The sequence below is a fragment of the Myodes glareolus genome, chromosome 16 (genome assembly GCF_982192425.1).
Source record: "Myodes glareolus chromosome 16, mMyoGla1.1, whole genome shotgun sequence".
NCBI classification, from domain to species: Eukaryota; Metazoa; Chordata; class Mammalia; order Rodentia; family Cricetidae; genus Myodes; species Myodes glareolus.
This window is the reverse complement of record NC_142041.1, coordinates 14,187,109-14,248,445: the sequence shown is the minus strand read 5'-3', so window position 1 is coordinate 14,248,445 and position 61,337 is coordinate 14,187,109. Positions and strand designations below refer to the sequence as shown.

Below are 61,337 nucleotides of genomic sequence, written 5' to 3'. Positions count from 1 at the left end.
ACAGCCAGGTGTGTATTACAAGATCCTACCCTGACTGACAAATGAGAACAGCAGGGGAGGTGGTTCTGCTTTGCAGTTTAATTCTGCAAGAGTAGATGTTAGAAATACCTGTTTTTATTACACACCTTTATATTAGTTACTTTTTCATTGCTGTGATGTAACCAAGATCCATTTATATATAAAAACAAAAGCAACAACAATAACAAACCCTTATTTTGTCTTACTCTTTTAGAGGGATAAGAATCTATCCTGGTGTCAGGCATGGTGGTACATATCTGTAATTCCAGCACTCGGGAGGCAGAGGCAGGCAGATCTCTTGTGAGCTCGAGGCCAGCTTGGTCTGCATAGTGAGTCCCAGGACAGCCAGGGCGGTGTAAAGATCCTATCTCGAATAAAACATCCATCTTGGTAGGAAGACATGGCAGCGTCAGTGGGCCTGGTGGCAGGAGTTGGAAGCCATAAGCATGAAGCAGAGAAAGCAAACTGGAAGTGGGACAAGGTTTGAAACTCTCAAAGCCTGACTGTAAGCCCCTCCCCCGACTGCTAGGTTCCACCCACAGAATACTTTATCTGCCTTAACTGCTGGACTCTGTCCCCACCCTACAGAGTAAAAAGCCCACTATCTGGATGTGAAATCACACCAGTCTGCATCCTGAAAAGTTTCATGCCGTTCCCAAGAAACTAAGTCCTGTATCCTTGGGTCAGTCTGCTGTTGTTTTTCCCCCAAGCAGAGGTAGCCACTCTCCTGGTTTATCCCTCCCAATAAATCTCTTGTGTGAGGTTTCTTGTGCCAAATGACTTTGTGGTACTCCTTGGTTCCCTGCTGTCAGTATACCTTTCTCTCCATCTGAGCTTCAGTGCTTACACTGAACACAGTGATGCCTTCTTCCAGCAAGCCTGCCCCTGCCTCTCCAGACAGCACCATCAACTGGGGACAGAGCCTATAGGGAAATGTTTTTATTCAAACCATCACAAAATCTCTTGCTACTAGGATTATGCCAAACTCAAGCTAAATCACAAAAGTTGACCTGGTCAACTTTTTAAGTATTCAAGAGCAGAAACGGAAAGGCTAACAAAAGGATAGACCCCTATACTAGCAAAAGTTAGAACTCAATAATGAAATACCTAGAGAAAAAAATACTTGGATAACTGACATTAGATACTTATTTAAAATTCCTAGTGATAACTACAAGAGATGGCTCAAGAGCACTGGCTGCTCTTCCAGAGGTCCTGAGTTCAATTCCCAGCAACCACATGGTGGCTCATAACCATCTGTAATGAGATCTGGTGCCCCATTCTGGTGTGCAGGCATACATGGAGGCAGAACACTGTATACAGAATAAAGAAATCTTAAAAAGATGAAAACACCCAATAAAGTCTCTTAAATAGATTAAGACACTGAAAATGAAATTTTTAGCAGATTAAAATTAAGTAAAAAAATTTTCTCAGGGGGCTGGAAAGATGGTTCAGAGGATAACAGCACTGGCTGTTCTTCCAGAGATCCTGAGTTTGATTCCCAGCAACCACATGGTGGCTCACAACCATCTGTAATGAGATCTTCTTCTGGTGTGCAAGCATACAGATAGGCGGAACACTGTATACATAATAAATAAATCTAAAAGAAAGGTTTTTTGGTTTTTTTTTTTTTTAATTTCCCAGGTGCTAGAGAATAGCAGGCTCAGAGGATAACAGCACTGGCTGCTCTTCCAGAGATCCTGAGTTCAATTCCCAGCAACCACATGGTGGCTCATAACCATCTGTAATGAGATCTGGTGCCCTCTTCTGTCCCACAGGGATACATGCAGGCAGAATATTGATGAATCTTTAAAAAAAAATTTCCCTTATGGTTGGTTCCATTCCAAGTTAATCATATCACATCAAAATTTTTTCTCCCAATGCATTTTCTCATGAATATATTTTTGTATCCTTCCTTTCAACATCAATGGTCATTCTGACATCTGTAATTCTAGCACTCAGGAGACAGAGACAGGAGGATTGATACTTTGAGGCCACACTGGGCTGACTATAAGGGAGACCTTACCTTAAAAAACAATACAAAAGCTAGGGAAAACAAGCAGGTCATGGGAGTCCATCCTATAATATCAGCACTTGAGAGGCAAAGGCAGGTGAGTTCATGACTCCAGCTGTGATACAATACCATGACCAAAAGTAACTGAGAAAGAAGAGTTGATTTAGGCAAGTTCCTAAGAGCCTGGGCTTTGTAGTAAGACTCTGTCTTAAAACATGAAACAATGCTTCAAAAAACAATCCAAGAAAGCCAGAATTAAGTTTTATTTCACATTGATAGAAACTATGAAAAACATGACATTTTCCCACATTACAGCACAAGAATTCAATGAAATATTTCTTACCACAAATAAAATTTTACTGATGGTACAGCTGAAGCAAGTTTATGTTCTTCAAAGTAAAACAAAATAGTAAATGATTGAAATTGTTTTAAATCTAGACATAAGTGTATGGCTTCATTATTAACATCCTATCTAGTCCTCACCAAATGATCTCCATATCAGTTAGCACCTGTTTATAATGATGCTTCTTAGCATGGGCGTGGTCAGTTGGAAACAGCAGGAAAAGTAACAGTTCAGAAATGACCATAATTTTTGCAACATATTCAACTGTGTATATATAGATATATATATAGATTCTAATTAGTCTTTATTACCCATAAATTAATTTAATTTTCACCAGTATTATGGACATGTTGATTTAAAACCAAATGATTGCTATTTTAATGTTTGTACAGGAGACTAATTCTCAAAAACTAAGATGAAAATTCAAATTAGTTACCAGTTAAAAATAAGTTTCTGATTGCTCATCTTGAACAGTATTTGGTTTCAAGCATAACATATGTACAGAAAATGTAAACTTTAAACTTTGCTATAATATGTAACTGTTTTAGAAATTAGACTTCAAAACTGGTCTTAAATATTTATTTGTGAACATGCCAAGATATTATTTACCCTTTAAGTTTTTTACAGAAAAATAAAACCACAGAATTATTATCAGGACTGAAGATTCTGGCAACTCTATAGTCTAAAGATGGACTAAGGTGCAGTTATTTGAAGTATGTAAGTCTAATGTTTGATTTCTTTTCAGATTACTTAGATTTAAAATACTGTATGTCTGTGATTCAGAGTGTCAGATTATAGTATATATCAACAGGTTTTTATGGCAGAGGCAATATTGGCCTTCTATTAAAAAAATCAAGAAACAAAAACTTTGTTTCTTAAGAGGAGAAAAATTAAGTAGAAGGAAAAGAACAGCCTGGTTCCCCAATAAAAGGGCCATTAATTGAAAAAAGCAGTATTACTTTTCTGACACTTGCTAGCATTGTGCCTGGTATCAGGGAGAATGTAATAGCATCTAATTCTTGTGTGTTACAGTCACATATACGTGAATACACCTATAAAATACAGACCCTGCACAGCGACTAAACAGTGTGGAGTGGAGCCATAGTCACTCACAGCATAGCAAGTCACATACAGATATCTCAGCAGCTTGTTAGACCTCAACAGATTTTCAGGAGCACACTAGTCCTTTTCAAATGATGTAATAAAACTCTGGTTGTGGTATTTTATTTTGCTGAATCACTTTGAGAAAAAGAAACTAGCTGCATCTCTTCATCTACTTTAATCCCAGCATATTCTGGATTGTATAAAACAGATGTATGTATAGAAACTTAAAAGGATCATTTCCCATGATCATTTAGTCTGTATCATTGGTATATATTTGAAAAACATTTTAATACTGCAAACATTAGAAGCTTTAAGATCAGGCAAGAAAGAAGGTTTACACTCTACTACAGTGCTGCTGGTGAGCGTCTACACAAGGCCTCTTAGTGACGTCAATCAACTGGAGGTAGGAGTTTATCAATGAACTGCTTGACATCCATCATTTCCTATTTGAAAAAAAAAATGACTTAATAAACAGCTACATAAGTCAGAAATTACAACTCCAAGATGCCAACAATAAAATTTATGTAGGTGAGGATGTTTTACTATTACAGTAAAAGGGCATGTAAGAAAAATGAGGCTCCAAAAGAAATCTGGGAATATTTCTTAGGATTATTATTATACACACAAATAAAACACTGGGGAGGGGCTGGAGAGATGGCTCAGTGGTTAAAAGTATTGCCTGCTCTTCCAAAGGTCCTGAGTTCAATTCCCAGCAACCACATGGTGGCTCACAACCATCTATAATGAGGTCTGGTGCCCTCTTCTGGCCTTCAGGCATACACACAGAAAGAATATTGTATACATAATAAAATAAATATTAAAAAAAAACCAAAACACTGGGGAATCAGGAAGTTCAGAATGACAGTACCTATACAGAGAAGTTTAGTACTGTCTACTTACTTACAGCGGAGCATCAGGGAGTTTCCTTGTTGGAATGAAATGACACAGAGCTAACTCTTGTGTGTGTACCTTTCATAAAGAATTACATACAGCTACTCATTTGAAAGAATGTATGTATGGAAATCACTTAGGTCTAAACCCATTTTCTTCGTTTTCTCAAGTCCCTGGCCCTCACTGGTCAACCAGCTTAGCTATGTAGTGAACTTCCACCCTTGTATTTGCATCACTGAGAAGAGGTAGGGCATGAAAGAGGTCTGTTTTGCAGCACTCTAAAGCCCTACCTCATAGTTTCCTATAATATTGCACACCCATCCTTTCACCCATGCTGATCAGCTTCAGTCAAAGGTCCTCATATGCCAGTATAAACACTCATTTTTATGTGTGTTTTACTCAAGATGCTCAGTGTCTTCAGCTATTCTCCAGGGTGCCGTGTCTCCCTACTCTTCTAGATTCAACATCTCCTTTCAGGGTGTGTGCAATGGAGGACTCTCTAGGATCTCAAGCATGTTGGCCTTTTTATGTACATCATATTACTACCCACTTCCTTTGTACCTAAAGCAAATGATTTAACTGTGCTCAATAGTTATACAACAGTGTTAGCTTCGACTACACCCCAGCAATTGGCTATTCAAATTTTATTCTAGGCCATTACAAGCACACCAAACCCATCCATGTTCTAAGTAACTAATCTACTTCATCAAGAAGACAAAGGGCATGTAATATAAGCTCCTAAGAGCCTTGCTCTCTCTCAACATCTCCTATTAATACACACCTAACCCTGTTCTATCTTGATTCAAATGGTTTCCTCTTTTAAGGTAACACAATCCAGCTATGGCCCCAGATGATCATATGATCTGTTATCCCTTCATCAAATATCTTTATCTACTCATAGATGTCTTTCTTCCATTTCATTAAAGAAGGCTCTCACTTTTTATAACTTAAATTTTACGAAATAAAGGTATACTTATAAATTGGCCTTTGGATTATATACAATGCTCATTTGTAAAAGGTAACAGATTTTAAAAATTCAGTTGAATAAGCTATCATTGAAAATTGTGTTAAATTGATTCAATTATGAATTCATTTTAAATCACCAAAATCCAAGTGTTATTTATTTGTATTGAAAATACAACATGGAAGATATTGAAGTAGTGGCTATAGTCGCTGCTTCCAGACACCTACCTGCTGACATGAGCTGTGCATCATGCCCTCATAGATTTTGAAGGTTACATTGGATGGGTTTACCAATGCTTTTAGTTTCTCAACAGTAAGAGAACCAAACATTAGGGGAACTAAAGGGTCACAATCTCCATGACACTGTAGAATCGAAATGTCTCTATTAGCACTATTGATAGGACCCTGCAAAACAAATATAAAAGGAATGTTATTTGTCAAATATATAAAGCACTGTTCCAGACTCCTAGAAAGATATACATGCATATGCTATTCCTCATAAGTCAGTCAAGGATTTTAGTCAAGTAAACCTAAACCCTCTATCCTTATGTTCCCCCATCATCTTTAATTTAAGCTTCTAGGATATTATTTGTCATGTATTGTAATACATGTTTTCAATGAATCAGTTTCTTTAAGCCAATTACATATTGATTCATCTTTTATTTTCAATATGTTGACATGAGAGGTAATCAATAACTATTAGCACACATTAGGTTAAGTCATATTCTCCTCAACTTTATTAACTGAATTAAGTAAGAATTAGCAATCTATTATATATAGCACACTCAAAAGTTACTACATTGCAAAAAGACTGAACTCTAGAATAGAAAAGGAGTTTGGCAAATTAGTACACCTACAATCCCAGCACTAGGGAGGCTGGGGTAAGAGGATCAGAAATTTATGGTCAGCCTGGTCTATATACCGTCTTAAGACAAAACATAATAGCTACTTGAACACAGTAGTAATGGACTTGACTAGCATGTTCAAGGCTCGGTGATAATTCCCAGTACCGAAAACAAAACATAAAGTAAAATAAAGAATCTGAAAATAATCTATCTCTGATAGTACATAACATATTATGCCACTGTTAAAATAAATTACAAATTTATAGTAAAAATCTGCAAATGACTATACTAAACATTTAACATTTGAGTTAAAAATGTGTGTGTGAATACATATCTAAAAATGTACCAAATAATTAAATGTAAGACAGGACAATAAGCTTCTTAGTCTGTGTATACCACAGGAAGGATATACAGATCAAGTCTAGTAGTACACCACAAAGGAAAAGAAATACTTTAAAAATAAGTTACTGTTGTAAGCCGTGAACTTTGGGTAGTAATGGTGTTTCAGTGTAGGCTCACCAACAAGGTACAGTATAGTGTGGGATGTCTACCGTAGGGGAGGCTGTGTGTAGAGCGGAAAGGAGGAAAGAGAACTCATTTCCCACTCAATTTTCTATAAACCTATTACTTCTAAAAAAAGATAAAAAGGTGATTAATTAAAAAAAATGACTTGCTCCTAAACATTGTCTGCTACCTCCTAAGATCTATAATCTCATTTATTCGCCCCACACAAGCTACCTGTGGAAATGAAGCCCGAAGTGGAAGCCAGCAACTGAGCGCAGTGACGCCGGCCAGTTTCTGCTGTGTAGTAAGAGCAGTATATAAAGATAAAGCACCTCCCTGAAACAGAAGCAGGGAGTTAAATGGAGCAGTTTTGACAAAAAGCATATGAGAGAATTCTTATTACTAATGTTTATAAGAATATATACTCTGTGAAATCAAACCAGGTAAGCTGGGCATGGTGGCACACTAGGGAGGTAGAAGCAGGTGGATCTCTTTAAGTTTGAGGCCAGCCTGGTTTACAGAGAGAGAGTTCCAGGACAGTCAGGGCTACACAGAAAAACCTTGTTTTGAAAAACCTAAGGGGAAAAGAAAATCAAATCAGGTAAAGAATGAAAATATATAATCATGTAGTGATTTTTTTTTTTGTTTTAAGAAATAAAGCTTGCCTGAAAATCAGAGTGCAGAGCTGAGCCACTAGAGGTCAGGGAGTGGTGGCGCACACTTTTAATCCCAGGTCTTGGGAGATAGGCAGAGGGGATCTCTTAGTTCAGGCCTCCCTGGGCTACACAAAATTGAATCTGTCTAAAAGAGAAACAGCTCACACAAAGGTGATCCCAGCACTTGGGATCACATGCTTTTAATCCCAGCATTTGGGACTGCACACTAATCCTGGTACTAAAGAGGTGGAGACAGGAGTGATGCGGCTGAGGAGACAATCTGAGAACAGGATTCCTTCTCTGGTCTGAGCATTGGTAGAAGTAAAAGAACGCTCTAGTGGCTGGCCACTTTGCTTCTTGGATCTTCAGCATTAACCCTATATCTGACTCTGTTTTTATTATTAATACCAACTGGAATCCATGCTACATACTCATAATGGATGGATCTCCACCTCCAAGAAAACCCACTAATGCAAGATCTCCACTGGCAGCATGGCTAAAGGACAGTCTGAATTTAACATTCTCGTTTTCTTCTCTGAATAGTCTTAGATCTTAACTCCAAATGAGATTTAAACTATTTTTCCAAAACAGGAATTTAAGATAATACAGACAGAATACCAGACATCTTTAGAGATTTGCCCACCTAGCGCACAACATGCCATGTGCTGGGGACAGTAATCCTGTCCTCCATCTAAATGCCGCCACCCTGCTCAGGCCTGTACCACATGGTCCCAGGACTGTGGGATTGAAATTAAGTTACTTTCAGGCAATCTGCATATGGTCGGAAATGTAACATGTAAACCCCAGAGCTGTAAAAGTTAACATGACTAACGGTGGAAAGGCGAGAGAAAGAAACGAGGCTGGAGAGAGTCCTGATGGATTGCTAAGTACCACCTGTTTTCTGAGGTGTAGTTAGAGTTTCAGTTTCCTTGATATAATACCACAGACTTAGAACTTCTTGGTTAAAGTATTTGGGATGGGTGTCCTTAGGTGTATGGATGGTTAGTGTAGCACTCAGGTATCTTCCATACTCGTTTTCCACCTTATTTTTTTGAGGCATGGAAAGAGGGGGGCAGGTAGCTCAGGGGATCTGTCTGTTGCCACTTCTCTAGCACCGGTGTTATAGAGGCTTGTCATCACACTCAGCTTTTCATACAGGGTCTGTGGATCAAACTTGGCACCTCGTGGCTGTATGACAAGCACTACACTGCCTGAGCCATCTCCCCAGCCCTAGGAATGAGTTTCTATAGGCTGTAATCAGTATTAAATAACAACTATGTGCACATTATACTTTAATTAAGCATTAATTTTTGGCCTTATGCTTGTGTGAGTATAAGTGTTTTGTATTATCTAAACAAAGACCACATATCAGTAATCCCTTTTAAAAGTTTTTTGTTTGGTTTTTAAAATAGTTTCTCTGTGTACCTCTGGCCATGCTGGAACTTGCTCTGTAGACTAGAGAACCCAGAGATCAGCCTGCCTCTGCCTTCCAAGTGCTGAGATTAAAGGCATGCATTGCCATTTTGTCTGCATGTATGTCTGTGTGAGGGTGTCAGATTCCTGAAGCTAGAGTTGCAGGCAGTTGTGAACTGCCATATGGGTGCTCGGAATTGAACCTGGGTCCTCTAGAAGAGCAAGTGCTCTTAACTGCTGTGCCAACTCTTCAGCTGCCATCAATAACACCCTTTCATGTACTATATTGACCACATTACCATATGTAGCACATTCGATTGAGTTTTATTGTCTCAACTGCTCCAGAATTCTGACATTTCTCACAGTTACTGACTGAGGAAACTAGAAGCTAGAACATTCTGGGAACAGGTTACTTGGAAACTGGTTAGGTAAAAATGTAAGTTCAAGGTAGGGATATAGCTCAGTCATAAAGAGCTTATTTGGCTTGTGCTAAGTCCTAGGGCAATCACTAGTACCATGAAACAAACCAAGACGGATGTAAGGTCAACATAAAGAAGCTGGGCATGGAGAAAATATAAGGCTGAAGAACAAACCCCAAGTAATACCATACTCATATCTGAGAAACCTAAGCACTTACACCCATTCCCTTATAATCCTGTTTCACTAAAAGAAGCCTAATTAGTGTATTGTGTTTACTTTAAGAAAGTATATTCTAGCTGGACAGTGGTGATGTACACCTTTAATCCCAGCAGAAGCAGACTGATATCTGTGTGTTCGAGGCCAGCCTGATCTACAGATCTAGGACAGCCAGGGCTACACAGAGAAACCCTGCTTCAAAAAAACAAAACAAATAATAATATTAGTACATTCTAGGTTTCAACCCTTGTCAAGACAGGGTTTCTCTGTAGCTTTGAATCCTGTCCTGGAACTTGCTCTGTAAACCAGACTGGCCTCGAACTTAGAGAGATTCCCCCTGCCTCTATGTCCTTGAGCGCTGGGATTAAAGGCCATTAAAAACCAGGCCATTCAAAGGCAACCTACAGGAGAACATGATTGTGATAAGAAGCTAGAAAATAAACAAGTTCTGTCCAGTCCATTGCCATTGTTACTCGGGCACCGTGTCATCTAAGATTCCCGTAGCAGCTCTAAACAAGGGGTTCTTCCAAAGACACACAACTGGAGGTAGACTGTAGATCAATATGCCGATGGTATGGACACGCCCAAACTCACCTGAGAGAATCCTCCCAAAATAATTCTGTTAGAGGGAATGCCATTCTTCACCTCTTGCTCTATCAAAGCTTTTACTAAAAACAAGAAAAATATCAACAATATTAAGTCCACTGAGATAATTAAAGATCCAAGAAAAATAGCAGACGCAGAGTGTATTAGAGACAGAAAGGAATGGAACCGTGAAGCATCCTATTTTAACACAGTGGCAGTTGTTTCAAGATGTGATTCCTCAGGCTCTCCGGGGCTGCAGAGCTCAGCACTTCTATGACTTCCTGTTACGGACTTTCTCTGCACAGAGAGCTCTATGTCCTTTTGTGTATGGTTACTTCTAGTGTACATTTTATATTTTTGCCCAACAAACTAAACGGAAATGAGGTACAACTTGTCATTTTGAAACATTTAAAGATTATGTAATTTGTAGTTTACAGTTTCTAACACCATTAGTCATGGTTTTAAAAACGGCTGTATTACTTTTTCTTGTAATTCAAATGACTACAATTCTATTTAAATAGAAACAGTAGATGACAGAGGAGTCATTTGATATATTTGATATTCTGTGTGTACCTGTGTGTGTCTGGTGAAAAAGAAAAGGCAGTCCAACTAGTGTGAAGAGCATAAGACAGTGGGTTTTACACTATGAAATAAACTGTTATAGGGACAGAGACAGTCCAGCTGTCAGCAAGGAGGTGGCAGCTGTAGGCTTGAGGAATTTTAACTTCACCCAGACCAGGACCCTGAGACTATTTAGCTTTAATTTCTGGATTTCACCAACTGATATTATAATCCACATGGTATAAAACAAAATGTTTTAACAAACCACAGGGAATACAGCCACTTTTAGGGCAGTGGGTTTCAAACTCACTCACATTCTACCTAAGAGCATGATGCTCTCCCAGAAGGCAATCTGACAGTATCAGCAGCCTGTCTGTCCTCTCTACCCTTGTCTTCCTAGCGGGCTCTCACCTTCATTCCCCTTAGCATTCATTTGAGAGGAAAGAAATAGCCACCTCTATTGTTAAAAGAGAATCTTTTACTCAGGGGAAGGGTAACCAGGACACTTATACCCAAATAACACACTTATACCCAAATAAATATTTTTCTCATTTAATCTTAAGACAAAACCTTAGCTCTAGGATTCTGGCATTAACACATTTTGATAATCTAAAAAGTCACTGGTCAGGATTTCATATCCCCTGAGAGTTAAATGTGTTTCAGATGTATTTTCTATCTCAAAGATTTCAAGTTGTTTTTTTATAAAGAATGAAAGGATTTCTTGTTTTTTTTTTTTTTATCCATTTTGGAAAACTTCAAATATACAGATAGAAAGAGCAGCTCATGTATACTGCTCTAAGACTGCAATCACCAATTCTCAGCTGGGCTGGTTCCTTCTAATGCAGCCTGCAGACAGAAGTCACCACACTGACTAGCCTAAAGTCACTGTCAGTCACTGCATTACATGAAAACCAAAGATACTCTAACTCCAACATGAAATATTAATATTTCACTAATATTAACCACTCCTATCACTTTTACTGTTAGTTATCTTTATGTCAGTATCATTACTTCAAGTCTCTTTAATAACTATACAACTATTAAACAAAGTACTATTTTCTCCACTGCCTAAATATATTTGTTTTGGGACGGGTTTGCTGTGCAATCCAGGCTGGCTGTATCTCCCAGCAATCCTCTTACCTCAGCCTTCCAAAGCTGGGATTATAGATGGACACCACAATGTTCAGGTTTGCTTATGTCAATCAAAACCACCTTTCAAAGAAAAGCTGCTCCTTTCCACTACATGGCTGCCACTGACTACAGAGAAGAGAGTATATGTAGGTGTGGTGCAAAGGAGAGTTATCAGAGTGGAGAGAGTACGCTTGTCTAGTATTTGTGAGGCCCTAAGTTAGTCCCTAGCATGGCAAAGGGAGGAAGGGAGGGGAAGAGGGAGGAAGAGGAAGGTGGAAAGTAAGGGAAAGGGACAAAGAGATTAGTTCCTGAAAACACATAACTATGTCATATTGACTCAAAATTTAAGTATTGAATCTACTAAAAACAACATTTCATCAAACTTCAACTACTGAATCTACTAAAAACACTCATGAATGTGTTTGCCTTTATAAACACATTTGGTACTCACCATTTTCTGCTGCCTGCTTAATTCCAGATTCATCCTCCTGAGAATCTGGTGAAAGTCCAATAATATCAAACCTACAAAATAAAGCCAAGAGAAAAGACTATTAAATTCTAAAAGCCCATAGCTGGCAAATACGTTTATTAACTTCAAGTTAGTCTGTGGATAAATAGCCCTCACTAACTCTTCTTTCTGGCTGTGAAGGGCATGGCAGGCATCTTGAGAGGGCTGCAAGGGAAATGGCATCCAACCTGGCAGTCAGGAAGGCAAGGAGTGGGCAGAACTAAGACTCTGTGGCGTAATCAATGTGCATGTCTCATGATTCAAATGTATGATTAATGTAACCAACAAACACCACGCAGCATGACAGATTTCTCTTTATTACTCTTGTTTTTCTACCTTTTGTATAGCTTCTTAAGTTAACTGACAGCTATAAAGTATCGATACTGGAATAAAAGTTAAGCTTAGATGTTCTCTTGCAATGCTCTTCTGCAAAGAGTAAAAGTTTTTTTGTTTGTTCGTTGAGATAGGGTTTCCCCATGTAGCCCTGGCTGTACTGGAACTCACTCTGTAGACCAGACTGGCCTCTAACTCATAGAGATCCGCCTGCCTCTGCCTCTTAAGTGCTAGGACTAAAGGGGTGCCCAGCACTGCCTGGTGACTAAAAGGTTCTTATGAGCAAGTAAACTCTTACTTACCAGGAAGGCATTGCCATATTCATATTTAATGTAACAGGCATGATGGGCCTGTGTGGGAAAGAAACAAAGCACATCAGAATAACAGAGTCAAGGGTCACACATGGCTTTAACATGCAGTGCATGTCGCGTCTCTACCCGCACAGCTCTGCTCCCTTTGTCCCACAGCTGCTCTCTCAAGCCAGCAGCTGTTGCAGAGGACTAACTTGGCTCAGGACTAATGGCTCATAAGTACTCTTTGTCTCAATGGTCTTACTTAATAACTGTAACTTCTAGAAAATGGAACAATGGGAAATATATAAATGAGACTCTTGAAAGAGCAATTTATTGCTAGCTACTGTACCATTAATCTCCATATAGCCAGATTACATTTTGCCTATTCCCTAGTTACATGCTTGCTTGATTAAGAGACTTATAAATAAATATAAGTTCTACCCTAGTATTCATTATGTCCAACTCAAATCTGGAATGAAAAATAGGATAAACAATCAAAAAAGTCTGGTACTAGAGGAAAGAAACACAAATATACTCTTAATTACCAATGCCAACCTCCTGATTCATAAATCAAACCAATTCAACATTTCAAGAAAACATAAACTTCCCCAGATTAGTATACAGCCTTAGAGCAATTCAATTTAGGGGCAAATATATTGAAAATGCAAATAATCAAGATTCTGTCCCTTCATTCAGCTGCAGACTATAGAGGTTAAGTCAGACTCTGCTGCCGGACAAGGAAGTCTCAGAGCGCACTCTCCTCAGTCGTCACATCTGAGGATCTGAGGCGTGAGCACTACCCTACTGCACGCCCCAACGCTTTTAGCTCCCCCTGGCTGTTCTTAGTAACCTTTTACCTCAAATTAGCCAAGCTTATTGATTTTCTGAGTTTGTTCAAAACTTGCTAGGTCTCTAATACCAGTAAACATTTTCAGAGCCAGGTACTGAGACCCTGTCTATGATAGTATATCACATTGTCTCTAATTAATAAAATCTGAGTGTCTTCAACTGAATGAAAATTTCTCACAAATATAGCAGGTAACCTGTTTATAGATGAAATATGGTACCTTTGTAACTCTGCAGGTACTTACATACCTAAAAGAATTTTGTGGCTTTAAGTTCATCTGACCTCTAAAAGAATATCTCAAATTTCAAAAAAAAGATTTTTATTTCCAAGAGAATATTCTAGTTTTAAGGAGTGTCACTTGTCCTTTTTACCTAAGGGAGAAACAATTATATTTGAATTCTGGAAAAGCAAAGCTATTACAATTTGTTCCAAATTCTGAAGAAAAAAACCTAAATATTAGAAATACTCACGCATGTGGACAGATGTATTTGATGTGGGAACTTCTGATACCTGCAAAGGCTTCTGCCCATCCATGCCTGGTAGGAAATTATTAAAATCATCCTATTAATGGCTGTTTTAAATTCTAGTAAACTGATACAGAACTTAAAAACAGGTCAAAGGTTAGCGTCTTAAAGTATTGTAGGGGACCGTGCTGTTGAGCATCATTGCTGGGAGAACAATGGCCATCGTTTGCTCTCCTGAGTTCTGACTGTCAAGATGCTGCTATTAGATAGTATGATTTTTATAAAAACTCCAGGAAAGTAGCTGTATACAAAATTAACACTAAAATTCATAGCCTTCCTATGTACAAATGATTAACATACTGAGAAAGAAATCAGGGAAAGAGTACTTTTCACAACTTCCTCAAATTATATATATTCTAAATATTCAAAATAGTTATTTTAATATACTGATATATGTTTTAAAACCAAAAGAAATGAAAGACCTGTATAATAACAATTTTAAGACGCCAAAGAAGGAAAGTGAAGAAGACACCAGGAGATGGAATAATAACTTCCCCATACCCATGAGCTGGGAGAAGTAACACTGTGAACTGGTCATGCTACCAAAATCCCAACACACACACACACACACACACACACACACGCCGCTTAGCATACCCAGAGGTTAGGGAATTTGGGGGGGGGGGAGTCTTCCAAGGAAGGGGATATAGAATATTGAGTTATAAGGGGAAATTAGAGCAGGAGGCTGAAGTGAGGTGTGGGATAGCAACGCAGGGTAGAGGGAATATGGTGAGGGTTAACAGCTTTGAAAACCCATAAGGAGACCTTCCTAAAACATGTACATATAGAAAAGGAATTTAACTTGATGTACATTATAATGGGGGGGACAATACCCCACCTAGTCACAATATGCTACCAAATAAAACCTCCAACAACATGAATGGTTACATCTTTTTGAGTTTTGGCCAAAGGGTCCTAGAGATTGCCCCCCCCCCAACATTATAGGCTCTTGCCAATGCTACTGGATTTCCTCTACAACTTGATGGTAAGACCTTATTGCTGAAGACAATTCATTAAACGTGGAGAAATCGAGCAGGTGCCCAACTGGAAGTGTAGCCAACTTTCTTGGACCACCAGTTCCCAAATAATGAGATAGAGACCTATTAATTGTGAATTCTTGGCCTTAGCTTAGGCTTGTTTCTAGGTAGCCCTCTTTTTCTTTAACTTAAATTAATCCATTTCTGTTATTCTATGTGCTACCTCATCTACATACTGTCCATCCTGCTTTCCTGCTTCCTTCCTGTCTGGCTGGTCCCCAGCTGGCTGGCTCCCCTTTTTCTTCTGCCTACCAGCCCCACCTATCCCTCCTTTGTCTACCTACTGGCCATTCAGCTTTTTATTAGGGCAATCAGGTGGCTTAGGCAGGCAAGGTAAAATACATCTTTACCTAAACAAATGCCACAAAAACAAAAGCAACACATCTTTACATAATTAAACAAGTGCAGCATAAACAAATGGAACACATCTTTACATAGGGAACCAATTATTCTGCAAAACAAACAAATACAACACATCCTTACATAATTGAATATTGTATTCTACAACATGGAAGCTTCACTCACACTGATTGATGTTAATAGTGGTCAAAGGCTCTTATACTTTACTGGAGGTCAAAAGTGATCATCACTCTTGCCCAGCTATGAACTCGGCTAACAGTACTAGCAGCCTGCCTGCTAATGGATGTTAGGGGAGTAACCCACCACACCCCTGCATTGGATTGAAGGTCTACTGCATAAGATGGAACTCGTAACTGATACTGTTAATGAGGCCTTGGCTAAAAACCTCAAAATGGGTCAAATTATTAAATGTAACAAACAAATCTATAGAACTTACCAAATAAGCCATATAAATCTTTGTGATCTTGAACTTAGCAATAATTTGCTAGAAATGATTATGAAACAATAAACTATAAATCAACAAAATTAAAAACATATGCTTCAAGAAAGTAAAGACAATCTACAGAACTAAAAATTATGTGCAAATTGTTTAATAATACCCACCCACAATATATACAGAACCGTTATAACAAAGTGACCACTCAATTTACAAATGGGCAAAAGACATTCTGCAAAGTAAGTATTAAAATAGTCAATAAATACAAGGACACATACTCGCCATCATTAGTCATTAAGAAAATACAAGTCAAAACTACACTCAGGCCTGACTGAATACACATGCCTGTCATCCCAGGAGGCTGAGGCAGGAAGAGCGTGGAGTTCAAAGGCTGTGCTACAGTTAGACCCTGTCATGAAACCCACACATATGCAGCAAGCACATACAGTAGTACAAATAGCCTAAGATGGCTATTTGTTGAGACAGTGTCACACTCTATAACTGGATGGTTTAGTATTCACTAAGTAGCCCAAGCTGTCCTCAGACTCATGGCATCTTCCTGCCTCAGCCTCTGAGTACTGGGTTTACACGGGCATATGAAACAAAGTACACAGTAGGAACCTTTCTGCAGCATTGATATGTACCTGCACTTCCAGATTACCTGACCAAGAAGACATTATCGAGTAATCAAGGCAATCCTTGCCTCTAAGCATTAAACAGAGAATCTTTCAAGTCATCTGAGCAAATATTTAAAATACATAATGTAGATTTTCCCAGCTTCTATATGTAGGCACTTAGTGCTATGAACTTTCCTCTTAACACTGCTTTCATTGTGTCCCATAGGTTTGGGTATGTTGTGCGGTCATTTTCATTAAATTTTAGGAAGTCTTTAATTTATTTCTTCCTTGACCCATTGGTGTTTCAAGTCAGCACTGTTCAATTTCCATGTGTTTGTGTGCTTTCTAAAATTAATGTTGGTGTTGAATTCTAACTTTAAGCCATGGTGATCCGATAAGATACATGGGTTATTCCAATTCTTTTGTATCTGCTGAGGTTTGCTTTGTTACAGAGTATGTGGTCAGTTTTTGAGAAGTTCCATGGGGTGCTGAGAAGAAGGTATATTTTTCTATGTTTGAGTGAGGTATCCCAGATGCAGAAAGACAAATATCATATGTACTCACTCATAAGTGGTTTCTAGACATAAAGCAAAGTAAAACCAACCTACAGTCCATAACCCCAGAAAGCCTAGACAACAAAGAGGACCCTGAGAGAGACATACATGGATCTACACAGGAAGGAGAAGATCTCCTGAGTAAATTGGTAGCATGGGGTCACGAGAGAGAGAGAGTAGAAGGGGAAGGAGAGGAAGGGAGGGGAACAGAGAAAAATATATAGCTCAATAAAAACAATAAAAAATACTTGCACATAAAAAACACATAATGTAGAACTGGAGAGATGGCACTAATTTTCTTTTCCAGAGGACTGGGTTTGGTCTTCACATGATGGCTCAAAACTGTCTTTAACTCCAGTTCCAGGTGACTGGATTACCCTCTTCTGAGCTCCACAAGCACCAGACATGCACATATATACTGATAAAACACTCATGTACATAAAATAAATCTGAAACAAAATAAAATACAAAACCTTCTGGGTCAACTAACTAAGCACTCAACTTAGTCAAGAGAGAGTATGACTTTATAGCCAACCTGGGTTACCTTGTTTCAAAAAAATAAAAATAATTATTGTAATTAAGAACATAAAACCTAAATTACACACACACACTGTTACCCCCGTAAAAGATTAGCTCACTGTCAACTGTTTCAGTTTCATTTTCAATTTCTAAGCATATCATTAGTGTATTCTCTATTTGGGGATTTGTTCTAATGTCCTCAGGGATAACTATTAGCCATAAATACCATGATATGATTTCAGCTAATTAGAGTTCTGGGAATGGACAGTCACCGCAAACCATGTTTATAAAATAATTGTCCACCAATTATTAAAAGTCCAAATGGAACACAGGTTCAATTATCTTCCTCAAAGTATTACTGCCAGCTAGCCTGGGTAGCATGCACATGTAATGATTATTGAATGGCTAAGGCAAGAAGATTGTTAAGCTTGAGGCCAACAAAGCTACACAGGGAATGAAGTCCACCCAGAATAGATAGTAAGACAGTCTCTTAAGGGGGAAAAATCACCACACATAACAAAGCTTGATTTAATATGACTATCTAGAATGCTTGACAGCCTCACCTCCCTGTAATCATTTCATTCAGAAGTAGTGACTTAAATGTATGGCAACTAGGAAAATAGCATTCAGACAAAAAAAAATTAACTTTAATTTTACAAAGCTTTTTAATATAAAATATCTTGGCTATTTTTTCCATGGTCTACACTGCAGGCTTTAACCTTATGATCTTTTGTGGTTTGTATATTTATTCAAATTCAATGATGAAAAATAAGCTGGAGTAATGGGGTTGGGAACACAACACAGTTAGCAGAATGCTCACCTAATTTAGAGAACACTCCTATGTTCAACCGCAAGGACTACACAGACCAGGCCAGACAGTGTATACTTGTAATCCCAGCACTGGAGAGATGGAGACCAGAGGATTAGTTCAAGATCATCCCTGGGCTATAAAAAGGCAGCCTAGACTACAATAAAACCATATCTCAAAAAACCAAAATAAAATACAAAAAACCCAGCACTAGAATGTACCTCGTTTTGAGTTGCTAGCCAGTGGTCTCATAGACCCTCAAACATTACAGGCTATTGCCACTGTTCTTGGTGATCAGAGGCTGACAGTAAGAACCTATTGCTGAAGACATCACACACTGAGTCACAAACACGGAGAAATCAAGCAGGTACTGACCTGGAGGCTTTACCTCTCTGGTTAGATTTCAGTGTTGGAAGGTACTGTGTATTCAGTCTCACCCAGCTGTGAACATTGCACGCTGCAATAATGACCTGCTTGGCAAGATATGTCTACTGGCGCAATAGTGGCATGAGTTATGGGAGTAACCAGCCACTTTCTGGCTGTATTTAAGACAATCAGATGAAAGACACAAGATGAAACCCATACCTAGGAGTAATTGGAGGAGGGGGATAAATACGATAAAAATACATTGTATGAGATTTTCAAGGAATTAGTAAAATATTTTTGAAAAGCTGGGGTCAATTGTATTTAGAAACGCAAAGCACAAGAGCCTGAGAATAAAGAAACTGCACTTCTAAGACCTTTTGATTTTCTCTCCAGCTTTCAAGTCTGGGGTAAAAGAGGCTGTTGAAGATTTATTTTTCAATTAATCAATGAAAGAATAATTAATTGCAATATTAATTCATGAAAATCTTAACTATTAAAGATTTTACCTCTATTTATTATCCAAATTATAATCCAACAATTTTAATGCTATTTACTAATTGCTATTTCAGACTTTTTTCTTCTAAGATATGCTACTATTATTAATTGGTGTTTTAGCCACATAAGCCGCTGTTTTCCCCAACATCTCTAGCCCAATAGAACAACCCCTAAAAATATTTTTTTATAATAAATGTTTAAAAACCATCTAGGTCAGAATTTCAAAAACTCTGTATATAATGAAAGGATTAGAATTTGGACAGTGTTTCCAGATCTACAATGTAGTTTAAGAAAACGGATCTATGGTGGCGCACGCCTTTAATCCCAGCACTCGGGAGGCAGAGGCAGGCAGATCTTTATGAGCTTGAGGCCAGCCTGGTCTACAAGAGCTAGCTCCAGGACAGGCTCCAAAGCTACAGAGAAACCCTGTCTCAAAAACAACAACAACAACAACAACAACAACAAAAAGGGTAAATATACCACCACAAAAAATCCAAAAGGAAGTACTACAAAGAAGCTATAAAGAATGTCAAGGAGCTGAAGAGATGGCTCAGCAACTAAGAATACTGTCTGTTCTTCCAGAGGACCTGGAATTCCCAACACCCACATTGCAGTTCATTCCTGCAACTCCAGGTCCAGAGAATGTAGCACCCTCACACAGGCATGCAGGCAGGCAAAACACCACCACATGTAAAAATAAATAAACATTGAAAAAAAGAAGACTGTCAACACAGTCTAAAGATCAGTAGCAGAACACCTGCTTAGCATGGTTCAATCTCTAAGACACAATCACCTACACGCAAAAGAACTATAAACAATCACATGTCTTCCCCATGACATATGCTTGCTCACTCATACACAGTACTGGGGTTTACAGCACTTAATGATCAAATGATTTTTGACAAGTGTCCTCAGACAAGTCCCTGGGAAGAGAGGAGTCTTCGGGGAGCTTAGACACAATGGAAAAGAGGTTACCTAGCATTCATGACGGCCTGAAATGAAGCCCAGCACTGGAGAAATCAGCTTAGATAACTGCATGTTCACATACAAAACAATGCAAAGCAGTATCTCACCTGATACAATAGATACAAATTTAATTAAAAATGAACCAGAAACCTAACTGTAAGAAGTAAATTTGTGGGCAATGGTGGCACACGCCTTTAATCCCAGCACTTGGGAGGCAAAGGCAGGTGGATTTCTGTGAGTTCGAGGCTAGCCTGGTCTATAAGAGCTAGTTCCAGGACAGGCTCGAAAGCTAGAGAAGATGTTGCCTGCTAGGTCCTTGGGCAGCAGAGGAGAGGGTGCCCGAACTGGCCTTGTCCCATAGCCACACTGATGAATATCTTGAATATCACCATAGAATCTTCATTCGGTGATGGATGGAGATAGAGACAGAGACCCATATTGGAGCACTGGACTGAGCCCCCAAGGTCCAGATGAAGAGCAAAGGAGGGAGAAGATGAGCAAGAAAATCAGGACTGCGAGGGGTGCGTGCACCCATAGAGATGGTGGGACTGATCTAATGGGAGCTCACCAAATCCAGCTGGACTGGGACTGAACGAGCATGTGATCAAACCAGACTCTCTGAATGTGGCTGACAATGGGGGGCTGACTGAGAAGCCAATGATAATGGCACTGGGATTTGTCTCTACTGCATGTACTGGCTTTTTGGGAGCCTTGTCTGTTTGGATGCACACCTTCCTAAGCCTGGATGGAGGAGGGAGGACCTTGGACTTCCCACAGGGCACCCTGACTTCTCTTAGGTCTGGAGAGGAAGGGGGGGGGAGTTGGAGGGAAATGGGAGGAGGTGGAAATTTTTAATAAATAAATAAATAAAAGAAAAACTAAAAAAAAAAAAGTAAATTTGTAAAGCAGAAAAAAAGGAGGGAGTAAAATTCTATGACTTTGGATGATTTCTAGATATAACATCAAACGCACAAGCAGCCAAATAAAAATACGCATTCTAGAATTCACCAGGATTAAACAGTCAGTGTGCTTTAAGTTTAAGCAAAAAGACAATCAGCAGAATGAGAAACAAAATTTATAAATCACATTATCTGACAAGAGTCTAGTGTCCAAAATATAGAAACAACTATTTTAAAATCTACTACAGACAGACAAAAAAACTTTAAGAAATAGGCCAACAATTTGAATAGTATTTCTCCAGAGAAAATGCAGATGGCAACAAGCCACATGAAAAGTCCTGCACAGCATCAGCCATTAAGAAATGCAAATTAAAACCCACAATTAGAAACCACTGAATGGCTAGAATAAGAACAGAAGCCCAGTTGTTAAGAATGCTTGCACAGCATTTGTTTGAGCCCAGAACAACACTAAACTTGGACGTGGAGTACTACTAATCCAGCACATCCTCAGGAAGGTCAAACTCTCAAGGTCGTTCTCTGCTCAGCGAGCTAGGCCAGCCTGGGCTATACAAGACCTGTCTCAAGGAGAAGAATGGAGAGGGGAAGAGTAGGAGAGAACAAGCTCGGCTGAGAATGAAGAGAACCAGACCTATCTGAGGGCTGAATGTAAACCTGGGTCTGGGGAGGCAGTTCTGGCAGTGCCTGCCTTCCAAGCATGCTGAGTCAAACCCCCAGATACACATTTAAACAAAAACAGGGAGGGAGTAAAGAAAGGCAGGGTTCTGGGACTCACTGATGAGCTAATCTAACCTACTTGGTAAGTACTGGGCCAGTAAGAAATAATAAAGTCTGCTGGCTTCTAAGAAATGTAAAGCGGCACCACCACTGTGAAAACAGCTCGGGAGCTCTACCAAGGGTAGAGCACTGACCCACCATTTCTGCTCTGGCACAGAGAACTAAACACCGAAGGACACGCAACTAATTGTATGTGAGTGCTCAGAGTTGCATCATTCACAGTGGCCCAAAGGTGGAAATGACCCAAATTTTCATTAATTCTAGAACTGTCAGCCAGCCTAATCCAAACAATGCATTTCTAATACAGTGAGAGAACCTTTCTTAAGTCGGTAAGGCAGAGTGCAAAAGAAGATGACACACTGTGTCCTATACCAGTCCCTACAAGTGTGCACATGGGCACAAGTATCTGAATATTCAAGTGCACTTACCACCACCACCCAATGGAAAATGTAGGATTTTCTAGGTCACAACTGTGTAATCGGATCTCACAAAAGAAATGTAAAGTGTATAAGGTTGAGAGACATCAAAAGATAGGTTTGGGTTGGTAATACAAGTTAGGATAGAAAGTGAATTAGGAACAACAGTTTGAACTCACCAGGATAGGATAAAGGAGTATTTTCTCTGAATTTATCAAATGCTAACGGACTGGACATTGTTAATGTAATTCTTGACTATAACTATTGTATATAGCTTTTGTATTTATTGTACACAGTGTTTTTATGTTAGCTATAACCGTGTCTTCTTATTTTAGACAAAAAAGGGTAATGCTGTGATATTTTGCTTGTGTTCTGACAAATAAAGCTTGCCTGAAGGTCAGAGGGTGGAGCTAGCCGCTGGTTAATTATAGAGGCCTGGAGGTCTGTACAGACAGGAGACAGGAAGTGATCAGGCTGGTGTAGACAGGAGCTCTGCCCTTTTCGGTCGAAGCAGTCGGAGAGGCAAGAAGTGACCATGGCTGGTCCTTTACTTCTCTGATCTTTCAGCTTTTACACCTATATCTCACTCTGGGTTTTATTATTAAGATTAATTAGGATCGCGTTTCAATCCTGAAAAGCATTATGCCAAGTGAAACAAGACCAAAGAGTCTGGATTCCTTGTATACGAAACATCCAGAATAATCAACACCATGGAAAATGAACAATTGAGTCATGCCTGAGAGAAGAGTAAACTGTCTTTTGTGGGACGCTGGAAATATTCGGCAGTTAAGGTGGTGAGGATCTTTGCAAATAAACTAAAATCACCCAATCATGTATTTTAAAGGTGTGAATTTTATGGTATGTGAATTACATCTCAATAAACAATAATAACTGTGGTAAGCCATAGTTGAATTCAGGTCATTGATTCCCAACCTCTGTCCCAGACACAAAATGATAAAAATTCTTACATAAGAAAAACAAAAGAAGTGGGCATAGTGGCCCATGCCTTTAAATGCAGTGCTTCAGAGGCAGGGGGATAGCTGTGAGTTTCAGCGTCAGCTTTGTCTAGGTCACTCTGTACTCAGCCCGCTATGGTTGTGTTTATGGGTACAGGAACTTAACACAGAGCTTTAAGAACAAACCAATATTCAAAACCTAATCAGAGCTGTGCTACAACCTCCATGCACATGTGCACATATGAATAAATGTGTGTGTGTGTGTCTGAGAGAGAGAGACAGAGAGAGCGCAAAACTTAATAATAAATGTATATAATCCAAGTGTGTGGCGGTTTGTCTGTTGTTTGAAATGGTCTTGCCGGGCTGGAAAGATGGCACAGTGGTTAAGAGTACTGTGCTCTTGCAGAGGACCAGGGTTAGATTCTCAGCACCAATTTCAGTTCCAAGGGATCCAATAGGCACACACAAGGTACACACACATGTATGCAGGCAAAACACTCATACACACAAAATAAAAATTAACCTAAAAATTCAAAAAAAAAAATAGAATCTTGTTATGTAGTCCAGGCTGGTTTCAGCTATGTAGTCCAGGCTGGCGTGGAGCTTCCAAACCTCTTGCTCCAGCCTGCATGTGCTAGAGGGCCTATCGTGTACACCACATCAGCTAACATTCAAGAGTCTAGGGGAACTGAATAAATCCTATCCATTCACTCCAATCTGCTTATCTTTTAGAAGAGACTGCGAAGTAAAGCACAATGTCCATTATGTTCCCTATTCTGTAACAGTGGCAATGACTCTGCCCTGACCTTTGCAAGGAATTTCCCTCATACTATCTAAATTCTCATCAGTCTTTCCACATAACTGGCCAAGGGCAAATAACCTAACATAGGGTGGATCCTTGAGAGTGGATGTAAAGCCAGACCTGCAAAATGACATGAACCAGAGAATGAGACCAGAGACTACTATGCAAATATACCAGGAAGCAAAAGTGAGAAGCCAAGAGGCCTGAAGAAAGAGGTATGAAGAACCTTAGGGATTTGGTTAGTTATAAATCCATTAGTAAAAATATTGTGAAAAAAAGATTACCTTTAGTAATGTCAAATACCTTCTTACAAAATACTCTGAAATATTTCAATATTAAATATGTAAGCATTTAGCATTTAAATGTTATATTCATTATTATTCATAATTACCAGGCACCATCTTAATCAACTGATAAAAAATAAAATATCACTAATACTGGAACAAGAATCAAAATCGTGTGTACCTGAGACAAAAAGCAACAGAGTCACTCAACTGATAAATGCGCTGCGGCCAGCCTGCCTGAGACTGTCCCAGAAAGAAGCCACCACCACCCAAGCTGAGGGACAGTCTATGAATCTTGATGCTGATTCCTGAACAGCATCAAGGTCAGGAAAGACTAAAACAGATAAAGACTGAAGGACATAAATAAATGTAACCCATAGTCCCGGACTGATCAAATCAACTGAAGAAAATATAAATGTGGTCGGGAGATTAGATGGTGACATTATCAGAACTGATGACTATACTGTTATCGTGTGGGAATGTCCTTGTCCATAAAAATACACACTGAGGCCGGCAGACAGCTCCGAAGGCAAAGAGGACACTAGCCATCAAGCCTGATGACCTTTGCTCTGGGACCTACATGGTAGTGGGAGAGAGCCAAGTCTCAATAGCAAACATTGTCCTTTGACTTCGACATGCATACCCCTCCATAAATAAAAATACAATAAAATTTGTGAAATACAAGTATAAAGGACTAATAAGGTAATATGGCTGCTTCTCCCTTTTTATGTTGTTTGTTGAGACAGGGTTTCTCTGTGTAGCCCTGGCTGTCCTAGAACTGCATCTACTGCCTGAGTTCTGGGATTAGGAATGTGCCACTATGCCTGGCTAACTTTTTAACTTTTTTTCTTTGAGATAAGCCTCATACAGTCCAGGCCAACCTCAAATTCTCCAAGCTCACTGTGTCATGATAGTTTATGACTGAACTTCACACAGGAACACACTACCTTGCTTGGTTTTATGAATTATCAGTCATCAAGTCCAGAACTTCCTGCATGTTAGGCAAGCACTCTACCAACTGAACCATACACCTCTGCAACTTATTCCTAAAGACTTTAGAAGCATTTACAATTGGGTAATCTGGATGAAAGATATATGAAGCTATAAGTGCTATTTCAGAAACTTGTGTGTGTGAGAAAACTATTTTAAAAGAAAAGGTTAATCTAAGTTAAAAACCCAACAGTAATGGAATATAATCTGTTAAATTAGTCTTTGTCTGCACACATACATGCAGAAGCAAACTAACAGCTAAAAGCATTGGGTGAAAGTCGGATGAAGAACCATCTTCATAGTCTCCAAGTATTTTCACACACATCCCTTGCTCTTCTGTTTTAATAGTTCCAAGGATAACTCAAGCTGCTACCAACTCACTACGATTCTGTAGCCATGTGTCACACCAGGCCAGGACTGGCTTTTTAATTAAAAGGAGAAAATCAATGCAGAAAGGAAACCTGGAAAAAACCACCTTAACAGTGACCTGTTAAGAATCAGGGGACAGGGCCAGGCACCGAGGCCCACACATTTAACCCCAGCACTTTGGGGGGCAGAGGCACGTGGATCTATGTGAATCCGAAGCCAACCTGGTCTACAGAGCAAGTTCCAGGTTAGCCAGGGCTATACAGATAAACTGTCTCAAAATAACAGCAACAAAAAGAACAATAAGACGAAAATCATCACTCTTTTCAAAAACAGAAACATTCTGCCACATAGAGACAGGTGTGCCAACTAAATGCATGTGTGACAGTGAATCGGATTGCATTTCTGAGGCAACCTGCCAGAACCTGCACATATGCTACATTAGATAATATTAAATGCCCTGAATTTGGTAACTGTTCCATGGTTATATAAGATATTGTCCTTATATAAAGAAAGCATTCAGTTTATATATAGCTTGTAAGAGTTACGTGGCATATAGGACACACAACGATCGCATCTGCGATTTTCCCGCACACCAGTACAGCAAGCATATGTATGTCAATAAAGGAAGAGATTAGTAAATCTAGATAAAGCGGATAACAGATCTATGTTATTCTTGAAACCTCTAAGACTGGAAATATTTCAAAAGTAAAGTTTTTAAATGCTATGAAAATAAGACTGTATCTGGGTTGTAGAAATTCAATGCATTTCATTCCCTCTTTAAACATATTAATATTCTGATTCTTTTGCCATACAATTGTAACATTTTCAAATTACAAAAGCTATTTTTATTTTATATAGAAAACTGATTGCATGCGATACAGAACAGGATTCCCTCAACATTCATTTTAAGTTATTACACATTATACATGTAGGCATATCAAACTACTTCTGTTCCAGTTCTCAGCACCAACTGCTGCTTCTACACTGGCTGGTTCTGAGTTTCACCATATATTCACGGAATTAATTCAGTTAACAGTTTCTTAGTGATAGTTCATAAAGTATTTTCATAATTCGATATTTTTTTACTTTATATAAACATCTGTAACAAGAAACCACTCACTCCCTGCCACAGAAGCTTCTGGTATTTCTTTTTTGTTTTTTTGGTTTTTTTTTTTTTTTTTTTTGGTTTTTTGAGACAGGGTTTCTCTGTAGCTTTAGTGCCTGTCCTGGAACTAGCTCTTGTAGGCCAGGTTGGCCTTGAACTCACAGAGATCTGGCCTGCCTCTGCCTCCCCAGTGCTGGGATTAAAGGCGTGCGGTATTTCTAACCTGATTTTGTTTCTTCACATTTCCACTCTTCAGCTCGAGGGATCTGGCCACACTGGAGCTGCCGAGCACCTGTTTACACTAAAGTTTTGTTCTTGTTTTGCCGCACTTGGTCCACAAGACCAAGTTGTAAACAAAATAAAAGAGCAAAACAAAACAAAAACACCACCCAGAAGTTTGGCCATTTAAAGTCCATTTAGTTGAGAGGCATGGCGGAACAAACCTTTAATCCTCGCACCCTATGAGGCAAATCTCTTGAGACTGAAGCCAGGCCCACCTGGTCTACACAGGAAGTTCCAAGACAGCAAGAGCCACATAGAGAGACCCTGTCTCCAAAAACAAAGCAAAAACAAACAAAACAAAAAACAAATAAAAAACCCTAAAAATCTATTTAGTAAAGCAAGAATGGTAGGTAGGGGTGTGTGTGTGTGTGTGTGTGTGTGTGTGTGTGTGTGCGCGCGCACGCGCGCGCACATGTGTTTAAAGCAGTCTCAATACATAGTCTTGGTTGGCCTTGAGCTCACTATATAGACCAGGGCTGTCCTCAAACTCACAGAGCTGCCCCTGCCTTTGTTTCCCAAATGCAGGAGTTAGAGGCCTGGTCCACAAGTTTGTCATTTTTATCATAGTCATATAACATTTTCAGTAATCGCATATTAGACTAGTACAAATAGCAGAACATGAAAAATAAATCACTTTTAAGAAGTAGGAATGGGACTGGAGAGATAGTAAAATATTTGTCTTCCTTATAAGCACGAGGACATTAGTTCAACCCCAGAAACCTTGCAAAAAAGAAAAGAAAAAAGAAAAAAAGAAAAAGAAAAAAAGAAAACGCAGGGGCGAGAGTGACAGTTCAGTGTTGAAGAGCACTTGCTGCTCTTGTTCATGCAGAAGACCGGGGTTAGGTTCTCAGCACCCGCACAAAGGCTGACCACATCCACAACTCCAGTGACAGGCCATCTGATAGCACTAGAAACACACACATACATACACACAGAGTACACCTACGTACAGGCAGGCAAGCACTTATAACATTCAAGGCTGTCCTCCAGCCTCCACATACATGTTCTCTCTCTCTCTCTCTCTCTCTCTCTCTCTCTCTTTCTCTCTCTCTCTCTCTCTCGCTTTCAATGTAATTTTTAAAAATCTAACCCTTGCTGGGAGGTGGTAGCACACACCTTTAATCCCAGCACTCAGGAGGCAAGGGCAGGTGGGTCTCCGAGTTTGAGGTCAGCCTGGTCTATAGAGTGAATTCTAGAATAGCCAGGGTTACATGGAAAAATCCATTCTCAAAGAACAAAACAAAAATCTAGCTAATACATCTAATCTCTAAAGTTATGACGGTGAGACACAATTAGTACCTTAAAGGTACAACTAGTCTAGCTCAGCACCTCCCTCCCTCCCTCATTCATTCATTCATTCATTCATCCATTCAGAGGCAAGGTCTCACTGTGTTCCCCAGGTTGATCTCAAACTCCAGGGTTCAAGCAAACTGCCTGTCTCAACCTCCTGAGTATTTGGAACAATGGGCCTAATAAAGCCTCACAAAGAACATTTAATAATATTTTATCTTTGGAGTTATTTTTAACCAGTTGAAAAAAAAATAATCTTTTTTTAATGCACACAGGTGTTTTGCCTGCATGTCGGTGCACCACACGTGTGCAGCTTCTGTGGAGGCCAGAAGATTGATCAGCTCTCTAAGAACTGGAGCTACAGAGGGTTGTAAGCCACCATGTAGGTGTTCAAAATGAAACCCAGGTCCTTTGGAAGAGCAACCTGCGTTCTTAACCGCGGAGACATCTCCCTAGTTTCGACTTTAATTTTTGACAGCAGTCCCGTATAACCCAAGTTTCAGTCAGATCATCACTGAATTAAACACGAGAAAACCTCTCGTTTTTAAAAACGAAAAAAAAGAATGATTAACAGAAAATCATAACCTAAAGTTAGTGCAGCATAGACCGATAAGTGGCCGAGGTACAGCGTCTGTGCAGCACATACAAGGCCCTGGGTGTGGTCTCCAGAACCACAAGAACAAAGCAAAATCTGTTTGATAAGCCTCCAAATTAATTTTGGAGTTGTTGCTTCCGCTTTTTCTTTTTTAAGGGATCCTCCACTCTCTGATCTGGGCCTCCATATGCTTCGTGTGACTGTTATTTCTCTTAACAGACGCAATTAGTCCTTCTCAACCTGCTCTGAAACTTTAATTCCCCCGGAAAGCTCTCGACTGCACACTGCCTCTCCTCTGCACATTCCACTCCTCTTTGCCATCCAATACCCATCCGAAGAGCAGTTAATTTTCACATGTTCCAGAGACAAGCTCAAAGACCAGAAACTCAATGGGGGAAGTCTGGGGGTCGGTAAGGAGAAAAGTTGGTCTCCTGGGCTATGGGGAAGTGACTGGCAATACTCGTTCCTACAATTTCAAGTCTTCTTCAGCATTCAACCTTTGACCTGTAAACAGCTGCATGACCCCATCTCATTCTTGTTACTAATAACGGTACCTACCCAGTATCTCCCAATCCATGAAGGAAAATGACCTAAAAGAGAAGAAGACAAAATAAGCCCACACTGAACTGTTAACACACTGTAGCTTTGGCTTAGTTACAAAAGCGAATGAAGGGCCTAAAAACTTAACAACGGAACACTATTCCGCGACCTAATTAATCTCTATACGCCTTCCTTTTCATTCCTAAAATAATGCGGCATTTTAGCGCTGAGAGGCAAATCACAGTCTGATCAAGATAGTCGTCTCCCTAAAGTCAAGTCACGAAAGCCTGACACACACAGCCGAATTCTTTCATCACAAAAGTTTCCGGGAGCAAAAGTTAATCTGAGCTCCCGCGGCACAGACACACACGCCGGGCAGCTGTTTCAGCACCAGCCCTCGGCACTGCTTCTAGGGTGAGGAGTGCGCGGCAGGCAGGCTGGGGTTCCCGGCCCTGACCCGGGAGAGCCCGCGGGGCGGCGCGGACGCACCCACGCGCGGCGGCCTGGCTCCCCACGGCGCCCCTGGGCCCCCAGCCCCCGCCACTCACCGCGGCGGTGGCCTTCCGAGCAGCGGGCACGACGGCGGGCAGCGGGGCCGACATGTTGTTACCGCACATCCACCGGCTGGCGGACAGCGCGTCGGAAGCGGAAGGGAGTTCGGGCGCCCGGGCGGCCGAAGGGCGTGCGAGCCGAATCCCTGCCCGCCCCTCCGGGCGCGCGCTCCGGCGCCTGCGCGCCCACGCGCACCTCCTCCCCGCCCTTGCTCCGCGCACTCGACCCCGCCTCAGCCCAGAGCCCCCGCCCCGCCTCGGCTGCGCGTGCGCGTCACAATGCGGCTGCCGGCGCGGAGCAGCAGCTCTCCGAAGCCGTTGCTGAATGGGGTCACCGATTTCTATGCACAGGGACTCTGCGAGCAGTGGGTGGCGGGATCGAGGCCAGGCAGGGAGAGTTCTTGCCCTGTGGTCCCTGTGGGCTTGACTCCCGAATCCTCTATCCCCAGACAGGTCAGCGTCATTAACTAGAGAACGGAGATTTACTGCGGTACCAGCCGGTTTAAGCATGAGACTAATTTTTGCCACATTTTTGCACGAGTTGCATATTTAGTTTAGTGCATACTTGATTGCTTGACTTGAGAAGATTCAAAGACAGACTTCTAAGGCCAAAATGTCTTGACCTTCAGAAGCCTGCAATTCAGTGAGGAAACCAAATACACAGGTTTTTTTTTAGGGAACGTTCTTTAAGACTGGGAAGGGATTGATGAACCAAACACTTAAAGACAGTCCACTTAATTAAATTACACAGGATTATACAGGACAATCTCAGTCCTGAGGGATTTTAAATCATTTTTGCCCTGAATTTTAATGGTGAAAATTACGTAGATTCTCAAAAAATGTTAAATTAACGATAATTTATCCAAAATGATAGGTAGTGGAACACACAAGACTTACTCCACTATATATTTTTGGTATTTCGAGACAGGGTTTCTCTGTGCAGCCCTGGCTGTCCTGGAACTCTGTAGACCAGGCTGGCTTCAAACTCACAGAAATCTGCCTGCCTCTGCCTCCCAAGTGCTAGGACTAAAGGCATGTGACGCTACACCCTGCAATGTCTCCGTGAATTTACGTCAAGTTGTTGGGTCTTTTCTCTGTGACAAAAAAAAAAAAAAAAAAAAAAAAAGTACAACTGCCTAGCTCTCAGTATGAACATAAAATGACCCAATCACTGTTAGGTGAGTTTCTCTAGGATGTAATATGTAGAATTCCAGGGCCTATCAGTATTCCACTAGAGAGAACGAGGACAGCTCAAGTTGGGGTGCCTGGCATCTGTCTAGTCTTCCTACCACAGAGTTCCTGTATGGTGTCTGGGTCTTTCCATCCTTCAGCGACCTTATTTCTGTTCTTCTGAATGTTTCCTTCCTTCCCTAGGTAAGGAAATGAAGTAAGTACAAATTTTTTTAAAGGAAAACAACTTAGAATTATTCATATATGATTGTACAAAATAAAATGTAAAGTCACCAATAAGAAAATTCAGTAATTTTCTTATATATAAAGAAAGCCATATTAGGTCAGTGCACACGCAGAAAAGTGTATTTATAGTTAATAGAATAATACCAATTTCAGAAGCTGGACAAATAATAATCGAATTTCTGGCTTTTGAAAATGCTAATGCTCATGCAAAAAGATAATTAGACCACTAAAGGCAAGGTCAGCATCCTAGGAAGAATAGATTCAAGATACAATCAGTATGGAATCTCATGACCATGATGATACTTATATAGGAGAGGTGATTTCCAAAGGTTTAAAGAAAAAAATGAAAATGTTAAGTGTTTTAATTGTGACAAACAAGCCACCTTAAAGGGGATGTGAACAGATCATTCCTAGAAATAATGTTTTTTCTAAGCATAATCCATTCCTCCTTCTGGATTATACAGAAAGTGGGGCAAAGACAGACATTGGACTAATGAATGTAGGTCAAGAAGGGATATTCAAGGTAATCCTTTGCTGTCAGGAAACTCCATGGGGGGCCTCTTACAGGCCTAAAAGCCAAATCTAGTTTGGTGGAAATTCCTTCCCAGAGCAATTAAAGAACCTAATGCCTATTGTAAGAAACCATACTGCTCTGTGTAGTAGAACAGCTATGGAAGAGAGAAAAGATTTCAGGAGAAACCATAAAGCAACTTTTATAAATGAACAAAGACCAAAATTGAAAATACAAGTAAGTGATGTCATTGAAGTTCTAGTAGACATAACTGTGGATGTAACAATAATATCAGAATCTTGGCATCCAAATTGACCTCTTCAGGATCAAACTGTTCAGTTTTAGAGATTGGAACTTTATCTCAGATAAAGCACACCACGAGATGGGTAAAATGTTTAGGGTCAGAGGACAGAGAGGAATATTAAAACCATATATGGTTAACAGAGCAGTGACTTTGTGGAGATATAATTTGTTACAGCAATGGACTACTCAGATTAATATCTCTCATCTTAGAAACAAACCATAAATTAATGTATGTTTTTGGGGAAAATATTGCAAGATATTATAAAGAACAGTCAACGACCATTGAGGTTGTACAAGAACAGGGCACAACAACTGATGATATTTCAAGGGCACCAACAGCCCTACACTTAAAATGGTTGACAGATGAACCTGTATGGGATAAGCAATGGCCTTTATCAATACAGAAACTGTAGGCTTTAGAACAGCTGGTACAGGAGCAACTAGATGCTCAGCATACTGAAAAATCAACCAGCGCTTGGATTTCTCTTCCATTTGTTAAAAAGAAATCTGAAAAATGGAGAATGGTAAGAGATCTAAGAGCTTGTAATAAGGTTATTCAACCAGTGAACTCTGCAGCCTGGAATTCCTTTGTCTTCCCTGTTACCTAAAGAATGTCCTTTTACAGTTATTGATTTAAAAGATTGTTTCTTCACTATACCTTTACAAGACAAGGATAGAGAGAAATTTGCCTTCACAGTGCTATTTATAATAATTCTCAGCCTGCTAAGAGATATCAATAGAAGATTCTTCCACAGGGAATGTTAAATATCCCCACCCTGTGCCAGTATTTTGGAAGTCAGCCATTGGAAATAATACATAAGCAATTTCCTGAATCTATAGTTAACCATTACATGGATGATATTTTACTATCTGATTCAAATGTAGATACTTTAGAAAGAATATTTAAAGAAGTAAAGAAAATTTTGCTTTGTTAGGGATTACAAATTGCTCTTGAAAAAATACAAAGAGGAGATTTTATTAATTATTTAGGCTATAAAACAGGTTTACAAAAAATTAGGTCCCAAAAGGTGCAAATTAGAAGAAACTGATTGCAGACTCTCCATGACTTCCAGAGAATCCTAGGAGACATTTCCCAAATACAGCACACTATTGGGTTAGGTCTTGATGACCTGATTAATTTAAACAAAACCTTAGATGGTGACAATGATTTAAATAGTCCCAGGGAATTAACATCTGAAGTTGAGAAAGAATTGGCTTTGACTGAAAAGAAATTTCAGCAGACGCATGTGGATCATGTGTATTGGGATCTTAACTACATTCTGGTCATATTATCCTCCAAACATTCCCCTACAGGAATTTCAATGCAGAGGGAAGATATTACCTTAGAATGGATCATTTTAGTATATAAATAGAGTAACAAATTAAAAACTTATGTGGAAAAGGTCTCTGAGTTAATTATAAAAGGAAAATTGAGACTTCATCAATTAGCAGGAAAACACCCAGCAGAAATTATTATACTTTTAATAATGATGAAATTGACAAATTATGAGAAGAAAGTGAACCCTGGTAAAGAACTTGTAGTAATTTTTTGGGAGAGATTAACAACCATCCCCAAAGCAAGAGAATTCAACTTACAAAGAGAGCTAGCTGGATCCTTCCTCATATTGCATGGGACACACCAACAACTAGAGCCCCTACATTCTATACTGATGCAAATAGATTATGAAAGGCAGGTTATAAATGAGAAATCAGAAACGAGAAAATCTGTGTAAAGGAGATCAAAGCCCTTATGATTTTATCCAAAAGTAAGAATTATGTGTTATTCTCATGGTACTAAGTGATTTTAAAGAACCTCTCAACATAGTTACCGAGTCACAATATGCTAAAAGAATTGTTTTGCGTATTGAAACTCCTGAATTTATACCAACTGATACAGGATTGACTTTATTATTTATTCACTTACAAGATACAGTCTGGAATAGGTATTATCCTTTATACATACCACACATCTGATCCCATACAGGTCTGCAAGGTCCTCTTGCACAAGGTAATGCAGAAAACAGTTGTTGATTGGAAATGTGCTAGAGGCTTTAGAATTTCATAAAACAGCATCATGTCAAAAAAGGACTTTCCATCATGTGGCAACAAGCCAAGGAATTTATAAGGAGATGTGTTACTTGTTCTTTATACAACCAAACATCACTACATGCAGGAAGTAACCCAAAAAGTAGTCAAAAAAAAAATGAAATATGGCAGATGGATTTGTTCCATTTTGTAGAATTTGGAAAACTAAAATATGTACACCACACCACTGGCAATTGCTTTGAATTCAGAAAAGGCTGATTTGGTAATCACACATAACATAAGTGTTATGACCTTCCTGGATATACCTGAATAAATAAAGACAGACAACGCTCCAGCATATGTCTTTAAGGAAATGAAGCAGGTTTTTTTTTGCTTATTATAATATAAATCATATTACAGGTATACCACACAATCCTATAGGCCAGGAAGTTTTATAGAAAGGTCAAATCAAACTCTAAAGGATATGTTAAATAAACAGAAAGGGATGAAAAATACCCCAGAAATGGATTGCATAATTGTGGTTTCCCGGCTTCCCAGACCTGAAATAATCACACAGAAACTGTATTATTATAACACTGCTTGGCCTATTAGCTAATGCTTCTTATTGGCTAGCTCTTCTATCTTAAATTAATCCATTTATATGAATCTGTGTATCACCACATGGTTGTGGCCTACTGGTAAAGTTCCCTCCAGTATCCAGTGTCTGTCTCCTGTGCAGCTACATGGCATCTCCCTGACTCCATCTATTCTCTCCTCTATCTGCTTGGAATTCCCACCTTGCCCTATTCTGCACTGCAGTAGGCCCAAAGCAGCTTCTTTATTAACCAATGGTATTCACAACATACAGAGGGAAATCCTGTATCACATAATGCTTTATTAACTTTAAATTTTCTAAACGCTAATGGTGCTGTCGGAGCTCCTTCAACCAGTAAATAGGCTTTAAGATATCAGACCACTTGGGCATGAGCTCTTATACTATAAATGCAGCTGGAAAGCATGAGCTTCCAGTTCTTCCTTCTGGCTGCTAGATTCATTTCCTGTTCTCTATTTGTGTAGAAGACTGTGATCTGTGAATCTACCCCTAAATAAATAACCCTTTATTATATGTTATTCTGAATTAGTGTGGGATTATTTTGTAACTTCTGTCATCATCTGGCGCCAAACCTTTGTGGGCTGGGTTTGCCAGCCGTGTGGTGCATTGGGCACTGACTCTCCCGCCTGCAGCACTAGCCTACACTCAGATGCAGCAGGCTGCTTCTCAGCACTCCCTGGCTCATGACCCACAGGCTGCCTTACACACTGCTGCCTGCAAATCCCATGACACACACAGAATGCAACTCGCACTGACTGAAAACTTTGCATTTTTTCTTTATCCTGGGCCCCAACTCTCAGAATCCTTTGATTGTCTTAATAACTGTTCTTAATTTGTTAAACAAAGCATATTTTTTTCAGTACCTAAGTAAGCAACATGTGCTGTTTGCTTCTGCTAGGGTCTCTTGGCCACATGGCTGCAACCCCGACACCTGCTGGCCAATAATGATTATTGCATCTACTCCAATTCCTTGTAATTGCCTTAGGACAGGTAAGATCTGAAAAACTACAAAAATTACTGATAACGGAACTATCCAGGAGTTCGATAATTATTTGCTTATACTATGGGTGGTACCTAAGGGTCAAGCGATTGTCATAAGGCATCACCAATATCTCAAAGAAGTCCTTATAAAACAAAAAGGGGGAGAAGTTTCTCCCATCTACAACTGCAAAAGGTATTATTAACCATAAATATTTTAAATTTTAAAAAATCAGATGAACAAAATAAATTTCAGAAAAAATGTGGATCCCTCCCAATGAGGCCCTGCCTAAAAGGTTAGATGGAAGGATCCTCTCCCTAACCAATGGAGGGGCCCAGATCCCTTGTTGACACAGGCCTGAGGATATGAATGTGCCTTCCCAAACTGAGGGGAAACGCCTATATGGCTACCTACTCATAACTTAACATTTCTCCCCTCCCCTCAGGACAGTGGGGAAGACAAAGATTACCAATAAAGAAAGAAAGAGATTATGGTGGACAACCCTTAAATGCAAACACAAGAAAAGAACAATCACCACTGCCCAAGGGAGACTGACCCTTGAGACAAGTGTAGCATGTTTTTCTATTTCTGATGGCCCTCCTGGCAAATATCATGTTAACTCTTCTCAAAGGGATTGAGGTCCAGGCCCCACAAGCACTGGCACTGGAGGGATCCTAAGCCAGACTTCTCAGATGACAAAAACCTGGATGTGGTGGCCTGGTCTGATGCTTGACCTCTGTGATTTGGTGCGTGGAAGCTGGGACCTGGGAGACTGGATTCCAGAGATTGAAGGGAGGCCTGAATGCTGAGGCTCTTGGGGGTGCACCCTACCCCAGGCACCTTACCTTAATGAGCCTGGGTGTTCTCATGTCCTTAGGAGACATGCCCTCCTGCAGACACCCTTTTATGTATGCCCAGGAAGCAGCCGGACTGCCTCCACTATTAGAAACTGTGGGGTGGTTCCTGATTACTATTGTTCTTCCTGGGGATGTGAGCAGACTGGGCTGGACATAATTAGAAAAGACAGAGACCGCATTACATTATTTACAAAAGTCTTTGGATTCCTTAGCAAGGGTAACTTGACAAAATAGGAAAGGTTTGGACTTGTTGTTTATGGAACAGGGAAGGAATTTGCAGGGTACTTGGGGAAGAATGTTGCTCCTAGGCAGACCATTCGGAATAGTTACAAGAACCCTAGATGAGTTAAGAAAAGATATTGATTCGTTTAAGTAAAGAACCTCCTAAGAGACCTGGTTTAATTGGTCCCCATGGCTTACCACACTCACCTATTCCCTTATTGGGCCAATGGCTATTTGTTTATTGACATGTCTTTTTGGCCCATGCATTCTCCAAAGGCTGAAACAAGCATTCCAAAAACAGATAGAACAGGTACAACTCATGGCCCTTCGAGTACATTATGATAGGCTCGATACATCTCACTCCATGGATGAACTCTTAATTTGAGGGTATCCAGGCAAAAACTCTAGATAGGAATGACCCTGACCATACACTCTCCCCGGTAGGCTATTCTGGCTTGGTGACCGGGATAGGAGATGGGATATAAAACAAAAAATAGGGAGATGTTGGGCCAAAGTTATCTCAGGGCCTGTATCTCAAAGCTTAGAGAACAGAGAAAAGCCTGGCTTGAGTTTGAAGGATAGTCTCAAAGCTACCAAGTGGGGGCTGAGACAGCAAAATCTAGGTAGACACTCCTCCAACCAGAGGGAGGGCTTGGCTGTCTCTCTTTGGCTGGAGGTACCCCCATATCACACGATGTCACTTAACCTATATAAGCTGACACTCACAATAATAAACTGAGTTCCTGCTTTGACTCGACTCCCTAGTGTGTCTGATTATCCTGTGTTGTGGGGCTAAAGAAGGGGTGGATAGTGTACTCACTTTTCCTCGGGGTATAAGACTAAGGAGGCCTGGCAAAATGTCATCTTGGTGAATTTTTCTTTGATGAGTTTGCACTGTTCTTTTCCATCTCTTTTGATTAGTTTTGGTTTGAAGTCTATATATTGTTAGATGTTAAAATGGCGACACCAGCTTGCTTCTTAGGTCCATTGCTTGGTATGTTTTTCCAACCCTTTGCCCTGAGGTAGCCTATCCTTGAAGTTGAAGTATGTTTCTTGGATGCTTCAGAAGAATAGATCCTTTTTTCACATCCATTCCATTAGTCTGTGTCTTTTTATTGGGTAATTGAGACCATTGATAGTAAGCAATATCGATAACTAATGATTGTTGATTCCTGTTATGTTGCTGTTTTGTTGTTGGTGGTGGTGGTAGTGTTAGGTGGTGGTATGTATTTTGTTAATCCTTCTATCCAAGAATGATAACCTGTAGATGGAGTGCCCACTTGTTTGTCCCGGCAGCCCGGCTAGTTTAGCCCCAAAATAATCACACAGAAATTGTATCAATTAAATCACTGCTTGGCCCATTAGCTCTAACTTCTTATTGGCTAACTCTTACATCTTAGTTTAACTCATTTCTAGTAATCTGTATGTCGCCACATGGTAGTGGCTTATCAGCAAAGATTCAATGTGTCTGACCCTGGAGGCTCCGTGGTGTCTCTCTTTGACTCTGCCTTCTTTCTCCCAGCATTCCGTTTAGTTTTCCCTGGCTACCTAAGTTCTGCCCTATCAACAGGCCAAGGCAGTTTCTTTATTCATTAATGGTATTCAGGCATACAGAGGGAAATGCCACATCAATAACCATCATCCAAATTAAAGCCAATTAAGCAACCTTTAGTTACTATGCATAGGACTGATTCTCCAAAATGGGATTTGAGAGTACATTGTGGGTCAACTTTTCAGGCCTCCTTTTATAGGGAAAACGTGTAAACTGGGGATTTTGTAATGTAAGAATTTTGCAAGCGATTTTTACAGATAGCGAATCAGATTGTTTAACAGATCATCTTGGCAGAAATCTCAAGGTTCCTTGCCAGAACACCTTATCTTCTCAAAATGGAGTCCATGTGAATCAAACTTGAATTTTGCAGCGAATAGACCTTATAACAAATTGTTTTTCCTCCCAAACTGGTCTGTCAGTTTCCTTTCTTTTGGTTTTGTTGGCGTGAGATTATTTACTTTATTTGTTGACCTGGGTGTAGTTAACTTCCTTAGGTTGGAGTTTTCCTTCTAGCGCCTTCTATAGGGCTGTATTTGTAGGTAGATATTAAATTTGACTTTTTCATGGAATTTCTTATTTTATTCATCTGTGGTGATTGAAAATTTTGTGGATGTAGTAGTCTGGGCTGGCATCTGTGAACTCTTAAGAATCTGCAGGACACCCTTCCAGGCCCTTCTGCCTTTAAAGTCTCCATTGAGAAGGCAGGTGTTAATGTAATAGATTTGCCTTTATATGTTACTTGGCATTTTTCCTTTAGCTTTTAATATTCTTAGTTTGTTTCTCTGTGCTTAATGTTTTGATTATTAAGTGCCAAGGGAACTTTCTTTTCTGGTCCTCACTTTTTGCTAGTCTGTGTACTTCTTGTACCTTTATTAAGCATCTCCTTCTTTAGGTTAAAAAACTTTTCTTCTCTGACTTTATTGAAAATATTTTCTGGGCCTTTAACCTGGTTTTCTTCTCCTTTGTCTATTCCGATTATTATTAGGTTTGGTCTTTTCTTAGTATACCAGATTATGTTTTGTGCCAGGATTTTTTCGATTAACATTTTCTTTGACTGGTGTATCCCTTTCTTCTATTGTATCTTCAGTGCCAGAGATTGTCTCTTCCATTTCATGTATTCTGTCAGTGAAGTTTGCCTCAGTAACTCCTGTTCAAATTCCTATATTTTATTCCCAGAATTCCCTCAGTTTATGATTTCTTTATTGCTTCTATTTTCATTTTCAGGTCTTGAATAGTTTTAATGTTTGCTTCAACTTCTTGTGTTTTCTTGGCTTTCTTTAAGGGATTTATTAATTTCCTCTTTAAGAATCTTTATCAACTCCATATGGGTGCTTTTAAGGTCTTTTTCTTGTGCCTCAGCTATGTTGGAACATTCAGGCCCTGCTGTGGTGGGATAACTCGACTCTAGTGGAGACATATTTTCCTGTCTCTTATTGATTGTGGTTTTACACAGGTTTCTAGACATCTGAGTTTGGGTCCAGGTGCTGATTTCTGGGTTTGTCTTTGTTGACTGGGTGTTTTGCTCCTTCATTTCTGTTTCCTCTCTGGATTTTCAGAGTGTGTGCTGGCTGTGTGCTGCCTGTTCCGCTGGCTGCACAGCTATTGTGTCATGGGGAAAGCCTGCTGGTATCAAAGGTTCAGGGGAGGGGAGGCCAAGGAGGATGGTCTGTTACAGAGCTTGGGGCAACTCTGAAGATTGGGCCTGGGGGGACAGAGAGAGTGGGAAAGGTGCAAGGGCAGCCTGTCTGGTCTTCTTTTTTTTTTTTTGATACAAACTGTTTATTAGAACAGTATATTTTATTATTGTTGATTTATAAAATCCATAATTATGTCCATTATTAGTTATATTATATATACATATATAACTATATATCTGCCTGGTCTTCTGATCTTCTGGTAGGCATGGCCTGTCACAAAATGTACTTTTCATTTACAATGTATTTGAGACGGTTTATTTCTGCTTTCATGTTTAAAGAACAACAAAAGAATTTAGGTAAAATTCTTTTTAAATGATTAGTATATGTCAACAGTCTAGTTAGAAGTAAAGGAAATATATGATGTCAGACTTGAATCTGAATGTAAACTGTTAATAGTGATTTCTAAATGCCTGCTATAACAAAACTTAAAACCTAGTTGGTTAATTGAAGCTTATTGTTTTCAGGACTGTTAAAATGCTTGATTTATAATTGGATAGTTAAGGTAGAATGTATGTGTCCACTGTCTCACATTCAGCTTCCTTTGTTTTCATTGAAAGCTACTTTATTTTGTTAAAAATAAGTATTTTCCATATTTTGTGAAAAAAAAAATCCCACAGGATCCATCAAGTAAGAAAGGGAAGCTGAGACAGAAAAGTTAAAGTTAATGAAGTATTTTTCTAAAGTAGGTTAAAAATGCTTTCTTTTTTAGATGAGAAGTATAAATCACTTCTGTTCTAAAGTAACAGGTTATTCTCTAGTGGAAATAGGCAAATGAGAACAACGTTAGAATGTAAAATATATACTGTAAAAATGCTGCGGAAGGTGGGCGTGCTGGCACACACCTTTGATCCCAGAATTCTGGAAGCAGTGACAAGGGGAATCTCTGTGAGGTCAAAGCCAGCCTGGTCTACATAAAAGTCCCAAGCAAGTCACAGCTACCCAGTAAGACCCTGATTAAAAAAATAAATATATATATATATATCGGTAATTTGTGAGCCTACACTTAAGAGCTATCTGTTCAGTTTATTAACCCATTCATTGCTTGGCAGGTTTCCTTGTGTTTAATAGTTGTAATTGTTTGTAGTCTAGATGGCAAAGATTTTTCTCCTACTCAATAGGCTACCTTTTCACTTTGATGATAGTTTCTGCTTGGTTGGAACCCCTGCTCACCCCTGCACAAGATGGGAAACCCCATCTGCTCCACTTTTTCCAATCTGGCCCATTCTGAGAAAACTCTGAACTGAGGAATGGCGCCAAGAGCCCAGTTCCGTTATTTCTGGCATCTGATATAACCAGCCTTCCTGACAGCAACAGCCCACCCAAGTGCCTGACAGGGGCTTGGCTTTTATCCATGGGGCAGTCCCAGCATCTGGCTGTTGTATTATCACTCCTTGTCTAAGGTCTGCAAAACTGCCCTACCTTAGCTCCGGTGTGTGACTTCCATGGCCATGTTCTTTGGGACTGGTGAACCTTTCCCGTGGCAATGCTCAATAAACCTGTATTTATCTGTTTTTAATCTGGTCTGATCTGGAATTTTTGAATCATCAGAAACCTTTCCGTTTCCTCTGTTTAATTTTGTATAATTTTGTTTGTTAAATCTTAGGTTTATATTCTGTGCCACTTGAAAATTGCCTATGCCTTTATTTTGGAAGTCTTTTCTCTGTATTTCCCAGAGTAGTTTCATTAGTTTGGGTTTTTGTTTTGTTTTGTTTTCAAAATAGGGTTTCTCTTTGAACTGACCTGGAATTCTCTGTAGACCAGGCTGTCCTTGAACTCAGTTTTCAGATCCTCCTGAGTGCTGGGATTAAAGACGTGTGCCACCACTGCTCAGCAGCAGTTCAAAGTTTTATTTTGTTGTTGTTGTTGTTATTATTATTATTATTATTATTATTAATTACTATTGGTTTATTTAAGACAGGGTGTCTTAGTCAACGTTGTATTGCTGTGAAGAGACACCATGACCACAACACCTCTTATAAAAAAAAAAATTGGTTTGCTCTCAGTCAGGGTTTAGCCCATTATTGTCAATGGTGGGAAACATAAAAGCTTGCAGGCAGATGTGCTGGAGAGGTAGCTGAGAGTTCTACATCTGGATCTTCAGGGAGCTGGGAGAGACTGATGGAGCCACTGGACCGGGCTTGGGCTTCTGAAACCTCAAAGCTCACCTCCCAGGGAAAAGCTTCTTGCGACAAGGCCACACCTACTTCAACAAGGCCACCAGTCCTAATCTTTTCAAATAGTGCCACTCCCTATGAGATTTGGGGGGCATTTTCATTCAATCACTGCACAGGATTTCCCTGATTATCATTGACTATCCTGGAGCTCACTCTGTAGATCATGCTGGCCTCAGACTCAGAGATCTATTTGCCTCTACCTCATAAGTGCTGGAATTAAAGGCATGTGCCTATATAAATCCCTTGCAAAAATAGACAGGGTCCTTCTCCCTCCATCTGCTGTGTCAGACTGTGTGACAGAAGACCAGTGCTAGCCCGGACTTAATAAACAAAACCTTGCTTTTTCATTTGGGAATGTGGCTCCTTGGTGGTCATCTTGGGGGTTCTTGGACTCAGGCACAACAGTTACTAACTAGCTCTTACAATTTAAGTTAACACACAATTCTTATCTTTGTTCTACCAGGTGGCTCAATATCCTTTCTCAATATGACATGTTTATCTTGCTTTTCTCTGAGTCTGCTGGTGACTCCATTGAGCCTGCCCTTCTTCCCAGTGTCCTTTCCATTAACCTCTCCTGCCTAACCTCTTCCTGCCTAGCTACTGGCCGGTTGGTTATTAAACCAATGAGAGTAATATATAGTCACAGTATACAAAAGGATTATTCCACAACAGTTTCTTGTAATGGCATTTCATTTGTATTTTAATAAATAAAGCTTGCCTGAAGAGCAGAAAAGTAAAACAGCCGCACTGGCCAGCCTTACAGACCAAGCAGCAATGACACACACACTAGCTTGTCGTCGAAACCAGGTGATTGTGGTGCACACCCTTAATCCCAGAAATAGGATTATAAAATGGGAGGAGACAGCTCTCAGTCATAGTCTCACTCTGAGATTCCTGGAGGCAGGATGGCCATTTTGGACTTAGGTAGAGGTAAAAGGCAGTGGCTGCTGGCTTTGCTTTTCTGACCTTCAAGTAGAACCCCAATGCCTGTCTCTGAGTTTCTCATGCTGTGGTGACCCCAAATATAGAATTATTTTTGTTGTATTTCATAACTGTAATTTTGCTACCATTATGAATTATAATGGAAATATCTGATATGTAACCCCTGTGAAATGGTTGTCTGACTCCCCAAAGGGGTTGAGAACAACTGCAACCATTTTGTTAATTAGTTTAAAAGACTACAAGAGCCTATCTCATCAAAACAAACTTAAAATAAGTTGATTTTGGAATCGTCTGGATTTCAATCAACCTGGGAGCAATATTTAGATTGTCTTCATTTACTATGATTCTATTGGCTCAGCTAGTGCCTTGCTCATTGTTTATAGGCATGAAAGTAACTTGTTTAAGTAGCTGTTTTACAGTTGATTTGGAGGCTGGGAAGAGGGCTCAGTGGTGTAGTATTTACTACTTTTTCAGAGGACCTGCATTTGGTTTGGGGCAACCACTTATACTCCAATTCCAGAAGACTGGAAGTCCTGTTCTGGCCTCTGTCCGTTCTCAAAGATACACACTCACATGAAAAGAAAAACAAATACCCACCAAAGCCTTTTACAGCAACTTCAAAAAGGTGATTAGATTTAGAAACAACTGCCCATTACACCTTAGCTATATAATTGCTAGTTAGGAGCTAGCAGGAGCAAATCTTCTGCAAGATAGTGAAATGACAAAAGAATACCAAAAGGAACACATTCTTTTCTGTATTACTTGTAGTAAGACAAACATTTAAAATCATTTAGTTTTGAAGTGAAATATATGTTTGGCAGTGTAAGATCATTAGCTTTGAATCCTGGCTTTGCTGCTAGTTGTGAAAGCGAGTCAATCTGATTGGCTGGAATCCCGGAAAGCTAACTTAACGCGGTTTCTGGGTCACAGCAGGTGCTCAGAATGGTCCCCATCGCTCAGGTTAGCAATTCAGTAACAGTCAGGGCAGGAAGATGAGCCAGACATTGTAATAGTTGTATTGCCAAAGCCCCAAAGCTAGAAACTGCTAACATTATTTTGAATTACTTGTCGCTTCATAAGACGCCACTTTAAAAAGCCCAACAAAGGAGACAAATTTCAACTCAAAAGACCCTCCAATACACAGCGCTCCTAGTCCTTTCAGGCTGTAAGCGAACATGTTTCGTTCAGAACGTGGTACCGAAGCCTAAGAATTGACGCCACTACAAAATCTTAAGCCAGTCCCGCTTTCCACTAAGCTCAGAAGCCGGAAACCGGAAGCGAGAGTCCGTATTCCGCGGACGCCGGCGCGCTTCTGCGCGACAGGGGCGGGGCGAAGCCGTAAAGCAACGCCGAGCCGCGCTGCCTCCCGCGGCGCCCTTGGAAAGACGGTGGGTCATGGCTGGCGGGGCGCGGGGCTGCGGGGCCAGCCTGGACCTGCTCCGGTCCCTGCCGCGAGTGAGCCTGGCCAACCTGAAGCCCAACCCCGACTCCAGAAAACGGGTAAACGGATGGCGGCGGTGTGGGGAGTCCTGGGACTGCGTCGCGATCCGGGGTGAAGGACGCGTGTGGATTTCCCGGGCTCCGACCATTCCCGCGTGCACCCCGAATTATTAAGACTCGCACTTAAATGCACAAAGATGCTAAGTGTGCAGAGCGGCACACTCTCGAAGCTACAGAACGATTCGCCCAAAATTGCGTCTAAACCGAAGTCCTTTAGTAAAGTGCCTGTCACTTTAGCTGTCTCGCGTGCAGCCAGCGGCACGACTAGAAAAGCTGTTGTCCGTCGTCTTTTATTGTCACTCAGTTTGTGGCTTTGGGGAGGTGACAAAATAGATTAAAGGGAAGATGTTGTTACGGAGTTAGAAAACTCTGAAAGACCACCTGACGCTATCCAGTTCTTAGCCACATTTTTTATTTTAAGCTGCCGTTTTAAGTTCCCGTGGTCAGATTTCGAACTGAGACCCAGCTTAAAGGGAGGTGGGATTTAAAGCCCTCCTTTAAGAGCTTTTCTGCTTTTCTGTGGGACTCACGCCTTCGTGAGATACTGCCTCGCTCCTCGCTAAGTAGGGAGTTTACAGAGGCCAAAGCAAGCGGTTAATCAATTTTACAACAGTTTTACAGTTCTGGGGAGGGGACGAGGAGTCCAAGTTGCCACGAGCTTATCTTTTAGGAATTTAGAATGGGTGTCTAGCACAAAACGGAGTTTTCCTTGGCCATATGTGGTACAATTACATGTTTACAATTAATTAAAAAAATAAAACTGAATATCGCTCAAGTCTTGGCTGCTTAGTTCTAGGATACTTTTAGATCCTGACGCTTTTCTACTGCGGACTGAATTTAGGCCCTTGGCATGCTTAGTCAAGCGCACTACCCCGAACCCCTTTCCTGCTTTTAAATCATTTATTCAGAGACACAGTCACAGTCTTAGTAAATTGGGAGTGCTGCCCTTAAACTTGTGTCGCTCAGGCAGGCCTTGAACTTTGAATCCTCCTGCCTCAGCGTTCCAAGTAGCTGTCACCGCAGGCCAGCACAAGCTGACTAGCCTGTGAGCTAGCTTGTTTCTCCCATCGGGTTTCTTCCCATCCTTAGAACTTGGCTCTGCGTTTTGGTTATTAGAATTAGCCACGTTCTGTGAGTGGTATGGAGTGCAAAGATGATTGAGTAGTCTGAGCGGTGCAGGGCACACGGTACCTGAACTAGGACTGCTTGGATGCATATAGGGCGTCATAAAGGAATATGTGTGAGGGGAAACAGTTTTCAAAAATGCATCTGAAGGTTTTGTCACTCGCTTTTCCTTATAGGAAAGACGTCCAAGAGACCGGAGGAGAGGGAGGAAATGTGGCAGAGGCCACAAAGGAGAAAGGCAGAGAGGAACTCGGCCCCGGCTGGGCTTTGAGGGAGGGCAGACTCCATTTTACATCCGGATCCCAAAATACGGATTTAATGAAGGACATAGGTAAGGGTGTTTTGCTTTGGAAGTACAAATCCCTAATTTCCACCAAGAATTACATAAATAAATAGTTTGGTAGATACTTACTTAAATTTGTGGTACTGTGCCTCTGAATAATTTTCAGTAATGAAACTTAATCTAGATTTTGTATATGTGTGTGCATGCGTGCGTGCATGTGTGCTCTTAGGCAAGCATATAAGCCCAGTTCTGCTGGACCAACAAAACAGGGATAATGCTCGCTGTCATGAGTCCTTCGATGATTGGCAATTTAAAGGGCTTATGTATCTTTCCATACCTTTATATATATGGACATACATAATATGTATATGGCATGTTGTAGCGACTATTATTCTATGATCTGTTATTTTGGGTTAAACTTTTGTGAACAAACAATTTCCTTGTGTGCATGAATGAAGTAAATGTTTAGAGAGGTAATTGTTTTTAGTGGAGCAAAGGAAGCACTGGCGTTTTATGCATTTGTTTTGTCCTCATAAGTTTATTTTAAACCATCAGAAATTATGAAGGCAAACACAGAGCAAAGCTTGTTGATTTGAAGAGGTTTCAGGAAGATTACTTGGTGTTTTCTGACTGTTATGTTTCTGTTTGCAGTTTCAGGCATCAGTATCAGCCTTTGAGTCTCAGGAGACTGCAGTATCTCATTGATTTAGGGCGAGTTGATCCAACTCAGCCTATTGACTTAACCCAGCTTGTCAACGGCAGAGGCGTGACCATCCAGCCACTTAAGAGGGATTATGGGGTCCAGCTGGTTGAAGAGGTAAAACTCGACTTGTTGTTGTTGGGCATTATGTAGACGACACTCTACCCTACTAGTCCTCCCTGCTCACGTGGATGTTTCACTGTGGGCGTCACCACACTGTGTAAACCGTTTGCTTCTTTTCATATAGATATCCGGTAAAGATTCATTCATAAGTTAGGCATAGTGGGAAGTTAGTAATAATTTGCTACAGTTGTTAGTAACCTTAACTTGTGACTTTATTAAATGGAGAGCTTCCATCTCTCCACTTCAGGTTCACACTTTATAGCTCCTCTTTGTTATAGCCGAATTGCCTGCATCGTTGCTCTTGTATGCTGGGGTCATTAATTAAGATAAGGGGTAACTGTACAGCATTGTAATACTATGGTAGGCTGGTGAGTGGGTAGCAGGTAGAATGAATATAATTTAGAAATGTATAATTCACTTCTGGGAGGGTTGGGGCGAAGCAGCATGAGGCCTCCTAATGCTCCCACAGTTTAAAACCTACAATGTACGGAGACGCGCTTTTCAGCTTGCACAGTGTCTTGGTTGATTCCTCGCTCTGCAGAACCAGTAACTAAAACTGAAGGTAAAACTGAGGGACTGCTTAATCAGCCCTTACCTGTTCTTGGGGGCTGGAGAGATAGACCAGTGGTAAAGAACATTTGCTGTTCATCTAGTGGACCTGGGTTCGAGTCCCAGCATCCGTAAGATCACTCACAACATCTGTACCTGTAGTCCTGGAAGATCCACCACCCTTTGCTGGCCTTGATGGGAACTGCATGCACATGGTACAAAGACATTAATGCAGACAAAACACACATGCACATAGAATAAATACAAACAACCTGGTTCATACTAGCTGTGGTTATAGAAAGCTGACGTCCGTTCAGGGCACATTTCTGTCTTCTGCTTCTGTGGATCAGTACAGCTTTCTCCCTCATTTCTGAGACTTTCACCTGTCAACATAGAAAGTCATTAGGAAAATCCTTAAAAGGATTTTTCAGATGTTTTTTTTTTTCCAAGACAGGTTTCGCTGTGTAGCCCTGACTGGAACTCACTCAGTAGACCAGACTGGCCTTGAACTCACAGATCTGCCAGCCTCTGCCTCCTGAGTGCTGGGATAAAACTACAGAAAGAAGAATGCTTTGGGCAGAAAAAGACTAGATTTCTTTGTTTTAGGTGTCTGAGTGTTTTGCTTTATGTATGTGCTCCATATGTGTCTCTGGTGCCTACAGAGTTAAGAAGAGGACATTAGATCCCCTGGAACTGGACTTAGCAGATGGTTGTGAGCCACCATGTGGGTGCTGGAACCAAACCCCAGAAGAGCAGTAAGTGCTCTTAACCTCTCAGCCCTCTCTCCAGCCCCAGAAAGATCTTTCTGGAATTATTTTTGTTGTTTGAGGCAAGGTAGCTCTGGCAGGCTGCCCTGGAACTCACTGTAGACCAGGCTGGCCTTTGTCTCTTGAATGCTGAGGCGCCACTACATCTGCTCATCCACCCGACACTTTCTAAAACAATTTAAGTGTATTGCAAGGTGACAAGAACTTGTTAGTAGCCTGTGTAGCCTGTGGCCCTGTTCCCACTTAGAAGCACACTTTATCCCTGCCTTTTTCTGCTCATGTCATTCTTCTTTCTGTTGTTTTTATGTGTGTGAGTGTTTTGCCGGCATGTACCTACCATATGTGTGCCTGGTGCCAGCTGAAGCTTTGGATTCACTAGAACTGGAGTTCCAGGTACTAGGAGCTACCATATGGATTCTGGTAATAGAATCCTGGCCCCCTGGAACAGCAGCTAGTTAGTTCCCATAGCTGCTGAGCCATCTCTCCAACCTCCCAACTCATTTTTCTTACTCTCTGGTGCACCACTGCCCTTCCATTTCATTATTTTTCTTACTGTCACCTAAGCCTGTAAAGGTAGGCACTTTGTTATGGTTTCAGTATTGACAATCTTAACTCTGAGTGTTGCTTAATATTTATGGAAAAAGGGAATGAATTAAATCTCACTTCAACTTCAGTAAAAATTGCTGTTACACCAATTGACCAACAATTCATAAGCAGATTAAATACAGAGCTGAGCAGTAACTTTGTGTCCACTAGAGGGAAGTATATGTCCATGGAAGAACCTTTCAGAGTCCTTTGAGAAATCCACCTGCTTCTGGCTCCAGAGTGCTAGGATTAAAGGTGTGTGCCACCACTGCCCAGCCTCAGAGCAGTGATTTAAAAAAACGAATCACAAATTAATACATCAAGTCCCTGGTTCTGAATCAACAGGGTAGTGATTATAAAAATGCACACCATTATCAAGTATATAGAGAAACTACATCCTATAGTTGATAGTTAGTAGAATATTTTGAAATATATGAAATGTTCGTGACAAAAGAAATCAGACTGAGAACTAGTTTCAGCCATACTAAAATGGCAAACACAGTATGTTTTAAAGTTAAGAGAAATCTTAGCATATCCTGAGTAACATAACTTTAAGAAGTTCATTACTTCATCATCTAGTGTTAAACACTCTAGGGGAAAATAGATGCAGCCTCCATTTTGGAGAGTATAATAAAGTTGGTGCTGAATACAAAATGGATCCCCCTTTTTTCTAAAGACAGCCAATCTCGTCAGTATTGTCAGATATTTTGTTTTCCAGGCTGTTCCAGACCTTTGGATCCTCTATAACCTCCTATTGCTTACTTAAGGATAAAGAAGACTTATTTTTATTTTATTATTAAAATTTAAAAAATGGCAGTGGTGGCACACACCTTTAATTCCAGCACATGGGAGGCAGAGGCAGGCAGATCTCTGTGAGTTCCAGGCCCGCCTGGTGTACAGAGCAAGTTCCAATACAGGTTCCAAAGCTACAGAGAAACCCTGTCTCAAAAAAAAAAAAAAAAAAAAGAAAGAAAGAAGAAGAAATTTAAACGTCTTTTATGGGTTGGAGATACATGGCTCAGTGGTTAAGAGCACTGACAACTCTTCCAAAGTAACTGGGTTCAATTCCTAGACCCCACGTGGCTGCTCACAACTCTCTGTAACTCCAGTTCTAGGGGACCTGACAACCTTACATAGACATACATGCAGGCGAGACACCAATGCACATAAAATAAAAATGTTTTATGTGTATTGTCTACACCCCATATGTGTCTAGTGCCTGGGAAGGCCAGAAGAAGACATTGGCATTGGACCCCCTGGAACTGGAGTTAGAGATGGTTCTGAGGCACCACGTGGGTGGACATCAAACTGAGGTCCTCTGGAAGAGCAGCTTGTACTCCTCACTGCTGAGCCATCTCTCCATGAGGATTTCTTTTCAGTCTGTATACTGGAGCCTGAAGTTGTGGCTAAGAATAGAGATGAGCTGGTAGAATGGCTCCATGGGTAGAGGCCACTCAGATCTGGAGATGTGTGTTGGAGCCCTGAGTCCATGTAAAGGTGGATACAGAACCATAAAATTGTCCTCCAGCCTCCACATGCATGCTGCATGCTGTGGTCTCACACATAGCCCCCCCCCCCCCCCCGAAATTACTTTGAAATGCATTTTTTGAAAGAACACAGATGGTGCTGGGAATGTAACTGACTGATAGAAGGGGAGACCTGAAGAGTTTCATCCTCGGCATGGGAAAAAGAAAAATTCCAACTCAAAGGTTCTGACTAGACTCAGGGTTGATGTCCTAACTTTATGTCTTGAATTACTCAGCAGCCTGTATGCCTCGTTGTTCCCATCTGAATTTGGTACAGTAATATTCCTGGCTAGGATTAAATTGTGTACTGCTAATGGAGTATGGGGAATGGCTACTTCACTCAATACCTACTAAAGGCAGAAAATGGAAATAAGACAGTCATTCCTATTGTAGGGCTTGAGAATTGGTGAGGCATAGGTAGCGGAGGTCGTTAGAGATGGAATTGCAGGTGCTTTGGCGCGGGGAGCACAGCTGAAGACACCTGATCGGCCTTCCGCTGAGCCCTTTACTAACAGGCCTTGTTATTACTCATGACAGGGTGCTGATACTTTTCAAGCAAAGGTGAATATTGAGGTGCAGTTAGCTTCAGAATTAGCCATTGCTGCAATTGAAAAAAACGGCGGTGTTGTTACTACAGCCTTCTATGACCCAAGAAGTCTGGGTAAGTCTGTTCTGTGGTCGGTTTCTTCTTTATCTCATATTGCCTGTTGGCCAGTTTTGTTTTTAGTGTTCTGTCCTGCTCACAGCTGCCCTCTTTTGACCCCCTTGAGCACTGCAGTCATGTACTCCACTGACATAATTGAAACTAAAAAAGTCTTTAAATACCTTTTTCAGAGGGCTGTTAGCTCATCTGAAGTGTTTACAAGCCTTCCCTCCCTCCTCCTACCCCTTTCCTTTCTTTTTCAAAGTATACTATTAAATGTGACTTTTTTCAGCCTAACTTAGATAGCTCAGTAGCAAGACCATCTGCTCTGTAAGTCTGACCTGAGTTTGGTTCCATGGTGGAAGGAGAGAGCCAGCTCCTGAAGTCATCAGATCTCCCCGTGCAGCACAGCACATGGGGTAATAAGATGGAAATTTATAGAGTTGTTTCCATTTTTATACTTAACCTAACTAAAAAGTTCTTGGAGTTCAATTCCCATCTCAGTAAATGTAAAAATTAATTTAAAACTATTTAACAGTATTTATAGCTCTTTTTTAAAAATTCTCTTTAGAAATTCTGTGCAAGCCTGTTCCGTTCTTTCTGCGGGGACAGCCCATTCCAAAGCGGATGCTCCCCCCTGAAGCGCTGGTGCCGTATTACACTGATGCGAAAAACCGGGGGTACCTGGCTGACCCTGCCAAGTTTCCTGAAGCAAGACTTGAACTCGCCATGAAGTATGGCTATGTTCTTCCTGATATCACAAAAGATGAACTCTTCAGAATGCTCAGCGCTCGGAAGGATCCAAGGCAGATTTTCTTTGGTCTTGCTCCTGGTTGGGTGGTGAATATGGCAGATAAGAAAGTTCTGAAGCCTACAGATGAGAATCTCCTCAAGTATTACAGCTCCTGAACTCCCTTCCAGCAAAGCAGATGTGATGAGAATCAGACAGGCTGAAAAGAGGCTTCTTGTGGGTTTCAAATCCCCGGGGTTGTTATTAGCTGTCAGTGTGGTCAGATGTGAAACTAAATCACAGGCAGCAAAAGCTGCACAGAACTGAACCTTTATGGGTGTATGTCTCAAAAATTTAGAGAATTGTCTTTAGAGAAAGGTAATTAAAAAAAATTACTTAAAAATCACCTCTTTACCACCCTTTTTGTTTGTTTGTTTGTTTGTTTTGAGGCAGGGTTTCTCTGTGTAGTCCTGACTGTCCTGGAAGTCACTCTGTAGAAGAGGCTGGCCTCGAACTCGCAGAGATCTGCCTGCCTCTTCCTCCCGAGAGCTGGGACTAAAGTGCATCACCACTGCTCAGCCTGATTTTAACTTCCCTAAAACATCTTCTTCCTGTCCATCTTTTCATGGTCTTTCTTACCTGTTTTGTCAGAATGAAGGGCAAGTGTAGAGGATCGATTAGTAGGCCTGGGAGCAGGTGCTAAGGCGCTGAGGCAGTAGCCCCAGGGAAGCTTTGCTACCGCCCCTTAGGATTGAGTCCCCCGCAGGGATGGAGATGCTCAGAATGTGGCTGACAGCTGGTGGGCTGCTACAGAGGCACAGATCAGCAGTGGAGCCAGAGAAAGGAAGAGCACATGAGGTGATTTCGCAGCATTGGGAAGTCCTGATAGCAGTCAAGCCAGCAGCATTTGTCTTGAAGACAGTGTTCCAGTAGATAGAAACTTATTCATCTCAGACTTCAAGACATTTCAGGTAAGTTTAGAAAATTTACTCACAGATTATATAAGCCACGTAAGCAAATGGAAATAGGGACAGTCGTCAGGATTTTGCATTTTGTTTTAGGCGGTGGTTTTTAAGATGGGCATCTCACCATTGAAGCTGGCCTTCGACTCCTGAGCTCGAACTCCTCTTACCTCAGATTTCCTGGAAAGTGGGACTACTGAGCCCACTTCAAACTCAGTTACTGTAAAAGATTCAGAAGTTAGTAAGCTTTTCAAAGAGAAATTATATCCAAATCTTGCAAAAGCCTAATTTACTTTAAGTGATTGCAGTTTTATTTGTATGAACAAGGGTCTTCTGTGTCCCGTGCTGTCCTTGAGTCTCTGCCTCTTCTCATGTGTTGGGATTACTATGCCTTGCTGAGCAATTAAACATTCATTATAATTCTCTCACAGCTAAAATGATTTTTAGCTGGTTATCTTAAAATAAAAAAACTCATAAATCATGCAGTATTTTTTTTACTGACTTTTGCTGACTGGGGCTCTAGTTTATAAATTCATGTGTGTACCTAGAGTGTGTTTCAGTTTTTATCCAGGATTGTATAATTTTGTTTGGTACAAACTCTAGTAAGAACCTGGAGCTAAGAAGAATCATCCTTAGATCAACTTCTGTGATTGTTTTAAAATCTATTTTATTTCATTTTATTTTTGCTTTTTGAGACAGGGTTTCTCTGTGTAGTCCTGGCTGTCCTGGAACTCGCTCTTAGACCAGGCTGTCCTTGACCTTCCAGAGATCCGCCTGCCTCTGCCTCATAAGTGCCACCACTGCCCGGATGAAATCAATTCTTAAAACATGTTTGTATTTTTCACAGACATGGATAGCTTTAGCTCTGCTGCTAAAAACGCCAAGTCCCACAGCTCGAGTGAAGCAACGCTCGCTCACAGGTTAGCTGCGGAGCTCGTGGCAGTTGGTGGCAGCTGTGCTGGGCAGCTGCTTCTGGTCAATGCCTTTGTACAGGGAGGTCTAAATAAGAGCCAGGCAGCTGCAAGCCAGCTTTCTATAAGCAAAGTTAGAAGCTGCCACTTAAAACTGTTCATAGCTGTTGGCCAGACCCTGAATACAGCCCTGTTCTGAAGGGCTAGAAGTCTGAGGCAGCTGCTGGTCTCGGGTGAAAAGGCCTGTAAGTGATGAGTAAGCAGGGCAGCGGTGGCGCAGGCCTTTAAATCCAGCCCTTGGGAGGCAGAGGGAGGCGGTTCTCTGAGTTCAAGGCCAGCCTGGTCTACAGTTCCAGGACAGCCAGTTACACAGAAACCCTATCTTAACAAAACCAAAAAGTATGAGTATAACAAAAAAACCGAATAAGAGTAAACAGGTTAACAGCCAATGAGGAGCTGTGCATCTCCCCGCTGAACTTCAGCTCAGGTGAGTTAACTTACAACAGACAGACAAAAGTGAAGAATTTTTTAATCCTACCCCTGGAATATTGAGTTCAGTGCTTTATATAACTATCAGTAAATTGGTTAATTCATCAATCTCTTTTGGATTTGGGGTCCTCACTAAGTCCGCGACTGGCCTAGAACTCTATGTAAATCAAACTGGCCTCAAACAGTTTCTCCTGCCTCTGCCTCCCTAGTGCTGGGATTAAATGGGTGTGCCACCACTGCCTGACAATACGTGTCTTTTGAAACATTTTACTGCAAAGATATTTTATTTTATGCTTCCAGTATTAGGTATCTTAAAATACACATTTGAGGGCCTGGAGAGATGGCTCAGGGGTTAAAAGCACTGGTTGCTCTTCCAGAGGTCCTGAGTTCAATTCCCAGCAAACACATAGTGGCTCATAACCATCTAAAAAGTGAGATCTGGTGCCCCCTTCTGGCCTGCAGGCGTACATACAGACAGAACACTATACCTAATGCACCTTAAAAAAGATACATTCAGATAGTTTAAGGGGAAAGAAATAATATGACACACTGGAGACTGGGGAATACAGGTACAAGGAAAATGTGCTTTAATTGTCAGCAGTGAGTCCCTATGGGTTAAGAGTGGGTTCATTTTGGGCTGGATATTCACAACCAAAACTTAATTGAGTACACTTTATTTTTATGTCTGGAAAAAAAATTCTTACCAAAGTGTTATATCAGAACAAAAGTTCTTACTTGTTTTGAACATGAGGTAGTATTGAAGTATTTAATTTTGTAGCTCAACATAGCTTCACACTTGTCATGTAGTGGAGGGCAGCGTGGAACTCCCGCCTCTACCTCTTTAGTGCTGGGGTTACAGAATGTCTGCCTCCACACCCGGCTGTTGAGGTCTAACGGGACCAAAAGCCCACATTCTGCTGCGGTTCACCTCTGTTTCTCAGAGGTCCCAGAAGCAGTTCTGTCTAAGCCGAAGGCTAGATCGTTGATTTTAGTGGGGGTGGAAGCCAGGCCTTGCGTGCTGAGCGTGACTGCCGAGTTGCCCCCAGCACACAGCGTCTGCTCTAGATAGACTCCTGAGCACTTCACTGCTCGGTTTTAAACTGAGCCGTTAGCCTTGTGTTGCCCAAAGTGGCTTGCGTCAGACAAGTTGCTTCACCTCCTTAAACCGAAGTGCAGCGCCAATCTGTAAAGCAGCGAGGAGTGTGTAACAGACACGCTGCGCGTGTGTAACAGCTACACTGCAGTCTCTTTCCTAACCTCCTGGGCACCAGCTCTTCACACGCCGGTGACACCACCCTCCCACTGCCTCCACCTGCAGCAGCTCAGTGCCACAGATGCTTCCTTGACCTGAGGAGAATTTTGACCTCAACCTATCTGCATAGAAATAAATGGCCTTAAATGTAAAGACATCCTGTGTCGTAGCTATGTGTGGGGTGGGGAGTAAAAGGCCCCGCTTGCTGTGCTGGGGCCCTAGGTAAGTTACTGCCTCGCCTTATTGTGCACGGCTTTCCTTTGGTGATACCGTCTACAGTTGTGGGCCGCAGCCACTGCGTCCACAGGAAAAGTTCTTCACAGGAAGTGGGAGAGGATGTTAGTCACCTCAAGGGAGAACCCTGCTGCCTTCCATCTCAGATGTCCTGCGAGGGTCCTTGGACTCTCTTCCCCCTCCCTCCAAGCAGAATGACTAACCTCCCTCTCGACATTCATCGGAGAGCCGACGGTTCACTCGGGCTTTCTTCGTTTTGGTTGTCTTTGTGACCTACAGGTGGAAGGAAATCGGGATAGGGTGATAAAGGGAAGAATAAAAACAGGAAACAGATGTCTGGTGATGCAGAGTGTTTATTTGGTGACGGGGACTTTGTCACAAACAGCTGTATCCGGGTTGTGATACTGTAACCCCACAACTCCCTCTCAGCCAAAGCAGCACGTTCCAGAAGATTCGTCTGGTATGGTCTGGCCCCTGTGCCGTTTAAGGGGCACAGAGGAGAGGGCCAACAGAAAGTGGTGGATGCAAGCGTTGATATCCCTTGAGAATCTACCTTTAAAAGCAGTAGGTTTCAATTTAGAGCCGTCCTGGGATGTGGCTTCACCTCTTCTCACATGGGTTTTGGTGGCCAAGCCCAAAAATCCTTGAGTTAATTTGTACCTTAAAATGGTTTTTAGGACTAGGCGTAATTCTGCCTGCCGTTAATCCCAGCACCCAAAAGGCAGGGATAGGTGGATCTCTGAGTTCAAGGCCAGCCTGGTCTACAAAGTGAGGCTGTCTCCAGCAGCCCAAACAAACAAAAACCAAACGAAAATACCCCAAAACTATTTCTAGGGGTGGGTACTGTGTGCATTCAACTCTAGAACCCATGTGAACCGCATGAGCAGCGTACATGGCCATCAGAGGGTGAGTGGACCCTGCAGGCTCACTGGCAACCAGGTTAGCCAAGTGGAGAGCTTCAGGTTCAATAATAAGAGACCTTGTGTCAAAAAGTGGGGACAGTGGGCTAGAGTTGAGTTGGCACAGCAGTTAGGAGCTCTTGCTAATGCAGAGGACCCAAGTACAATTCCCAGTCCCCACATAGTGACAACCACCTGTATCTCCAGGGGATCCAGTGTTCTCTTCTGTCTTCTCTGGGCACTAGGCACGCATGCAAGCAAGACACTCACACATAATAAAAAGGCCGTTGAGAGAAGACATGTGAACAGCATCTGGTCTGTGTGCCTGCATCTGCCCCCACCCCCACCCCATTTCTAGACTTAGAGGGGAAAAATTGCTATGATGTGTCTGAGTTCCTGGTCCTTTTTTAAACGTAAGTCACTATTATTTGGAAAGAAGAGGGCCCCTTCTAGGATGGGAAGTGTCATGGGAACGGTACTGTTTGTTTCCCCTTGGGGAGAGGAGAGCGGGCTCTGATGTTAATATAAGTCCCATGGGGTCTTCTGGAGACCTTGCTGCAGACCAGCCGTGGCACAGTATAGCTCTCCTCTCAAGGTCTGGACCTGCAGAGCCATCTGGATGGAATGTGGCTAGGATTAAAGCAGGACTGGATATGGGATTCAGCATGTGGTATATTCTCTGCCTCACTTCACCATCTGAGAAATGTGGAAGGTGAAATACAAATTAGGTTTATATAGAATCCAAATTATCTTAGGGTTTCTACTGCTATAATAAACGCCATGCCCAAAATGGTGTTGGGAAGGAAGAAGTCTTACACTTGCCCAGCACTGTTGATCACAGAAGGCAGTCAGGACAGGAACTCAAACAAGGCTGCAACCTGGAGACAAGAGTTGATGCAGAGGCCATAGAGGAGAGCTGCTCATGGCTTGCTCAGCCTGCCTCCCCCACCCTCAAATACACAGGGTTTCTCTATAGTTTTGGAGCCTGTCCTGGAACTCGTTCTGTAGACCAGATTGGCCTCGAACTCACAGAAATCAGCCTGTCTCTGCCTCCCAAGTGCAAAGTGCCACCACTGTCCAGCCAGCCTGTTTTCTTATTGAACCCAGGACCACCAGCCCTGGGGAGGCCCCACCAACAATGGACTGGGACCTCCCCATCAATCACTAAGAAAATACCCCCACAGGCTGGATCTTATGGAGGCATTTTCATAATTTGAGATTCCTTCATGTCAGATGACTCTTATGACAAGCTGACATGAAATTAGAACAATTATTAGACTTGAAAGCAGTGTTTGTAAAGCATGGAACACGTGACCTGCCTCGTAAGACCTCCTCAAGTGTTGGTGTGTTGTGGAACGTTATTTTAAAGTGTGTTAACATTTCCTACTGCTTTTGTTTACAACTTTGTTAAAATTCACCTGTAGTTGGGAAGCTGCGTCAGCAACTAGCTGACAGGAAGTGGTAGGGAGGAACCAGGTGTAGCCAGGGTTCTTAGGTGGCGGCAGGTCAGAAGGACCAGTGGGCTTTCACCAGACGCGAACAAGCAGGATTTCACCTCAGCCTTGAATCCTGAGCTCTACAGAGGGACAGAGATCTAGATAAAGTTTCCCTTGGTGGCTTTGAGAGAGCCCATGGGTGCGTGCGGGAGCAGAATTCCCCGCTGGCTGTGGCCCTTGTGGCTGAGCCGCTGCTGGTGTCAGTGGAGTTGCAGTTGATTAGAACAGCAGTTACTGAAGGGGCGGCCACTGAACTGGGTGAAAACCTACACTGGTGAATTAGTGTCTTCTGGTGTTTACATAGCTGCTATCCTAGGGACGCTGCTTCCTTTCCTCTTAAGATTTACATATATCCCGTGTTTAGTCTTTTGTAAGTCTTGCTTGAATCTCACTGGTGAGAAGTGTAGTGATATTTTGTTAATGTTTTAACAAATACAACTTGCCTGAAGATTAGAGTACAGAGCTAAGGTGCTAGACACCAGGCAGTGGTGGTACACACCTTTAATCCCCGCACTTGGGAGGCAGAGGTAGGGGAACCTCTGAGTTTGAGGCCAGCTTGGTCTGCAGAATGAGCTCCAGGGCAGCATGACTACACAGAGAAACCCTGTCTCAAAATGACAACAAGAAAATACATGATAGACGTTATGACTTTCAGCAGGAGCTGGAAATACATTCTGAAGAGGCGGCACAGCAGGGGCAGAACTCCAGGAGAGAGCTGCATTTCTGATCACTGATTGCCTTTGCAAAACCATCAGGACCCAGATTATTTTTAAAGAGCATTTATTTATATAGGCGTCGTACATTTGGGGGTGAGAGGACAGCCCACAGGAGCTGGTTCTCTTCTTCCACGTCCATTCTGGAGCTCCAACCCAAGTCATCAGGCTTGGTGGCAAGTGCCTTTACCTGCAGAGCCATCCTGCAGGTCCCCACCAACTCCTAAAAGTGCTGTCCCTGCTTGAAAAAGATACTACAAGCGAAAGGAAGCTCTTTAAGACTAGCAGGTTCTAGAAACAAGCTACAGAAGGGAAGACACGCGCCAGCTGTTTAAGGCCCGCGCACTGTGTTTACAGGTTGTTGATCTCATCCTCACCTCTTTAGGTTCTTTATCTTTTGAAAGATTCAGAAGCATCAGAGCAGCTGACATTTCTCATAGTGGGCTGTGCACGCTAAGTTTTTATTGTTTAAAGGATGTCCACTTGGGGAATCAGGTCTAGATGTCACAGCAGAGACAATGGCAATGAATGTTAGGGGCCAAGGAAATAGCTCAGTGGTCAAGAGGTCTTGCTGTCTGAGAATGAAGACTTGAACACTCCATACCTATATAAAAAGGCAGCCATGGCTGCACAGGCCTGTAACTCCTGCACGGTGGAGAGTGAGGCCAGGAGGATCTGGGGCTGGGGGGACACAGGCCTAGGGAGAGAGCGGGGGTCTGGAGGAGATAAGGTGGAAAGGAGCGGACGCGGTCCCCAGCCGTCCTCATTTGGCCTCCGCACATGCGGAAGTGGGTGCCGTCAATCATATATGTGCATAGACTTCACATATGTACTCCCTGTCCAAAACAGCCTTTTAAAAGAATTTAATGTTTTTGTTATTCAATTGAATTATCTTAAAGAAGCTTTCACTTTTTATTTAAAAGGAAATTTTAGTTTTCAATCATGGATTTTTTTTGGGGGGGGGCTTGGATTTTTTTTATTTTTAAGCGATGCGCATCTTTAAAAAAGTTAAAAATGTGTTGCCAAGAAATTTCGTTTAAAGTTAGGATAATGATTGTTTATGATACTTCACAGGACTGCGCGGTCTTTCTGCAGTCTTGATGTTCCTGCTTCCAAATCCCGGCAGAGCTAATTAAGGGCGGCTCAGGTTCAGAAGGGGTCATACTCCAGGGTTAGCTCGAGGAGGCTGGGGAGGTAGGCACGTGTTCTTCACGGAAGGGAAATTCCACCCTGAATTCAAAATTCCAACCTGGAATGTGGTGGGACTCCAAGTCTGGCCGAGAAGAGGAGTCCAGGCAAGGCCGGCGTCGGGCTGGTTAGCGCCTTGCATCTGTTTGGTGGGTTTAGTTCATCCGCGAGCCTGCATTCGGAGTAGAGAGGATTGAAGACAGGGCGGAGCCAACACAGCCGATCGCCGGTGTAGTGACCAGTGATTCTGGTGAGGGCTTGGTTCTTCTAGTGTCACACTGCTTAGCACGTTCAAGGACACAACGAGGAGCGATTCCGACGGCGCCTCCTCACCGCTTTTCATTGGCACACACCCCACCCCAGTCCCGCTCTGCAGCTCTTAAAGATTGCAGTTCTCTGCATTGACTGCAGAGCAGGTTCAGGGGCGCTGGGTGTTGTCTACAGCTGGAAGACCTGATGCCAGGCTCCTCCTGACCTGGCTAAGGACCCCTGCTCTTGCAGTTTTGTTGGCTTTCCCGTGTGAGCATGTTCGTCTGCCACTGTGGCCGGTGAGCCAACGCTGGAACCCTCGGTTGCGGTTTAAACACTTTGGGCGGAGACCCGATCTCACAGTGCAAATCCTGCCGAGCCCGACTGGTCAGTTCCAGATTTCTCCTTTGATTGGTAGACTTGTGGCTACAGGCCTGGAGTAGCAAATGAGAATGAAATGTTGCCTTGTCTTCTGCTTAGACAGATTCTGGCAAGGGGGCAACAGGAGTTACCTTTGTAAAGCTTCGAAGAGCTTTTTGTGACGCTTTTTGTGTAACTTTTGTGACGCTTTCCACTGTTTTCTCAGGGAAGACTGAGTGTCTCACAAGTTGATACCATTTCAAAGTAGACAAGACTGCCCCCTGGTGGCCAATGTGAACATTCTTCAGGGAGTTTCCAGGTTTGATGAATGGTATTGCATTTAAATTCGTGAGTTTCTGCATTCAACAGTCCTCAAGTGCATACACAAGACACAGTGCCAGAGACACTGAAATTAGAAAAGCAGTTACAACAGAGGCACAGACGCTAGGAGAACCAAACAACTAAAACACAATATGCAGAATCCGAGGGAATCAGCCCTATGAACTGGTGTGCCTTTATATTCAAAGGCATTATATTCAAAGGCATTGTCTAGCAGAATAAACC

The 61,337-nt window shown here is 41.4% G+C and overlaps 2 protein-coding genes across 3 annotated transcripts; one reads left to right on the top strand and one right to left on the bottom strand.

Annotated features, from left to right (window-relative positions):
* Positions 1-2,273: 2,273 nt before the first annotated feature.
* Positions 2,274-30,343, bottom strand: Lypla1 (lysophospholipase 1). The gene is made up of 9 exons (XM_085677063.2): positions 30,196-30,343; positions 29,666-29,697; positions 14,113-14,178; positions 12,805-12,852; positions 12,113-12,183; positions 9,979-10,052; positions 6,914-7,015; positions 5,559-5,735; positions 2,274-3,919 (listed from the first exon to the last, which is right to left on the bottom strand). The coding sequence occupies exons 1-9, from the start codon at positions 30,262-30,264 to the stop codon at positions 3,866-3,868; spliced, it is 693 nt and encodes a 230-aa protein (XP_085533189.1). The 5' UTR covers positions 30,265-30,343; the 3' UTR covers positions 2,274-3,865.
* A 14,486-nt stretch (positions 30,344-44,829) lies between these two features.
* On the top strand, positions 44,830-53,463 carry Mrpl15 (mitochondrial ribosomal protein L15). 2 transcript variants are annotated; one of them, XM_048420182.3, is made up of 5 exons: positions 44,830-44,989; positions 46,291-46,445; positions 47,049-47,214; positions 51,185-51,308; positions 51,862-53,463. In XM_048420182.3, the coding sequence occupies exons 1-5, from the start codon at positions 44,885-44,887 to the stop codon at positions 52,197-52,199; spliced, it is 888 nt and encodes a 295-aa protein (XP_048276139.1). In that variant the 5' UTR covers positions 44,830-44,884; the 3' UTR covers positions 52,200-53,463. The 2 variants fall into 2 exon arrangements, with proteins under 2 accessions (XP_048276139.1, XP_085533182.2); XM_085677056.2 differs by lacking the exon at positions 51,185-51,308 and having other exon boundaries at positions 51,862-52,174.
* Positions 53,464-61,337: the final 7,874 nt, after the last annotated feature.

Excerpts from the sequence above, each read along its gene's own strand:
- Lypla1 (XM_085677063.2), bottom strand. The coding sequence starts at position 30,264 with ATGTGCGGTAACAACATGTCGGCCCCGCTGCCCGCCGTCGTGCCCGCT. Across the intron at positions 29,698-30,195 it reads CTCGGAAGGCCACCGCCGCG|GTCATTTTCCTTCATGGATT; the intron begins GTGAGTGGCGGG and ends CTTCTCTTTTAG. Across the intron at positions 5,736-6,913 it reads TTCGGGCTTCATTTCCACAG|GGTCCTATCAATAGTGCTAA; the intron begins GTAGCTTGTGTG and ends TTTGTTTTGCAG.
- Mrpl15 (XM_048420182.3), top strand. The coding sequence starts at position 44,885 with ATGGCTGGCGGGGCGCGGGGCTGCGGGGCCAGCCTGGACCTGCTCCGG. Across the intron at positions 46,446-47,048 it reads GGATTTAATGAAGGACATAG|TTTCAGGCATCAGTATCAGC; the intron begins GTAAGGGTGTTT and ends TTCTGTTTGCAG. Across the intron at positions 51,309-51,861 it reads CTATGACCCAAGAAGTCTGG|AAATTCTGTGCAAGCCTGTT; the intron begins GTAAGTCTGTTC and ends AATTCTCTTTAG.